At 52.2% G+C, this 69,790-nt stretch overlaps 3 protein-coding genes across 9 annotated transcripts in view; all 3 read right to left on the bottom strand.

Moving 5' to 3' along the window:
* Positions 1 to 15,015: 15,015 nt before the first annotated feature.
* LOC111144335 (metabotropic glutamate receptor 2) lies at positions 15,016 to 25,086 on the bottom strand. 2 transcript variants are annotated; one of them, XM_022498590.1, is made up of 6 exons: positions 23,930 to 25,086; positions 21,286 to 21,555; positions 20,718 to 21,009; positions 17,772 to 18,847; positions 15,768 to 15,948; positions 15,016 to 15,528 (listed from the first exon to the last, which is right to left on the bottom strand). In XM_022498590.1, the coding sequence occupies exons 1-6, from the start codon at positions 24,377 to 24,379 to the stop codon at positions 15,455 to 15,457; spliced, it is 2,343 nt and encodes a 780-aa protein (XP_022354298.1). In that variant the 5' UTR covers positions 24,380 to 25,086; the 3' UTR covers positions 15,016 to 15,454. The 2 variants fall into 2 exon arrangements, with proteins under 2 accessions (XP_022354298.1, XP_022354297.1); XM_022498589.1 differs by having other exon boundaries at positions 20,718 to 21,555.
* A 4,226-nt stretch (positions 25,087 to 29,312) lies between these two features.
* Positions 29,313 to 59,680, bottom strand: LOC111144190 (testis-expressed protein 264). Of its 6 annotated transcripts, XM_022498390.1 has the most exons (7): positions 59,615 to 59,680; positions 58,568 to 58,643; positions 55,843 to 56,134; positions 46,405 to 46,453; positions 46,232 to 46,332; positions 33,256 to 33,424; positions 29,313 to 29,909 (listed from the first exon to the last, which is right to left on the bottom strand). In XM_022498390.1, exons 3-7 carry the CDS (start codon positions 56,098 to 56,100, stop codon positions 29,617 to 29,619), a joined length of 870 nt encoding a protein of 289 aa, XP_022354098.1. In that variant the 5' UTR covers positions 56,101 to 56,134; positions 58,568 to 58,643; positions 59,615 to 59,680; the 3' UTR covers positions 29,313 to 29,616. The 6 variants fall into 6 exon arrangements, with proteins under 6 accessions (XP_022354098.1, XP_022354092.1, XP_022354093.1 ...); XM_022498384.1 differs by having other exon boundaries at positions 46,232 to 46,453; XM_022498385.1 differs by having other exon boundaries at positions 46,232 to 46,453; positions 59,564 to 59,664.
* A 7,103-nt stretch (positions 59,681 to 66,783) lies between these two features.
* The window catches only part of LOC111143956 (helicase ARIP4-like), a 13,462-nt gene continuing 10,455 nt past the window's right edge, over positions 66,784 to 69,790 (bottom strand). Inside the window, exons 4-5 of the mRNA XM_022497993.1 lie at positions 69,425 to 69,517; positions 66,784 to 67,971 (exon numbers count right to left, since the gene is read on the bottom strand). Of these exons, the coding sequence (XP_022353701.1) occupies positions 66,977 to 67,971; positions 69,425 to 69,517 (1,088 nt within the window). The 3' untranslated portion in view covers positions 66,784 to 66,976. The remainder of the gene's footprint in view (positions 67,972 to 69,424; positions 69,518 to 69,790) is intronic.

Here is a 69,790-nt window from a genome sequence, read left to right as displayed (position 1 = left end):
AATCTGTCAACCAAAGATTCCATATTCAGCAAAACTGTCTTTCAAAAGTGAAGGAGAAATTAAGACATCCCAGAAAGCTGGATGTGTGCACCACAAATAGACTGCCCTTAAGAAAACTAACAGTTCAGGGCACCTGGTTGGCTCAGTTGGTTAAGCATCTGCCTTTGGCTCGGGTCATGACTCTAGAGTCCTGGGATCGAGCCCTGCATCAGGCTCCCTGCTTAGCGGGAAGCCTGCTTCTCCCTCTCCCTCCACCCCTGCTTGGGTCCCCTCTCTTTCAGCCTCTCTCTCTGTCAAATAAATAAATAACATCTTAAAAAAAAAAGAATTTGTGGCAATAACAACTTTGGGGGAATGGAGCTTTTTGCAGAATTTTTGTATGTTACTGAAACTACATTGGTATCAATTCAAATTAGATTATTATAAATTTAGGATGTTAACAGTAATTCCCTCATAACCACTAAGAAAATATCTTCTTAAAAATACATAAAAAACACTGGGGTACCTGTGTGGCTCAGTCAGCTAAGTATTTGCCTTCAACTTAGGTCATGATCCCAAAGTCCTGGGATCTAGTCCCACATTGGGCTCCCTGCTTGACGGGAAATCTGCTTCTCCCTCTCCTGCTCCCCCTGCTTGTGCTCTCTCTTTCTCATTGTCAAATAAATAAATAAAATCTTTAATCAATAATAAACAAAAGAGCTGCAATGGCCTCACCATTATTACTATAAAATGTCTATATTAAAAAGAAATGTCTCAAATTAAATAACCTAACTTTACATCTCCTAGGACTAGAAACAGAAGAGCAAACTAAACCCAAAGACAGCAGAAGGAAGAAAATAATGAAGATTCAAGTGGGGATAAAAGAAATAGAGAATACAAAAATGATAGAATAAAACAAAAAATTGGTTCTTTGAGATCAAAATTGACAGACTTTTAGCCAGACTTACCAAGAGAAAAAAAGAGATATAAATAACTAAAATAAAAAAAAAAGAAAATGAGTCCATTACTACTGACTCTAAAATTAAAAGAATTGTACCCCAGTGGTGAGCTTGCTGCCACAGACCCAAAGCCATCTAGCCCACCTGTGGGTCTGGCGGGAGCACTACTCCTGACGCCCCTGTAGTGGACCCACCACACGCCAGTATAATACAGAGGTAGGAGATGTTAATACCCCACTCTCGGTGATGGATAAATCATCCAGACAGAAAACCAATAAGGAAACAGCAGAACTGAACAACCCCATAGACCCAATGGATCTCATAGACGTATGCAAAACATTACCCCCAATAACAGCAGCATATTCATTCTTGTCAAGTGCACCCAGAATATTCTCCAGGAGAGAGAGTACGCTAGGTTGCAAAACCAATCTTAATGAACTGAAGAAGCGTGAACTCATTCCAAGTATTTTTCCAGTCACAAACCAATAAAAATAGAAATCAATAATAAAAAGAAAAGGGGAACATTCACTAATACATAGAAATTAAACAACAAACTCTACCATTGGGCCAAAGAAGAAATAAAAAAGGAAATTAGAAAATACACTGAGAGACAAACAAAAGTGAAAATACCACATACTTTACGAGATGTAGCAACGGCAGTTATACAAGGAAAATTTATAGCAATAAATGTCTACCTAAGATATAAGATCACAAACAACCTAACTTTATACCCCAAGGAATGAAGAACAAACTAAACCCCAAATTAGTAGAAGGAAGAAAATAGATTAAAGCAGAAATAAATAAAACAGAGAATAGAAAAATAATTTAAAAATTGATGAAACTAAATTTTTTTTTAAGATTTTGTTTATTTATTTGACAGAGAGAGATCACAAGTAGGCAGAGAGGCAGGCGGAGAGAGAGGAGAAAGCAGGCTCCCTGCCAAGCAGAGATCCCGATGCGGGGCTTGATCCCAGGACCCCAGGATCGTGACCTGAGCCAAAGGCAGAGGCTTAACCCTCTGAACCACCCAGGTGCCCCAGGGTTTGTTTTTTTTTTTAAGATAAATAAAATCAAACCCTTAGCTGGACTAATTAAGAAAAAGAAGATTCAAATAAACATTGTGAGTAAAAGAGGAGACTTTACAACTAATGCTACAAGAATAAAAAGAATCATAAGGGACTATTATGAATAATTATATGCCAACAAACTAGACAATGCAGAAGAAATGAAAAAATTCCTAGAGACATACACACTATCAAGACTGAACCAAGAAATAGAAAGTCCAGACAGACCAATAACCAATAAGGAGACAAAGCAGCAATCAAAATATTCCCACAAATAAAAGTCCAGGACCAGATAGCTTCATGGGTGAGTTCTACCAAATATTTAAAGAAAAAATTAATAACAATCCTTAAACTCTCACAAATTTGTTTTAGGAAGTCAACATTACCCTGATACAAAGGTCAAAAACACCACAAGAAAAGAAAACTTCAGGCCAATATTATGGATGAATATAAATGCAAAACTCCTCAACAAACAAACAAATACTAGCAAACAAGTGTGCTCAGGTGGCTCAGTTGGTAAAGCATCTGACTTTGGCTCCAGTCGTGACCTCAGGATCCTGAAACTGGGCCCTGCACCAGGCTCCACACTCAGTGGGGAGTCTGCTTCTCCCTTGTCCTCTGCTCCTATCCCTCTTTGTGCTCTCTCTTTCCCAAATAAGTAAAATCTTTCAAAAAAGTAACAAACCTTGGGGCGCCTGGGTGGCTCAGTGGGTTAAAGCCTCTGCCTTCGGCTCAGGTCATGATCTCAGGGTCCTGGGATTGAGCCCCGCATCAGGCTCTCTGCTCAGTGGGGAACCTGCTTCCTCTTCTCTCTCTGCCTGCCACTCTGCCTACTTGTGATCTCTCTCTCTCTCTGTCAAATAAATAAATTTTTTTAAAAAATCTTTAAAAGAAAAGTAACAAACCTTAAACCAAATTTAGTAGCACATTAAAAGGATCATACACCATGACTGAGTAGGATTTATCCTTGTATCCCTGAAAGGCAAAGACCCTACAATACACAAATCAGTTGGTGTGAGATACCACACTAACAGAACGAAGGGTAAAAATCACATGATCACATTTCAAGATGCAGAAAAACATTCGACAAAATTCAACAGCCTTTCATCATTAAAAAAAAAAAAAAAACTCAACAAATTAGGTGTAAAAGGAACTTACCTCAGCACAATAAGGGATGTTTATGAAAAGCCGACAGTTAACATCATAGTCAGTGGTGAAAAGGGGAAAGTCTTTCCTCTAAGATTTAGAACAAGGCATGGAAATCTACTCTTCTCTCTTCTATTCAACATAGTACCAGAAGTCCTAGACACATTGATTAGGCAAGAAAAAAACATATAAAAGGACTCTAAATCCAAAAGGAAAAGTAAAATTATCTGTTTTACAGATGACATGATCTCATAAGTTAAAAACCCTAAAGACTACACACACACACACACACACACACACACACACACACACAGGTATATATACACGTACAACCTGCTAGACTAATTAGTAAAGTTGCAGAATATAAAATCAAATAAAAATCAGTTGCATTTCTAAATAAATCTTTTCAAAAGTGGGGACAGTGCCTGGGTGGCTCAGTTATTATCTTGATTTGCTCTGGATTTGAGCTCAGGTCATGGTCTCAGGGTTGTGGAATCCAGCCCTGCATCCTCCCCCCCTCTCCACTGCCCCCCCCATGCTCAGCAGGGAGTCTGCTTGAGATTCTCTCTCTCCTTCTGCCCCTCCCCCTGCTCATGCGCTCTCTCTCCCTCTCAAATAAATAAGTGAAAAATAATCTTTTTAAAAAATCAGGCCATTATTTTTACACAAACAATTTTATACACTAAGAATGACCTTTCTGAAAAGGAAATTAGGAAAACAGTCCTATTTACAATAGCATCAAAAAGAATAAAATACCTGGGAATAAACTTAGCCAAAGAGGTAAAAGACATGTACATTTAAAACTACAAAACATTGATGGGAGAAATTAAAGACAGAAATTAATGCAAGAATATCCCATGTTAATGGATTAGAAGAATTAATATTGTCAAAATGTCCATATGACCCAAAGTGATCTACAGATTCAATTTCACCCCTGTCAACATCCTAATGGCATTTTCTACAGAAATAACAAATACGATCCTAAAATTCATTTGGAACCACAAAAGAACCCAAATAGCCAAAGTACTTTGAGCAAGAAGGACAAAGCTGGAGGTATCGTACACCCTGATTATAGGCTATATGACAAAGCTACAGTAATCAAAACAATATGGCATTGTCGTAATAACAGACATGTAAGTCAATGGAACTGAATAGGGAGACCAAAAATAAACCCTCACATACATAATCAACTGGTTTTCAGCACAGGAGCCAAGAATACACAATGGGGAGAAAAGACAGTCTCTTCAATAAGTGCTGGTAGGAAAACCAGATATCCACATGTAAAAGAATGGTATTAGATATATAGATATATCTATCTATCTATATATATATAAATCAACTGGGGCGCCTGGATGGCTCAGTGGGTTAAGCCTCTGCCTTTGGCTCAGGTCATGATCTCAGGGTCCTGGGATCAAGCCCCACATCGGGCTCTCTGCTCAGCAGGGACCCTACTTCCCCCTCTCTCTCTGCCTGCCTCTCTGCCTACTTGTGATTTCTGTCAAATAAATAAATAAAATATTTTTTTTAAAAATCAACTCAAAATAGATTAAAGACTAAAATGTAAAAGCTGAAACAATAAAACTTTTAGAAGAAAACATAGGGAAAAGTTTCTGGACACTGAATTTGGCAATGATTTCTTTGATACGACACCAAAACCACAGGCATCAAAAGAAAAAAACCCGATAAAACTAAAAGTGTCTTCACAATAAAGGAAACAATCAACAAACTGAAAAAGCAAGCCATGTCAGGGGAGGAGATATTTGTAAACCATCTATCTGATAAGAGGTCAATATCTAAAACATACAAGGAACTCTTACAACTCAATAGCAACAACAAAAATGAAAACAAATAAAGGACTTGCATAGATATTTCACCAAAGACGACATATAAATGGCCAAGAGGTAGATGAAAACGTGTTCAACATCAACAACATTCAACATCACCAGGGAAATGCAAATCAAAACCACAAGGAGATACCAGCTCACCCCTGTCAGAATGGCTAGAATCAAAAAGACGAGAATTACCAAGTGCCACCGAGGATGCGAAGAAAAAGGAACCCTCATGCACTGTTGGTAGGAATGCACATTTGTATAACCACTGTGGAAAACAGTATGGAGGTTCCTAAATAAATTAAAAATAGAATTACCATATGATCCAGTAATCCCACTACTGGGTATTTATCCGAAGAATAGGAAAACACTAATTTGAAAAGATATATGCACTTGTATGTTTGTTCCAGTATTATTTGCAATAGCCGGGATATGGAAGCAACCCAAACGGAACGGAAAAAGAAGATGTGGTATGTATGCGCAATGGATATTGCTCAGCCACAGAAAAGAACAAGATTCTGCAATTTGCAACATCATGATTGGACCTAGGGGGTATTATGCTCAGTGAGACAAGTCAGTCAGGGAAAGACAATACCATAGGATTTCACTCATATGTGGAATTTAAAAAATAAAACAAACAAAAAAAAAAAAAAAGAAAAGGAGACAAACTAAAAACCTGACTCTTAAATACAGAGAGCAAACTCATGATTGTGGGGGTGGCGGTGGGTGAGTTAGATAAAGGAGATTAAGAGTAAACTTATGGGGGCACCTGGGTGGCTTAGTCGTTAAGGGTCTGCCTCCGGTTCAGGTCACGATCCCAAGGTCCTGGGATTGAACGCGGCACTGGGTTCCCTACTCTGCAGGAAAGCCTGTTTCTCCCTCTCCCACTCCCCCTGCTTCTGTTCCCTCTCTCGCTGTGTCTCATTCTGCAAATGAAATATATAAAGTCTTAAAAAAAGAAAAAGAGGACACTTATACTGAGCATTGACTAATGTACAGAATTGCTGAGTCATTGTGGGGAAGTGAGAAAAAACAGAATTGCTCCATCATTATATTGTACATCTGAAAGTAATATAACATTGTATGTTAACTATAGTTAAGAATAAGAAAGAAAACATGATATATATCATATCACACACTCACACTGGAAGATTATTAGCCATAAAAGGGAAGGAAATCCTGTCATTTGCAACAACATGAATAAACCTAGAGGGTGTTATGCTAAGTGAAATAAGCCAGATCCAGTAGGACAAACACTGCATGATCCCACTTTTATGAGAAGTCTAAAATAGTCAGACTGAGAGCAAGTAGAACAAGGTCACCAGGGCTGGGAGGAGGGGGGAAAGGAAGAGGTGTCAGCCGAAGGGTACAAAGTTTCAGTTATGCAAGATGTGTAAATTCCGGAGATGGACCATAGAACATAGAACCTGTAATTAACAATACTGTATTGTATACTTGAAAATTAGCTAAGAAGATAGATGTTTTTGTCAAGTGCTTTTACCACAAAAGAAAAAAAATGTAATTTAATAAATAAGTAAAGAGACTGGAAGGGATCTTTTGAAGCTGATGGGCAAGTTTATGACCTTGATTTTGGTGACAGTCTTATGGATGTATTCTTATCTACAAACTAATCAGATTGTATACACTAAATATGTACAACTTTCTGTATGTCAATCAGGCCTCAATAAAGTGGCTTTAAAAAGACATAAAAGAATACTATGAACTATACCCCAACAAATTGGATAACATAGATGAAATGGACCAATTCATAGAAACACACAAATTATCAAAATTGACCCCAGGAAAAAAATAGAAAATCTGAATAGACTGGTAAAAGATTGAATCAGTAATCAAAAACCTCCAACAAGAAAAGTTTGGGACCAGGTGGCTTTACTGGTGAATTCTACCAGAGATTTAAAGAATTAACACCAATCTTTTTCAAACTCTTCCAGAAAATAGGAGAGAACACTTCCTAACTCGTTCTATGAGGCCAATATTACCCTCATACCAAAGCCAGGCAAGTACTGCAAGAACAGAAAACTGTGGATCAATATCCCTTATGAGTACAGATGCAAAAATCCTCAACAAGGGGCGCTTGGGTGGCTCAGTCGGTTGAGTGTCTGCCTTTGGCTCAGGTCATGATCCCAGGATGCTGGGATTGAGCCCCGCGGCTGGCTCCCCGCTTCTCCCTCTCCCTCTGCTGCCCATGTTCTCTCGCTTCCTCATTGTTTCTCTCAAATGAATTAAAAAAAAAAAAAAATCCTCAACAAGATACTAATAAAGTAGATTCAAAAGCTATTTAAAAAGATTGTACTTAATGACCAAGTGAGCCCCAGAATTTAAGGGTGGTTCAACATATAAAAACCATTAAAAAAAAACCATTCAATGTAATACAACACATTAACAGAACAAAGGGGAAAAAATCACACGATCACCTCCACTGATGCAGTGAAAGCTTTTGACTAAATCCAACATCCTTTCATGATAAAAATAATTCAGAAACAGGAATGGAAGATCTTCAGCTTGTTACAGTTGATACACAATGTTACATAAGTTTCAAATAAAAAATCGACCAATGGCATTTTGACAAAATTTCTTTTCTCATTAATAGGGTAAGATAATTAAAAGCAAAGCTACAGAGTAAAGATTCTCATTACATTTACCTGATAAAGAACTCATCCTGAATCCATAAAGCATTCCTACAAAACAACATTAAAAAATAAATCACCCAATAAACTTGGGCAAAAGATTTGAAGAAGTACTTCAAAAAAGAAAATACAGGACAGCCTAAAAGAACATGAGAAAATGCTCAGTATAATTAATTACCAGAGAAACACAAATTAAAACCACAATAAGATGCCACTACATACCCACTACAGTTTAAAAGGACTGACAAGTGGCAAAGAGTATCTGGAATTCTCATACATTGCTGTTAAATGGCACAATCACTTAAGAAAACCATTCTGAGGGGCACCTGGGTGGCTCAGTGGGTTAAGCCTCTGCCTTCGGCTCAGGTCATGATCTCAGGGTCCTGGGATGGAGCCCCGCATTGGGCTCTCTGCTCGGTGGGGAGCCTGCTTCCCCCTATCTCTCTGCCTGCCTCTCTGCCTACTTGTGATCTCTCTCTCTCTGTCAAATAAAAAAATAAAATCTTAAAAAAAAAAAAAAGAAAACCATTTGGAAATTTCCAATAGAGATTTTAAAGAACACTGACTCTATGACTCAGCCATTCCACTCTTTGGCATTTACTAGAAAAAAAATGGAAAACCCATGTCCACAGAAAGGGTTGCTCAGAAGTGTTCAAAGTAGTTGTATTTATAACAGCCTTAAAAATTGGAAAATTCCAATGTTTATCAACAGCAAAGCAAATAAGGGAATTGCAGTGCATTTGTACAATGGAACACTATTGAGCGATAAAAAAAAAGTACGAAGATCTGACTCTCACAGCAACATGGATGAATCATGTAAACTGACCAAGGAAAAATGTCAGACAGAAGAGTACATACAGTGGGAATCCACTGATCTGCTCTAGAAGAGGCAAGACTGAACAATGCTGATCAGAATCAAACAATGCTCGTCTCCAGGAGGTGGGGGTGGAGGGGCGCGGGTACCTTCAGGAGTAATGAGAAGGTTCTACTTCTAGATTTGCGTGATGTTTACCTGATCCACAGGATCGTACCCCTTAAATCTGTGCCTTTTATACCACGTAACTACCACTTCATATTCATTTTAAAATCGGACGAGCATCAAACTTCCCTACAGCAACACTCAAGGCTAGAAGACAACAGAGAAACGGTCCACCGAGTTCTGAGAGAAAGAGTGTGTGTCAGGAGGAAGGTGGTGGAGGGCACAGGCTTCCAGTTGGAAGGAAGTGCGTGCTAGGATATCACGCACCGCATCTGCTATGGGGCATAGAGGGAAGCCGTTAGGAGAACCGATCCCAGGAGATCTTGTCCCAAGGAAAAAAGGTTTTTACAAGGGGGCGGGAGTTGTTTTTTGTTTAAGTAGGCTCAACGCCCAGCGCAGAACCCAGTGCAGGGCTTGAGCTCAGAATCCCGAAATCAAGATCTGAACTGAGATCAAGAATCCCAAGCTTAACCCACTGTGCCACCCAGGCCCCCGCCTCTTCTTTTCACTGTTCCGTCCACCAGGTAATGGATGCTAACTAAATTCACTGCCCTAATCACTGCGCGGTATTCCTAGCACCACTCCACTCTACCCCTTAGGCTTACACAGTGATGTGGGTCCATTATATCAGTAAAACTGGGGGAGGGAGGGTATACATATATATAAAAAAAAAAAAAAATCACAAATTTTTAAAAAAGATTTTATTTATTTATTTGACAGTGATCACAAGTAGAGAAGCAGGCAGAGAGAGAGAGGGGGAAGCAGGCTCCCTGCCAAGCAGAGAGCCCGATGCGGGGCTTGAGCCCAGGACGCTGGGATCATGACCTGAGCCGAAGGCAGAGGCTCAAACCACTGAGCCACCCATGTGCCCCCCAAAAATCACAAATTAAAAAAAATAAAATAAAAGCCTGTCAGGTGCAAAATTGGTGGCGGACAGGGAGGGCAAGGAGAGAGGTACGGAAGAGCCAGGCCGCTCCAAAGTGGTAGGTGACAAGTTTAAGAAGCAAGCACACTTACAGGCTCGTCCAGGCGTGTCTGGGATCTGAGGTCCTAGCCCTCAGTCTCAAAACCCCGCGTCTGGAGATCTCAGGACCACGCGGCTGCTTGTTCCAGGGTTTCTGCTCGAAAATGGCTGGGAAGATGGGACGGTGGGCGGGGCCTGAACCTCTAAGGTCGCCCGCCACCCCCCAAACCCCCCTCCAACTGCAGCCTCTGCGGTATCCTGGGTGGGATCCTGGAACAGAGGAAGGGTGTTAGTGGAAGACCAGGAAATCTGGGGGGCGCCTGGGTGGCTCAGTGGGTTAAAGACTCTGCCTTCGGCTCAGGTCATGATCCTGGGGTCCTGGGATCGAGCCCCACAAAGGGCTCTCCCCTTAGCGGGGAGCCTGCTTCCTCCTCTCTTGCTGCCTGTCTCTCTGCCTACTTGTGATCTCTGTCTGTCAAAAAAAAAAAAAAAAAAAAAGACCTGGAAATCTGAATCAACTATGGATTTTTAGTTCATAAGAAGGTATCAACATTTGTCCAGTAATTGTAACAGATGTTACTATTTGTTACTAATTTACTCATGTCAAATCTGGGTGTTGGGCATGGAGGAACTATCTGTATTATCGTCACAATCTTCTTATAAATCAAAAACTTTTAAAATAAAAATAAATAATACATACATTAATAAATAAAATAAAAATGAAAGGGTATCAAAATGAAATAATATAACATCAACATTTTTTAAAAGCGCATATATCCCAATATACTAAAACCAGTCCATTTTTATTCAAGTAAAAAAGTTAAGAAGAAAATACCCCCATCACTAATCTGGGTTAAAAGATGTGTCCACTTTGTGAAAAAAAGTCATTGGGATTTACCTCTGTGAAATGGGTGCATTTGTCAAAAAAACCTTTTGTTTTATGACTGTGTAATAGGTGTATTAAGAGAGTGCACCTAATATTGGATTAAATGAAACAACATAAGTACAATATGTACAATAACATATTTCTGTACAGTAAGAGTGTCCAGGACACAGTATATGATCAATAAATGTTGTATATTATTTTAATTAAAAAGATAAGATTACACCCTGAATTTTACATTTAAAAATTCGGGAGGAGGTGGGAGGAAAAGAATGGACATCTATGTGAAAAATTATTGGTCAGAGATTAATAATTCTAAAAGGTAGCTACAGGGTTCATGGAAGCATTCTATGTTTTTTTTATGTAAATAAAATTTTCATAGCAAAGAGGGGAAGTAATCATTAGAGACGAGGGGATCTTGAATTACATTAAAATTTGGTAAAATAAAAAAATCGGTAAAATAAGCTAACAAGACAAAATCTTTGTAATAACATTCACGGAAAGTTGGGGGAAAGGGCCTTGTCAAATATAAAAGAACTCGGAATACGGGGGCCACGAACCTTCCATGAAAAAGAAAAACTGCTTAATAAAATTCCAACAATTAAAAGTCAGAGTTGGATCTCAGGAATGTGGAAGCTGAAATAAGAGGACAGGAAGCGACCTGTGGATGCATGGGACAAGGAATGAATGTGGCCTAAGTAACCTCCTTTTACCAAACAGAATTTGGACGTGATCAAACTGGACAGTGTCAAGCTACTCGCTAATGTTAATGTTCTCAGTTTCTCAACAAGGAGCCAGTCCATATGGTCTACAATGAAAATGTGGTTAATAAAAACATCATAATGCTGGAAGGCTGCCAGACTGGGTTTCAGATGTTGTGACCAAGAGGCTGGCCCAGCACCCGATTTATTTTGCCTGGAGAAAGGATGCACTCCAGGGCCCTCAGACACCCAGACATGGCCTCTCACGCCACCACACCCAAGGGATGGGAACCGACGTGAGTGCAGGCAGGTGAGGGCCAGGCCCTCATGGCTGAACTGTGTTAGCCACGGGGCCCCTGTGAGTGTCTGCCTCCGTGCGACTATGCATCATGGCTGTGTAGATGAAAATCCCCCTGGAGAGACGCCGCGTGCTTGGGGAAGGGCCCACCCTCCTTTCCTTCATGGGGCAAGGTCAACAATGAGGTCAAACTCTCCTCAGATTCCCTGAGACTACTGGCATGTTTATCTCTAAATGTCACTCTCTCTCTTCAACTCATGGGGATCCTTCAGGGGAAACATCTCTTGTGTGATGAAGAAATGTCTGTGAAGTTCAAGAATTCCTTCAATTTTACTTCAGATTCATTTTCTTCAATTAGAATCAAGTAAAATTAAATTTTCACTAAAAAAAATAGACATATGGCATGATCCCATTTTTATGAAAGTATTTCTATCCCTCCTCCTAGCTGTAAAAATGCATGGAAATATGTCTGGGCTGCTGTACCAGAAATGTTAATGATGGTTATATTTGAATGATGGAACTGGAGCTAATACTTTTTTTTTTTTTTTTTTTTACTTTTCTGCAATGCTTAAACTGTTTATAGGAGTGTATATTGTTTCAACAAAAAAATAAAGTGATTTTTCTCAAACAAACAAACAAACAAACAAACCTGACTTCTTGGCGTGAGCCCTCGGGGTTCAAAGCTTCTGTTTTCCTTTCTTCTCCAGCTGCCACTGGCTCCCCCCACACCTCCTCCATTTCTTTCCCCTCCCTTTGCACCCACCCAGCTTTTCACCCACCTTTGACTCCCACCTTTCTCTTTCTCCCCCGACTGAGGACACCCCATCTTTAGTACTTAATGGCCTGCTGGCCCCTGTGGGGAGGGAGGCCAGACTCCTTTCCTTTTCTGCAAGAGGTTGGGGTGGGGACATTTTCAGAAGGTTTTTTTGAGACCCTCAGTGACCCCTCCTTTCCCCTCTACCTCTCATGAACCCCAACACCAGGGGAGGAGGCGAGAGCAGCCCGGGGGGTTTTGGGAGGAATGGAGAGAGAACTCTGGCAGGAATGTAGCTCTGGGGTGAGTTTCCCCACAGGATCCTGGGGATGTGGAAGAGTTTGAATCTTTCCTCAGGCTCCACATCATCCCCTTAGCTCTGTTCTTTTGTTTCCAACACCTTTGCTCAATACATCACTAACTTCTTAGATTTCAATATCCTATCTCAAGGGTCTCCTCTGGAGAGGGCTCATTCTCCCCCACTCTGTGCCATTATTGGGGGAGCAGTAAAAGAGTGGCCTCACCCAGGCCACAGGGCCTCCCAGTTGAGAGACAGAGCCAGCCCCCCTCCCCCAGACAGGACCAGCACAAGGGACATGTGAAGGGGCGGCAGAAGGGCAGAGAGGGGCTGTGAGCCAAGCCATGGGAGAGGCCACAATGCCCCACAGTAAACTCGACTGCCCAAGCGAAGCAGACTGCTGGTTACCTCAAGGACAATCAGTTCATCATGATGGGCGGCTCTGTCTGGGCGGAGAGAACCCCACGTGTTTGACATCCCTGCTATCAGGCCCCAAAAAGGGCCAGGCTCTCCTTGGAGGACTCCCGAGCCTCACATTAGCAGGGCCAAACCAGCAGGAACCCCTGATCCCCCACCAGGTTCCCAGACAGGGAGTTAGGGCTTCATGAGACATGGACGTGGTACTGAGGAGGAGAGCAGAGACAGAAGCCCAGGCCAGTCAGGACAGGGAGGAGGATGGGGTGGGGGGAGGGGGAGCTGGAAGGGCCTGGTCTGAGCAGCATGTGCTAAGGACTGAGAGTTGAGGAGTGAAGGCCTGGAGATTCTGGGCCCACAAGGGTGTGGGCGTGAGCAGAGCAAGGCATGGGCGGCAGTGGAAGGAAAGGGGTGTGGCAGACAGACGTCAGGACCAGCCTTCAGGAACTCTGGATCTACCTCCTGCCCGCAGGGGATGGATGATTCTTCACTGAATATCCCATGTACCTCTTTAGCCATGAACCATGTTAATCACTACCTTTTGAAAACTACGACTACTATTATTACCATTATTATTATTATTATTATTATCATCACATTTTAAGGTAAATAGCTGAAGTCACAGAAAGGAGGGTTGCTTTCCAGGTGCAAAAGCGTCAGAGCCCACGTTGGCCTGTCCAGGGGCTGGGAAGATGAGGAAATGTTTCCTGGTCCAGTTTGGCAGAAAGACTCAGAAAAGGCCACACTGGAAGCAGAGACCAGCACCACAGGTCCCATAGGACACTGCCCGGGTGCTCAGCCACTGAGGGCTACCCCCAGGCCTGGGCCATGCAAGACCAGAAGTCTGGACAAGATGCACTCTGAGAGGCTTGCCAAGATGAGCAAAGGGAAATACAGGATGCCCAGTTAAATCTGAATGTCAGATAAATCACAAAAATGTTTGGTGTAAATGTGTCCCAAATATAGCACGAGGCATACTTACACTAAAAAATCATTTGTTGTTTATATGCCACTCAAATTTAACTAGACATTCTGTATGTTCTGTGGCACCCTACACTTCAGGAATCTGCTGGAGAGGAAATGCTGTTCCTACAATTTTCTTTTTCAGTTTTCTGTTTACATTTTTTAAACTGTTAACCCAAATTTCCACAGCCTTGCTGGCCTGTAAATGCAAATGAGTTAACTTCAAAATAGCTTATGTCCCTGGCCTGCCCATCTCCCAACACGGGCCCTTGTCCCCGGCACCACGGTGTGGGGTTCCCCAGAGGCTGTCAGGATCTGCTCTGGTTGGCTTCTGCGCCCACTGCCTCCTACGCCACAGGAGGGCAGTGGTTGCCTGGCTGAGCTCGGGGGCCGAGGCTGTGCCACTGCGCCCTCTGCTGGTGAGCCCCAGACTGCAACACGGTGAGGGGGTTGGGTGCTGCTGGAAGGCTTTGGGCTCCACAGCCCCGCCATTGAGTGAGAGCTCCTCCAAGACCGGAGAAAGGCCCCTTCTCCCACCTCTCACGGAGTCCGACAGCGGATGGCCTCTCCAGCTGCCCAGCCTCTGTTCTTCCTGCTTCATCTCCTCCCTCCTCGTGAGCTCTTTCCGGCTTTGTATGGGCTACCTGAGCAGGCCAGGTTCAGCTCTGTGTCTCCTCTTGGTTCCCTCCATACCAACACTCAGGCTGGTTCTGTGCTTACCGATGGCTCCTCCAAGTGCCACGTAGGCCAGTGTGGAAAAGCCCACAGTTACCGGTCACCGTCCACTGCCCCTCCTGCCCCACCGCCCTCACCATCCAGGTCTTCCCTTGGACTATCGGATGAGCCTGGGTCCACCAAAGGCTCAGTCCACTGGTTCCTGGGCCACTCTGCCACGATTCCTTTCAGAGGGTGGCTTTTTCATTTTCTATCTCCCCATCATGTAAGGCTGCATCTGTCTTGCTCGCCCCCAGATCCTAGCATCTGGCACAGAGCAGAGTTAACAAATACTGTCGAAAGGAAGGTTGGGAGGCTCTGGAGAGCACTGAGGAGTCTCTCTGGGCCAAAGGCAATGAATGATTTTTTTTTTTTTTTAATAAAGACACTTTATTTACAGATAGTACAAAATAAACCACAGGACAAACTACTATGCAGGGGGAGGGATGCCCCCCACAAGAACCCTCCTCCCCATCCCGGAATAACTTATGTAAAAAATTAAAAAGGCCCTAGGAGGAGGGAGGGGCAGGGCTGGAAGCACCTTTGCTGATTGGGAATTGGGGCCAGCAGTCCTCAGCCTTCTCGTTCCAGGGCCTAGTAGACCCTGGCTTGCTCCCTTCCGAGTCTGGGCCTAGCAAGGAGGGGACAGGCTGCAAGGACAGTTGGTGGCTGTTGCAGAGGCTCCTGGGCCAAGGACCCTGACTTCTGACTCTGAAGGGCTGGAGTCAGTGGGAGAGTGGCTTGGGGGCGGGCACGGGACTGGCCTTATTGCAGTGCTCTAGCTGACTTCCTCCCGGCCCTGGATGCAGATCTGCACCGGGTCCCAGGGAGCAGCTGTGTCGGGACAGGAATGCGGGGTCCTCAAAGCGACGATGTTGTTGAATCTACCACCTCCCGGCCGTTGCAAACAGTGGGGACAAACTGGGAGCCAGACCCTAGGAAAGGAAGCCAGAGATTGGGGCCAATCCAAGGCACTTTGTCCTTCCCGGAGAACGGGCAGCAGAGGAGGCAGGAGTGTGGAAGGAGGCTTCCTCCCCTGTCACCCCTCCCTCTCCTGGCCAGCCTCATCTCAGGAGCCCTCCGCCTCCAGCCAAAGAATCCCAGCAACCCAAGGAGTGGGCCCCCCGGTGGAAGAGCTGAGGCAGACCAAGGACTGCTCGGGGTGAACGCTGACCTTGGGCAAGGCTGGAGCTGGCCCTGGTGGCGGCGCTGCTGAACCGGCTGGTGGGTGCGCGGTGGCTAACCACGTTCTTCTGCGGCTGGAAAAGGATGATGTGAAGCTTGGGCGCAAAGAGACAGCCGAGCACCACGGAGCCGCTGAGGCTGACTGACACGCACATGGTGGTGGTCTGTACCTGGGATGGGGGAAGTCAAGGATGAGTCTGGCCCCAGGACCCATGCCCGAGCTGGGGGTGGGGGCGGGTGCCAGGAGGCGGGGGGGGGGTAAGCATCCAATGCTGGGCCTTGGTCCATTCACCAAGCACCAAAGGATTTCTAGGAAGGTGGGCACAGTCCCAGCGTCAGCCTGTGGACCACCTTCCCGGAGAGATGAAAATTCCAGCTGAGGGGGTGAACATGCAGGGGTGCAGGGGCATGTGTGTGCACTGGAGTGTGTGTGCTGGTGTGTGTGTGTGTGTGTGTGTCTCTCCATGCATATGTGTGCAGGTGTGTGTGTGTGTAGGAGTGTGCGCGTAGGAGCCTGTGTGCACGCGTGGGTACTGTGTGCTTGTCCAGGTTGGTCCTTAACCACCTAGGATTGGCATGCAAATGCAAATCATATGCAAATGCAGGCTGAGTCAGAGCAGATTCCCTCCCCAGCGCTGGCCTCCACCAACCAGGCAGGTGGCCCAGCAGGCGCAACAGCAGCCAAGCCCAGCAGCCCTGGCCCCCAGCACTGCCCACCATACCTCTGTCCTGGGGGAAAGGGCCTTTGCAGGGGCTCTTGTCTTGATTTTCCTGCTCCTTTAATTGTTAAGATTGTCAGTTCAGACCCTGCTCTACACTCCCAAGCTGAATGACCTTAGGCAAGGGATTGAACCTCCCTGAGTCTCCGTTTCTTCGTCTGTAAAATGGGGAGAGCCACGGAGTTTACTCCAGCATCATGAGGACTCACCAAGATGATCCTCCTATTGTTCAGAGCTCAGCTCACCTGTCACCTCCTCCAAGAGGCCTTCCCTGACCACCCCATCTGAAGCAGCCATTGCCCCCTTGAAGCTGGGGAGACCTACTGAGACACTCAGTGCCAGTTGGAACTTTGCCTGCAAGCCACCAATTGGGGCAGAGTTTCCACCTACTTGCGCCTTCCTCAGCCCTCCATCCCAGATCTGCTGCCGCTCTGGGCTTCACCCTCTCTGCCTTCCCTGATCCAGGGGGCGCCAGGCCACACTGCACAGCTCTGAGGGGCTTCAGAGCATTGTGCCCTCTGGGGCTGCATGGTCTGATAGCCCTGCTATTTCCATTCCCTCTTTCCTTACCCTCACCTCCACCCACTTTCCACCATTTGTGCCTCACCTCCTCAACAAGGGGGGGGTCAATGCACACCCTCTGCTCCAGTCAGCCTCTGTACTGGCTGCCCCCCACTATCTTCCCCATCCAACCTATTCAAACCTCCCTGTCCTGCAGAGCCCAGTTCAAGGACTCCTCTTCCAAGAAGCCCTCCAGGATTCTCTCTGCATGTGTGTGCGCGCGCGCGCGTGCGCACACACACACACACACACACACACCATATACACACCTTCCTCTTGCCTGCTCTTACTAGGACATTTGTCAACCTAAACAAGTCAGCAACATTTCCTGACTTAGTTCTTTAGTTGATGCCCTGATTGCCCACCCACTGGACTGGTTCTCCCCTTCTGCAGCCAGCCCCTCAGGGGAGTAGGGAGGCTCATTTAGGCATATATGAGCACCCACATCTCCTCGAGCTTAGAGGGTGACATCCGAGTCCCAAAATCTGAGCTCTAACTCCTCCACCTCCTTGGCCATTGCCTAAGGCCCCACTCAACCTTCCCACCTCCCCCTGGGGTCCAGTCCCAACTGGGTCACCATAAGCTGTGTGCCCCTGGGTGAGCATTCAGCCTCTTTGGAGCCTCAGAATGATCAGAAGAGTAAACAAAAGACTGGGAAACAGAAGGTCCAGTGCTGCCCCACCCCCCACTGCCACTCGTTGCCAGTAGCTTACCCGGTAATCACTGGAAGTGACATAGAAGATGGGCAGGAAGGCCAGCCAGATGATGCAAGTGGTGTACATGGTAAAGCCTATGAACTTGGCCTCGTTGAAGTTCTCGGGGCACTTGCGGGTCTTGAAGGCATAGAGCGTGCAGAGTGCGATGAGGAGCACGTTGTAGGCGAGTGAGCCCAGCATGCTCGCATCTCGATGGTTGCAGCGCAATGTCACCACCTCCCGCCGCTCTGGGGCTGTCTCCTTGCCCGTGCCCGGTGCCTCCACCACCAGCCAGGCGGCCACAATGAGCAGCTGGCCCGAGATAAGCGCCAGGCAGATGGCCACCTGCGAGGCCGGGCTGATGAAGCGTGGCCGCTGGGCTCCCTCCCGGGCCCCGCCAAAGATGCGCGCAATGCGGTTGGTCTTGGTGAGCAGGGCTGAGTAGCAGACAGAGAAGGCGGTGCCCAAACCGAGGCGCCGTAAGGTGCACACCACTGTGGACGGCTTGGCAATGAAGACGAAGGTCATGCAGTAGCAGAGGAAGACACCGCCCAGCAGGATGTAGCAGAGCTCCCGGCCTGAGGCCTTGACCACTGGCGTGGCATTGTGCCGCACAAAGACCCCCAGCACGAAGAGGGTGGCCAAGGCTCCCAGGCAGGCGATGGTGACGGGTCCCACGGCCCAGGCATCGCCCCAGCGGATGTACTCCTGGGGCAGCTCGAAGCAGCCAGTTAGGCTGGCGTTGGGCCAGTAGCCCAGGCCACAGTCAGCGCACGTGAACTCGTCCAGCCGGTACTCGTACGGCTGGCATGGGATGCACAGCCAGCAGCAGACCTCTCCCGGCTGCACGCTCTTCACCTCATTCTGGAGACAGGGCTCACTGCAGCGAGAGGCTGGCAGGGGGCCGGCCGAGGGTGAGGCCCATGGGATAAGGCTGGTGTCCAGGGTCAGGCCTTCTGCCCAGTAGCCCACCTTCTGATAGCGGTAGCGCCCACTGCCTGCCCGCAGATACGTGAAGATGTTGTAGCGTCCAATGCCATCACCAAAGCGGTCAAAGCGAACCTCACTCTGCGTGTCAGCCGGGCGGAAGGGGGCTGGAGTTGGGGAGGGAAGAGAAGGTGGAATTGGTGGGTAATCTTGATGTGACCTCAACCGTCACCCTACATGGAACCCAAACCCCAGACCTGAGGCCACTCCTTGTTCTTCCAAGCCTCACCCCAACACTAAAGCTGGCCTTCCCCCCAACAGCCATTTTTCTAAATGAGAAACTACCACAAATCTCAACTCTAAACCCCAAATAGAATTGCAACCTCAAAGCCCAGGCATCTCCACAAAACTAATGCCCATACCAACCCCCAGCCATGACTCCCCAAAACCTAGCCTTATACATAGTCTCCAATACCTTCCAATCCAGACCCCAACCTTATCACAATACACACCACAGCCCTCTCCCCAGACTTAATATGGACTCCCTCACAGCGGAACTCAGCCTCAGGTCCAGTCCTGGCCCCACTTAATCTTCCCAATAATAAGCCAGCCCCTCTAGTCCTAATACTGACCCCACTGCTAGCTGAACCCCAACATCAGTGATCACCTCTAACCACTGATGTTCTCCAGGATGTGCTCAGCGGGCAGCTCATGAGACTCTTTCATTCCCCATCTCCCCTTGCCCAGGAACCTCACATCTCCCAGCCAAGCTCAGGAGGAAGCAGGACCCATGTCATCCCACATCCCAGTGAGAAGTTGGGGTTCACACTAGTAGATGATGTGCTTAAGGGCCCACGGTGAATGGTGCAGCCTGGAGGCTGGCCTGCTCCTTCCAGCCAGCCTCAAAGTCCTCAGCATCCAACTCGAGCCCTCCCATATATCCCACCCAGCCTGGCGGGCTGAATGGAGCCTTGCTCTAACAGCAACCTGAGGCACCTGAACCAATCCCAACCTCTCCTCCAGTTTCCCACAACTCCGAATGTCAATTTCATTGGAATTATTATTTGTCTTAACCCTGGGCCACTAGGTTTTGGGAGCCCCGACCCTCCCCCACTGCACCCACAGTGATGCTTCCCACAGCATAGTGACAATTCTGAGGCATTTATCGTTCATAAAGCTGGAATGCTGATTAAAATAAGTTTTGGTATGTGGGGCTTCAGGGTGGCTCATCAGCTAAGCATCTGTTGATTTTGGCTCAGGTCATGATCTCAGGTTGTGAGAGCCAGCCCTGCATCAGGCTCCGTGCTCAGTAGGGAGGCTGCTTCTATCCCTCTCTCTCTGCCCCCACTCATGTGCACTTTCTCTCTCTAAAATAATTAAATAAATATATTTTTAAAAGTCTATAGGGGCACCTGGATGGCCAAGTCGGTTGAGCATCTGTCTGGCTCAGGTCGTGGTCCTGGGGTCCTGGGATCATGGTTCCCTGCTCAGTGGGGACCCTGCTTCACCCTCTTCCCCTCCTCCCACTTGTGTACTCATTCACTCTCAAATAAATAAATAAAATATTAATAAACAAATGTCTATAAAAACAAATTTTGGTATGAAGAGACTGTGGCCACCTTAAAAAAAATCAGGTCAAAGAATAGAATTTTCCCAGAAAATGGAGTGTCCCCTGATGCTCACTCTCAACCCACCCTTATTCTGATTCTCACTGTTTTCCTGCCCGAGAATGGGCTTGAGGGCCCCCAGTCCCTGCTCCCTGCATGATAAAGAAGCAGGGGAGAGAAAGAGAACAAGACCCAAGCAGGAACTAGAGACCCTCAAAGTGTAGGACCAGACCAGAAAGAGGAACCCCAGTCCCAGCTCCGGTGGGAGTGCCCCCTGTCTAGCCATCCTTGTCCTGGCTATGCCAGCCCCTGGGGGGCTCCCTGACTTGCTATAGGTTACATTCTCTTAGCCAGTTAATGGAACGTGAGGGCCCGTCCCTCTCACCCTCCAAAGGGCAAGAGCCTGGTGGCCACTGGCCAGCCCCATTACCATCAAACTTGACGTTCAGCACAAAGTCCTTGTAGAGGCGGCGCCCGTTGACAGGTCGCATCGCATCGCAGAGCTGGGTGGTGTTGGGGCAGAGGGCTCGGTGCATGTTGTGCAGCGCGTGGGCCATGGCATAAACTGCATTGACCACGAACATGATCTTGGACTCCTGCTCAAAAGGCACCGCCCGCAGTGAGTGGGCGGCGCAATCTCGCTGCCGGAAGCTGCAGTGGAACCTCTGCTCCCAGAACTCCCGGAACCAGGGGTTCCGGCTGTTGTTCCAGGGGTCCAGGCTCTGGAAGTAGGAGGCAAAGTCGCTGATGGGATAAGAGGCCAGCTCGATAGTGATGGCGCCCTCAGCGGCCCCCTCGCTGCCGGCCACCACGCTCTCCAGCGCCCCCCAGCCATCGCTGGCCACCCAGGTGAAGCTGGCATTGAGGCGCTGGGTGGCCGCGAGGAGCTCGCGCGCGTCCTCGGAACGGGTAAACAGGACAGCCACGCGGGCGCTGGGCTTCTGCAGCAGGGCTCGCACCACACCCTCAAAGGCCCCGCGGCTCATGGCACGGCCCACCTTCTCTGAGGTGGCCACGCAGATGTTGCGGGCGCGGGCCTCTAGCTCAAAGGCTTCAATGCCTGTCTCGCCATAGTCGCCCTCAGATGCCACAGTGGACACATAGGTCCAGTTGAAGAAGCGGAGGATCTCAGCCATGGCCTTGGCTTGGAAGAAGTCGGGGGGCACTGTGCGGGCAAAGTAGTCATAGCGGGACTTGTCGCTCAGCTTGGCACTGGTGGAGGCATAGCTGATCTGTGGAATCTGAAACAGCCGCAGGAGGTTGGCCACCTGGGGGAGGGGCAGAGCCAGCAAGGATCAGAGATCAGATCAAACTCAGACAGATGTGCTCTTCACAGCTACTTGACCTTGGGATCAAGTGTCTATGTAGTCAGCCTTGCCATCTCCCTCACCCCAAAAACCTCTATCCTGTCTTGATATGTCTTCCCTTGGAGGGGGGCAGGGAGTTTTCCACCCCTTCTCAAGGGCTGGGAGAGAGAGGACCTAGGGCTGAGGCACCAGTCTCCTGAGCCACATGAGGACCCCTCTACTGTCCCCCTTCAGATGCCTAGCAGTAGCAAAAGTAGGGAGGCAAGAGAATCCTGAAACTGGGAAGAGGCTGGCACTTGGCTACACATGGCAGGGGCGGGGGACACTAGCTGGCATATGGGATGCTCAAGGCTCTTAGGTTCTCTACCTATTTGGAAAAGCTATCCCTTCTCCAGAGTCCATCCTCATGGGATGATGGAGAAAGAGGGAAAAGGCTTCCCCAAGAAAGAAGGCCCAGATCTGAGGGCCCTATGGGCCTGAGAGGCCAGGAATTGGTCTCCTTTGGACGGGTGAGCTCAAAATAAATAAGGCTTCCTGCTTACCACTGTCTGCCTGGGTCCTGCCCCCAAGAGTGGGTTCCAGACAAGGACCTGGTGTGTTGGGTAGGTGAGAGCAGGACAAAGCCCAGTTTCCACGGCAGGGAGTTAGGTCCTGTCTTTGCATCTGAGCACAGGCCATTACTGTGACAGTCTCAGTGCCCTCTCCTCTTGTACCTTCTGCCTCTATGGCCCTGGGAACTTTAGCAAACCTCCCTGAGCCTCAGTTTCTCATTCATGCCTGACAAGGTTGCTGAGCAGATAAAAATGAGAATGCCTGTGAGGCCACAGTGCCTGACATATGGAAGATGAGAGGGATCTGGGCAGGAGGCAGGAATGAGGTAGAATGATGAACAGGCAGGTGCAGCCTAAGGATGAGGAGCTGAGCCTTGTTTTGACTCAGACAAGGAAAAAGCAAACCGATGTGAAGTGTGGGCCCCACTACAGGAGGCAGACAGCTTGGGGTGGGAGGAAGGTAACTGAGCTCCTGGAGATGATGCATGGAGCCCTAGAGAACTATGGAGAGGATGGGTGCTAGGAAAGCATCCCCAAGGCCCCTGAAGACATCAGGTGGGAGGTGGCAGATGTGTGTGCTGGCACAGCCACACCTGTCTAAGCTGCTACCTGCCACCTCCAGTTAGCTGGGACTAGCAGAACTGGTAGTTCACTGCCTGTGGTAGGGGGATGAGCAGGCATCCCTGATCCCAGGCCAGAAGCTACCTCCTGCCTCATTTCTCCTGAATAAGGATTCCAGGTCAGGGGGTCCCGGCCCTGCCTCTGATTGCAGTGCCCTCAGCCAGCCTCCTAAAAGAAGCTAAAGTACCGGCCAAGGCCCTCCTTGCAAATCCTGACTCTCATCCCAGTTCTGGCCTCATCTGGCAGCCCACTCTGGGCACCAGGCAGATAAGGGTCCACCTACGAAGCGGGACCCGGTCCAGGAGGGAGAGGATCCCACCTGGACTAAAGCAGCCAGGTATGCCCAGGTGTATCAGCTGGGCCAGTACCCTCCGCTTACCTCTCATGAGAAAGCAGGAAGAGGGAGGGTCCCTCACCTTGCCATCCCTTCAAATCCTGGACACCCTGAAGACCCTAGGGGACCCTCCCCCTGCCACACACATTTGGCTTCTCTTCCTCTGGGGTCCCCACCTCTGTTTCTCTTCCCTGGGCTGCTCCTGGCTTCTATCTTCCACCCCTTTCTAGCCCATGGAGAGATGATCTGACAGAGCTGGAGGTCCTTGGGCAAGAGCCCGAGGGGAATGTCTCCACTTTGCCAGCACCTGCCTCTCTTCAAGCCTCAGTTTCCCCATTTATAAAACAGGGTACTAGTAACAGCAGCTACTACTAAGCATGCCTCTGATACATGCTTTGCATGTAAATTCCTACCACAACCCTAAGAGTGGCAAGCATTCTGAGTCCTGTTAGTCTCTAAGGAGGAAATGGAGGCACAGAAAGGAGAAATAATGTCCAGAGTCACAGATTGTATAGGGAAGCCAGGGTTCAAACCTGGAGTTCTGACTCAAGAGGCCTGGCTACTAAGCTTCCCAGGGTGTTTAACCTCAGGGGTGTGTGTGTGTGTGTGTGTGTGTTAGAACCGGGCTGTTTTCCTTACACAATCTCTAAAAATCAAGCCCCATTATGCGACAGGGGCACTTTCTTAGTATTCCACAAAAAGCTACTCAAAGGAAAAGCTCCTAGCCCCTTTTCCAATGCATGGCAGCCTGGTGCCCCTGCTCAAAGGGAATTCTGGGCCCCACCTCCAGATTCCCTCCCTAGCCCCTAGGTGGGCAGCCCCCACGTACCTGGATGGAGACATCACTGTAGGAGCCGCCAATGACACCAGTGATGGCAGTGGGAGCATCACCGTGGGTGGCATAAGAGCCGTCAGGGCAGATGTGGCGTGAGCCGTCGGCACCACGGCTAAGCGACGCACGCACGAAGTCGAGTGCCTGCTCCAGGGCGTGTGTGTCCTTGGAGCAGCTGTCGAGGATGTGCGCACCTAGACGCACACCCGGGAGCAGGTGTGGGTCACGGTTGATGTGGTCCAGTGCAAAAAGCATGGCCTCCAGGCGCTGGATCCCTCGATGCTCATTGACAGGCCCACACTCCTCTGCTGGGCCACCCTTCTGGTGTACCGGGAACAGCCCACCCAGGACCAGATCCCCCTCCAGGGTCAGCACCTTCTTGGTGGGGCCCTCAGCCACAGCGCCCCAAAGCAGCAGCAGTGCCAGAAGCCCAAGCAGTGATCCCATAGTCCCAAAGGGGATGGATGTGTCCAGCAGACCTGGGCCTCCAGGGGATGAGGGTAGAAGCAGCAAAGGCAAAGAAAGGAGGAAACAGGGACCAGGAAAGGACAGGCAGGAAGAGAATTAAGAAGGGGCCCAGCTCCTGCAGAGAAAGAGACAGACAGACAAACAGGGAGAAGTGGAACCCGAAGAGTAGCTACCTTTCTGACTCTGTCTTCCCCAATTCCTTCCCTTGGAACTTTTTTCTAGGGATCCAGGGATAAGTAGTATCACAAACTAGGCTGAGAAGCTCCCAGACACCCCTTGGCCTGTTTCTCAGCTTTGCCCTGATCTGGGTCTATAGATAGGCTCTGTGTCCATTGCATACTCAGCATAAAGGGAGGGAGGCAGAGAGTAGAGGACTAGACAGAAGTCAGGAGACCCCAACCAACACCAATCCTGTTATGAATGAAAGAGTTCCCAAGACCTTGCACAAACTTCCCAGGACTCCTAAGTCTTTGCCTTTGCAGCAGGGGCCAGGGTAGAGTATAAACTTAGGGGTCTAGTCCCTATCCTGAGCCTTGCATTTCCAGAGATGGGCCACTGTGGCTTAAAACCACCAGGGAAGAGGGAAGGAAAAGTCTCCAAAGGGTAGTTTCCAACTCCTAGAGGGACCCGAGCCCAGGTAAGCACCCAAGGGTCCTAGCCCCTAGTTCTTAAAAATCCATAGAGCCGGGGCGCCTGGGTGGCTCTGCCTTCAGCTCAGGTCATGAGCTCAGGGTCCTGGGATCAAGCCCCACATCGGGCTCTCTGCTCAGCAGGGAGCCTGCTTCCTCCTCTCTCTCTGCCTGAGTCTCTGCCTACTTGTGATCGTCTGTCAAATAAATAAATAAAATCTTTAACAACAACAACAAAAAATCCATAGAGCCCCCTGTGGAAGTAATAGAGACTCTAGGCTGTGGGAATTTGACAGCAAGGTGGAGAGGTTGGCCCCAGGGAGGGACACTGAAGTGGCCATAGATCTTAGATCATAGATCAATAGAGAAAGCAGATCAGATGTGAGCATACGTGTGTCCAGGGACAGGGACAGTTCATACGGTCAGAATTTGAAAAACAGTGCTCAAGGTGAGACTTTTGGACACCTTAGCTCTGCATAGAATGCTGTTTGAGACTTTATGCCCCTGTGTTTTCTTCAGCTCAGATCCAAGCAGAGAAAGTCACCACCTCTAATCTCCCTATCCTCATCCTCTCCCCATCCTGTCCACCCTGGCCCTAGCCCTCAGGGACTCCTCCTTCCCTCTTCCACTCTCCGCTTCATTTGTATCTCAGCTATGCTCCCAGATGCCAACCCACATAGGCTCTCACAATCATGTAGGCTTGGGAAGGCTAGGAGAAGGAAACTGAGGCTGAAGAAGGCCTCTTCTTCTGAAGACGGCCACTAGTTCAAGGACCCCGTGTCCTGGCCACAGAGACTGGGATTCCTCACTTTGCCCCTCAGCAACTCAGGGTTAATCTCCCCCCTCATGCCATGGCAGGGAGACTGGGATCCTGCGGGTACCCAGAAAGAAGCAGCTCAACCAGGCAACCAGGAGAGAGAGGCAAGCATGAAGACCAGGACAGATGGGGAAGGGACCCAGATGGGGAAGGGACCCAGATGGGGGCTGAGGCCCAAACTGGTCAAGACCACAAGCCTCCCACAGGGGCAGCCAGGACCAAAATCCGGACAGGGACAATACCCTGAAGGGAGACGGAACCCCAGAGGGGAGCAGCCAGGGGGCCTGGGCAATGAAATCCGGGCAGGGAGTGATTGAACCCCAGAGGCTGACACAAAGACAGAGGCACAGAAAGACAGACCAAAGGATGAAAGGAGAGGAGGAACGAAAGAACGTGATGCAGGGTGTGCATTCTCTGGGGAAGAAAGGCGGGATGCCTGGGGCGGTCTTCCCGCTTCCAAGAGCTCCCGGCAGCACTGTCTGGACGCCCTGGCCCGGGAGCCCCAGAACTCGAGGGCCCCGCAGGTCTCCGGGACATGGGGTCAGGATCGATAAGGTTGGCTACGGCCGCGGCACCACGGGCTTACCCTACCTGGCGTGCCCGACTCCGGCGCAGAGAAACGGAGAGGAGCCGGGGGCGCAGGGTTCCAGCTCTCGCTCGCTGGCTTGCTCCCTCGCTCGGCAGCTCTGCGCTCTCCGCCCGCCCGCTCGCCCAGCCGCTTTCAATCGCGGCCCGCCCCGCCCCTGGCCCCGGCCCGCCCCCAGCCCCTCCCCCGTTCCTCCCCACTCCGGATCTCCCGCTCCCAACCCGGCCTCCGCCTCCCTCCAGACTCCTGCACGGCTCCTTGCCCTGTGCCTCCGGCTCCTGGATCTTCGCGGGGCTTCCGTCCCGGAGCTGTCCACCGCGTGGTGCTGAATCCTCGGGCGCTCCAGCTCTGCGCCGGAGCAGGTGCCTATCAGCCCCCTCTACCCCTCGGTCAGAATGCATGCAGCCCACAGAGCAGCGGGAACTGGACACGGGGCTACGAAGGTCACTGAGCCCCAGGAGGTGCACGCAGTGTTATGGGGTCCCATCTTTGAGAGCAGAGGGGCTAGTCTTAGGGTTGCAAGGTGCCATTGGGAGATAGGGAAGGAGGCATGTGGGAGATAGGTAGCTTAGCCTGCTGCGACAAGTCTGTCCCTGTCCTCACATCCATTCTCTCAATCCACAGACTGCAGCTCAGTCCACATGCCAGGCTTGGGGTGGGGGCATGTGTCTTTGGCCCCATGTGAGAGTGGGGCCTGAGTCACTAGGAGGAAGAGATGGGGGGTGGGTGGTCAGAGGAGGATGGGGCCTCCTCTTCCTGCAGATGACCTTTAAATCTGCTACCCAACCCCCCCACACACACACACCCAGCCCTGACCTCCTCTCCCACCAACCTCACTAATCCCCACCCTCACATACAAAGGGCATTTATGGCTAAGATATATCAACCTGGAGAGTATGGGGGATGCTGCAGGGGCAGGGACTAGGGTCAACCCTAAGGGACATGCTGGGGCTGGCAGGGGGATCTGGGAGGGCAGGGGGGTGGAGAAGAGGCTCCTGAAACTGGCTGCTGCGTAGGAGGGAATGGGAGCTGGAGCCCAAGCAGAGGGAGGACAGCTCTGAGAAGATGCTCTTGACTCTTCTTCCCTCCTGCAGCAGAATGGAGGACGCCCTGGGTAGAAGGTGGTGGATACACTGCAGCATCCGCTTGTGCTGAAGGGTCTGGAGAGGGGCCTGCACCTGGGTTTAGCCCCAGAGCCTGCACACACACTGGGTGCCAAGGCACATAACATCCCGGCATATGCTCCCAGGCGCTGCCCTTTCTTCCACAGGTGTCACTAGAGGCAAAGCTAGCGCAGACACATGCTAATGAGCACATGGCAAGCCCAGGTCCCTCTGGCACATACATCTAATATGCGTGTCGCAGTTAGGGGGGGAAGGGTATCACCAAGGAAGGACAGGCTTTGTCCCTGGACACAGAAACCTGATGCCCCACTGCACTGGGGAAAGCACAGCTGTGAAACAGACAAATACACCAAACCCAAACAAACCCAAACCCCACTGCTAATGGGAGGTGAGGTGACAGCAGGATGAGGGTTCAGGGTTGTCAGACAAGGCTGGAGACACAGATACACTGTCTTCCAGCTCTGGCTAGTTCAAAGCAACTACTGCCTGGTGTCGGTGAGTGAGGAGCTGGGCCCTTGGAACAGAGGGGCTGGTAGCAGCAGGGTGCTGAAGGAAGAGGAGCCGCACAGCAACCCCAGCCCTCTCACTGAGGTAGCCTCACAGAAGACCTCAGGGCTTTAGACCAGTACCAGTTCCGGAGGCGCACTCTGCAGCCCACGGTGAGGGGCTAAGCAGCCCTGTTGCAGCATCCGGACCTGCCCCCAGCCATGCAACCACGACTCCCAACTGTGTGCACAAAGACACCCAGCCTTACAGAGCTGTGCATACGCACATGGCCGCACACACAGAAGCACATGCAACCTCACACAAAGCTGTGCACACAGACGCAGCAGTAACACATAAATTTACATGCAGACACACAACTGTATTCATGGACACACAGTCCCGTACACAGAGCCATACATATGGACATGTCTACACACAGATAGCTAAACTCACACACACAGCTGAACTGACCTACAGCTTTACATGTGGACACACAGAAAAGCACACAGCCTTCCACATGAACACAGAGCGGTACAGCTGTACACAGACACATAGCTACACACAGATAGCTGCGTATGGACAAAGCCCCCAGAGCGACGCTCCTGGCCAGCCAGTCTCGCAGCCCTGGTAGCAGGGGCCCATACAGTTAGCAGCATTCCTGGCACATCATCACGTAGCCATCCACACAAACGCAGCCATACCGAGCCCCAACCACATCCTAATGCCTGCTGGGGCACAGCTTGCCAGGGCCACCGCAAGCAGACGCAGCCATGGTTACACACATAGAAGCAAAGGCCCATGTGCACGTATGTGCATGTATACACACAGGTACACAGACATGGGCAGGCACAGCGGGGATGGCCTCACCTGCTGAGCAGACACAAGCATGAGTGCAGGCACACTCAAGCTACAGACACTAAGGCATCCCTTGGAAGCAAAGGCAGGCTCTGTGAGCTCCCCACTCCCAAGCCCTGAAGGGCACCCCATGCTTGGTTCTCACTCCCCCTGACCTGCTCTGCCTGTTTCCCAGCAGCCTGGGGGAGCCTCTGGGGCTGCTGCAATGAAGGAACAGCTGTAACCCAGGGCCACAAAGCTGGGAGTGGGGGGCCTTCAATACCCCTTTCCTCCTCTCAGCCCAGAGTCCCTTGCCACACTTCTTCCTCTCCTCGGGCTGGGTGCTCCTGCCCACTCCCAGTCTATCTGCACAGGGCTCCTCGAGGTGAACACACACACACACACACACACAACACACACAAATGCACAGCCCAGGTCCAGGGGAAACGAGAAAACCATCTGCTTTATTCTGAGTCCTGGAAGCTCCAAAGTGAATCTGAAAAAACACGTCAGAGGGGCAGGAGCCCCAGGGTCTGGGTGCAGAACACAGTCCTTGGCTCCTTTAGCCCTGGGAGCCGAGAGGGCGGTAAAAAGGCTTAGCGAGAGCATGGGGCAGTGGAAATCAGGTCCCCACTGGGACCCCTGGCCCCAGCCTGGGCCTGAGAGGTGAAGGAGGAAGAGGGCTGGAGAGTCTGCTCAGTTCCTTAGCAAATGCAACCCAGGAGGATGCGGGCCTAGGGTTACTCCTCACCCTTCTCGGGAGTACTAGGTTCCCGTGGCCACTTGGAAGTCCCCAGGGGCTCAGCCTCAGGGCTCAGCCTTGGCTCCCCCAGGGGTCCCTCGCCTTCCAGGTCCAGCTCCTCAAAGGATGAGCCACTGGCGCCTGACTCACTATAGCTGTGCTCACTGCGGGTGTCACCGTCGTCCCAGCCACGGCTGCTCACCCCAGGGGACAGTGTGGCAGCTGAAGTCTCCCGGCTGCCAGGACCCACCTCCAGGCTCACAGAACTTGTGTCACTCATCGTATCAGCTCCTGGGCCAGGAAAAGGGAGCACACGTTAGCTAGGACCCCCATTCCCTCCTCCAGGGAGAGGACAGACAACCTCCACTTGCTCGGGAACCAGCATGCACAGTGTGCTCATGAGTAATAAAGTGGGCCCTACCTCAAGAGGCTCATTCCAGAGGCCCTCTGCCCTGGCCAGAGCTACACTGACAGGGCAAAGGGAGGGATGGAGGGAGAGAGGACAGCATGCTGTGCACTCCTCTCCCTCCCCTTGAATTAGCCTCACAACTCCCTGCGCTCCCACAAAGCCTGCTGCCCCCCCACCCCCCAAGAGTCCATTAAGGACCACTCAGCCCTGAGGTGGAGAGCTAAGGGTAGAACAAAGAGATTCAAGTAATGTCCCCTCCTCCACATCCCATTTCAGGCTTGGAGAAAGGTTTGTCCAAGGCCAGCGTGCCCATAAGGCATGAGGATGGGAGAATGGACCAGAAGGCCTACTCTCTTGTCCCCTCCCCCATGCGGGGCTCCCCAGGGAACAGCCACATTCAGGAAGGCAGCTGGCCTCAGCCTCTGGCCCCACAGAGCCCTAGTTTGAGGAGGCAGCTAGGGCATAGAGAAGTGGGATAGAGAAGTCTGGAGAAACCAGTTGCAAGGAAGGAGGATACTAGGATAAAGCATTTTAAGGGCTTTCTTCCCCTATGGCTGGGCCACCCGAGAGGAGCCCTTAATTATCCCCAACCATTACTGCTGGTTCCTGAGCCACAAAGCAGCAGAAGGGGACCATGAGCACTGTGCTGGCAGCTGAAGAGCCCTGAGACAGGGCTGAGGGTCTAGATCCCTCCCAGTATGTTCCTCCCACCCCTAACACATCCTCCAGGCAAGTAGACACTTCATTTGCCCTGTTCAGGAGCAACCCCTCAACTCACCTCCCCAGATCAGAGGTACTAACAACAGTTGGGGGAGTGGGGTAGGGAGAGGAAGGGACAAAGAGCTCAGGCCCACTGTGTAGGAATCCAGATTGAGAGAAGGCTGATATGCACCCCCTTCTGTGTGAGAGGGAGAGGGGCAGCTGTCAAACATCACAGAGGTGAGGGGTGGGCCAATTTCCCCAGATCCAGTCTCCATGGTGATGCAACCCTGAGCCAGGAGCAGCTGGGAACTGCTTGCTTTTGGACTTGGCCTGGAACTTCCACTGTGTCTCAGATGGGGACTAAAATAAGGGTGGGGGGATTTGGGGGTCTGCTCCTTCAGTTCCCTTGGCCCTAAGAAGATATCCCTTGGGCCTACTGGCAGAGGTGAGGTAGGCTCTGGAAGTGCTAGCCTACTAGCCCAGGGCCCTCTTCTTGCTGGGGCCCCAGTCATGGCTCCCAGAATAGAGGCAGCCAAGTGTAAGCTTGGGCTATATCCTGAGTTATGGGTGGTTCCTTCTGACTTTAGGGCATGACTCCAGCCCCTTATTCACTCCTTCAGTGGGGATAATCAGTGCTCCAGAGGCTGCAGGCCTGAAAGAAGCAAATGAAATGGGGCTCCCAGGCCCCATTAAACTGTCATGTTCCACCAGCCCACCTACCCAATGGCTCTCTTGGGACCTGAGTACGGGAACGTGCTGCTTGCCAGGAGGCTGACTCCTCCCTGTCCCAGCTCCTGGGCTAGGAACAGTCAGAGGATGGAGCCCAGGGATGGCCCTTCAGGTTGGGGCCCAGGATGCTCAGATGAGGCCAGCCCCTGGGGGGACATGTGGACACCTCTGGCAAATGAGTCCAAGGCAAGGAAGTGGCATCCCTCCAGCCCCACCATGGTCTGCACCAGAAGAACTTCCAGAGCCTTGGACCCCTGTCCCAGGACAGAAAAGGCCAGGCAAGGAAGGGCAGAACCTAAGTCTTTAGGGCTGCCAGGGCAGAGAATGAAGCTGCCACCTTCACCCCAGTCCCTCCCTCCTCCACTGCCCACAGCCAGTGCAAGGAGATCAAATATTCATTGCCTCCCTGGAGCTAAATAATACATCAATGTAATAACAGGCATAAGGCAGCTAATCACCCCCTTTCACCTCCTAGCCCAAGCGGCGGCCCCAGTGGGGAGGAAGTCAGGGGCACGCCAAGCCCTGGGCAGCCAGGCACCCAGCACACATTGCTGTGCAAATGGCATGCACCTGGCAGGCACATACTCAGAGTCCGCCCTGGGTGTCAGGGCAGATCCTGTCAGAGGTGGGCCGACTCCACGACCCCCCTGCCCAGCAGGGAGTGGGTGGGCAGGCTAGTGAGGAAGACAGGCCAAGGCACTGGGGGCGTGGGAGCCACGCTGCAGCCAGCTGTAGCGGGTGCCAAGCAGTTCTTTAATATCCCTGGCAGGCAGTGTTTGGGAGAAAGCTGGGTGGGTGGGCTGAGGACGGGAGTGTAGACAGCAGAGGGAGGTCGAAAGAAGGTCAAGACACTCCCCCTTCCTGCCCTAGAGACTGCCTGGGCCTGCTGACCTTGTGCCATGTCTTGTGCTCACAGTAGGCGCACTGAAGAATGTCTGCTGGGCATTACCAGGCGGGTGGGAACAGTGCCCCACGGAGGTAATTAAACAGCAGATGAAGTTAACTGTGTTGGACACGGCCTCTAGGGAGTGGTTGCCTCTCAGTACCCTTACCCCCCGCCACAACATATGCCTTTCTAGGATGACCTTGGTTATTGAAGATTGGCTGGACAGAGGAAGTCTCCCAAAGAAGGAGGGATAGCCACTCTCCTCCCAGCTATCTACTGGGGGGAGTGTACCACTCCCACAGGTCATGGACCTCCATCACCACACAAGGCTCCAGCAGCGCGGACTAGGGCTGGGCCCCTTGGGATGTTACCAGCAGGCCCTCTTGCTCCTGGGGACAGCCTGGCAGGGAGGTGGGTTGAAAGCCAGCAAATTACCAGCTGGCCTAGACCTGGAGGACGAAGGCTAGCTCTGGTGGAAGGGGCAAGGGGCTGATCTCCTGGCTCCCCTCGGCAGGCTCTCTGGTTGTTCTTCAGCAGGGAGAAAGCAGCTGCCTCTGGGTAGGGCTCCGTACTGGGAACACCCTGTTCTCTCCTCTCTACCTTCCAGATCCAGGGCCAATCTTACTTTCTGATGAGCCCCACCCAAGTGATGCCTTTCCTGAATAGCCCCATCCCCCAGGGTCCCATGAGCATCTGTTTCCAAAGGTACTTCTCGTGGCATCTGCAGGGTCATTGTATCTGTACTGCCAGGGCTAACATGTGTGAACCCAATCTGCATGGATCCATGTATCTAGAAATAGGCAATTCTCATGTGGGTTGTGGGGTGGGCAGGTTTCCTTCCTCCACCTCTGCCAAGCTTAGTCTGGACACCCACAGTGGATAGGCTCCACGCAGGGCCCCACCCTCCATACCTGTGCCATCCATCTGGGTGTCACTGGCCTCTGCAGGCCCCCGGCTTTTCCGCTCTGTCTCCTTCACCTCAGGCACATAGAAGTCTCCCTGTCGTGCCAGTGGGCACATGAAATAGATCTGGTCTTGCTGGTAGATCTCCAGCCGAGGGTGGGCACACAGCTTCCGCTCCTTGTCAGAAAGTGGCAGAAGGTGAAATGAACCTTACAGGGCTTCTGACCCACCCACCCCTAAAAGGCCCTAGGAACTATCTATTGCTCACTCCCTCCCAGAGGGCTGGCTCCGCCTCTTGCCTCGATCTCCCCCAAGTACCAAACCCCTGCTGAGGGAGGCACACACAGAGCACCCTAAGGGCAGGGCCCCAAACTCCAGGAGGCAATGATCTAAGGACCCAGAAGTCCTTGGGACAACACCCTGGGACAGGTGCTACTAGAATCCAGGGGCCTGGCACTGCCCCCGGCACCACTAAACCAACCTATCCATACCTCTGACCAAAAGGCTGTCCCAGAAAGCACTAGTCTCAAGTAGCCATGATGCTTAGCTTCCGACTACCCCAGGGACAGGGACCCCAGGGACAAAGGCCCCAGGCACCCAAGCCCAGCCAAGCCAAGTTCTGACCTGCTAGACTTCCCATCTCAGCATCCCCTGGCTGTGACCTCCTCTCCACCCTGGACAGTGTTGACCGACCCCGATATCTCAGGAAAGGCCAGGGCCCCTGACCCTCAGGCCTCCGGCCCCTGCCCTCACAGACATATTACTGACGGACCATGGACAGGTGCTCCAGGCCAGTGAAACCCTTCTTTCACTCCCATTCTTTCCTAGTTCAGGTCTAAGCCAACCTCCAAGACTATCACATATGCTTGGTTCCCTGCCTTCTGGCACCTGCCCAGAGTTTCGGCCAAGGAGGAAGAGGCAGATCCTAGGCTAGAGGGGTAGGCAGGACAAGTAGAACCAGCACTGGACATTATCCTGACTCCCCAGCTGGCTGAAGTACCAGTTTATAGGGCCCCGAGTCCTGAGACAGGCACTCCCCTCTGCCTGGCCACAGAGCCTGAAGTGTCCCTCTGCCAGTGTGTATGGAATGGCGCACAGACACATGCCAGAGCTGCACCAAGGCAGGCAGGAACAATCAGGACAGGGGTCAAGAGCATGCTGCTCCCCGGCCTGCCCCCCTTTCCTGCAATGGAGCGCAATTATCCACTAGGATGACTGTGAGGCCCCTGCCCTGTCGCTGCTCAGCCACCAACCTTCACAACACGACTATTTATAGCACCCGCCCGGCGCTCACGAGCTCTGAAATGAGCCTTCCACTTAGCAGTAATGAAAGACTTAGCACCTGGTAGGGAGAAGCCACTCTAGGACTCCACTTGTCCACCTGCCTGGCCAACATTAGAGCTGAGGACCCCTTCCAATTAAAGCAGAGAAGAAGTGTACAAAATGAACCCCTCTGGCAAAGACAAGAAGAAAGGTGAGCCTGAAGGTTTATGAGTCAGGGTGTTCAGCAGCCACTGGGGGACAGGGTATGTCTAGGAGCCCACAGGGAAGGTGGGTGGCCTGCCCAAAGTCTGGCTGCAGCTCAGCTAGCCAGACCGCATGGGTAACCCAAGCAAGGCCCTGCACCCGAAGTCTCAATGTGCTCAAACACAGAGAGGGACACCCCAACCCTGACATCCCAGGATCAGTGAAGGAAATTCATTATTTTTAATACTTTTTTTAAAAAAGATTTTATTTACTTATTTGACAGAGAGATCACAAGTAGTCAGAGAGGTGGTGTGGTTGGGGGGGAGCAGGCTCCCCGCTGAGCAGAGAGCCTGATGCAGGGCTTGATCCCAGGACCCTGAGATCATGACCTGAGCCGAAGGCAGAGGCCCAACCCATTGAGCCACCCAGGTGCCCCTACTTTTAATACTTTGAGTCCAGTTTTTGGTTTTTGGGGTTTTTTTTTTTTTTGCCAACCTGGGTGTTCTTCATGCCACCTCACAAATCCACATGCCCAGCTCCTCCCATCTCTGCACACACTGACAGCTGTCTCTGCTTCTCCAGCTGCCCACACACTCACCCGGCCCTGATCCTCGGGAGGCTGAACAAGAACACAATGTCAGGAAGCAGGAGCTACCAGGCTCTGGAGCTTCCCTACTGCCAGCACCTGGGAATGAGCATCTGCCAAACCTGAGCTCCACTCAGTGAACTGAGCCATGTCACCAAGCCCAGGGTCAGGGGGTTCCCAGGAGAAGGTACAGGCCCTTCCCCAGTAGCTAGAGGGAAGAAAAATACCCCCAAACCTAATCAGGGCATGGCTTTCACCAATGCGCCCATGCCCTCTCTGGGCATTTAACAGTCCAGAGGAAATTTGCTAAGCGGTCATCAAGCTGGTAGCCTGTCTCTCAAGGGCCATAGACATTTGGCTTTGGGGATGCTCCCAGGAAGCAGAACCTGTGACCACCAAGAAATTCCAGGGAGAGTGGAATCCTACCCCAACCCTTATCAACACTCAAGCCACCTCCCTAAAGCTTCCCTTCTGGAAGTAACAGGGGTAATAGGAGGGAGTAGTCCTCTTTTCCCTCTCTCCTCTAGGTTGGGCATCAGGGTGGGCAGGACCAGGCAGCCACCCTTACCACCTGCTCTGCCAGCCCCCTCATTGGCAGGCGGGAGGCAGCTCTGTCGCTGCTCTGCACAGCTGCCCCCTCCGGAGAGCCCGACTCTGAAGTTGCCTGGCTGTGGACAGCCCCATTGCCATGGAAACTGCATCCTCCATCCTTGCCGTCGCCTTCATCTCAAAGCCATTGGGGAGAACAGAGGAACAGGGGAGACAGAGGAGAGAGAAAACTGGCCTAGCTACACAGCCCTTCCTTCCCTGCCTGGCTCTCCCTCCTTGCAGCATCCCACACAGGGAGTGCCAGCTGCCCAAGCCTGCCCCCAGGCCCCTGCAGGAGCAGCCTCCCACCCAAGCCCAGCCTCGTCCTACCCCTACCACCTGGGGGCCCAGGCCCTCCCCAGTGGAGGGAGGCATGGAGCTAATTAAAAATCTCATTGACAGCTTAGCCTCGAATCATTTTAACACATGCCAGGTCCTGTCAAAATTCAGACTCAGGGGCAAAGGAGAGGAGCAGGAAGAAGGCAGAGGTGCAAACCTCCAACTTAGGCCCATAGGCAAGAAAGGTGTTTATAGCTGTCTGTGCAGCCTCTCCTCAAGATCGCCCTCCCATCCCTGTTCTGCCCCAGAGTAATAATGAGCCCAACTGGGACTGGGGCAGGGGAGGAGGGACAGGACTAGCCATAAGCCCTGTCCCTAAGTGACAAGGCATAGGACAAGACCTTTCCCTCCCAGCCAGGTACAGACTCTAAGGGAAGAGAGGGTAACCATGGGCCAGCTCTCAGGTCCTCAGTACACAGCAGGAGCTGTGGCCTGTGCCTCATGTCGATGAGCTGATAAATATTGGAAAATCATTGGAGGAAGGCAAGACCAGCTGCTTCTCCCTCAGCTAGCCCCAGGGAGCCCTTGGAGAACAGACTGCCAAGGGCCAAGGACACCAAGTCAATGCCACGCTGGGCTGGCACTGCTGGGGAAAGGAGTGTGGATGGGCCTGGCATCCTTCCAGTCCCGGGGATACCCCCTCCCACAGCCCAGACAGCCAGACACTCCAGGAAGCATCACCAGGACAGGGGAACCTGCTCTGCCCACTGAAGCTACTGGCCATCTAATGAAGCCACAACCCACAGCAACTCACTCTTGCACAGAATCAAGGGGACCACAAGGTCTCTCTCCAAGGAAGGAGAGATGCAGACATCCACAATGCTCCCCACCTAACAGGAAGAAGTCACCGTGCTACGGTGCCAGCAGCGACTGCTAGAAGAGGGATTCAGGAGCTCTAATCCCTCAGACACATCTCCAAGTCTTGCTCTCCACAGCAGAAACAAGATGGGGACTTGGAACACCAACCACAATGCAGGGATTTCCGGGGGACCTCAGTCTGCAGCACCTCCCCCAATACCCCTGCTGCACTGACAGGGGCTTACCTCTCCACAGCCAGGGGTGCCGGCAGACAAGGGAATGAGCGGCACACACAGGCCGCCGTGGTGCCGCTGCCTCAGCTATCTGGGGAACACACCACACATTCTGTTCGCATCTCAGGCTGGACTCATTCCTGGGTGGGGGGCACAGATTTGGCCCACACAGCTCAGAGCTCCTGCAGAGGCTCAGATGGCTAAGGTTTCCCCACAAAACCCACAGTGCTGCCCCGGGGAGTTCGTACTACATCAGGGGAAGGGAGGAGGAGGGAGAGAGAAGACCTGAACTACTCTCTTTTGGGAACGAAGCAACCCACGCCCTGGCTTTGGCGAAGGGTGGGGAGGGGGTGTGGAGCAGAAAAGGTCAGGTCCAGGTGGAGACCATTCCCAGGCTGCCCAGAGGCTGGGTCTGCTCAGAGCCAGGTGGCCTCCAATCCCCAAAAGGATGAGGCAATGGGAGCAGGCCAAGGACTGGGTCATACATCCCCCAACTCCACTTGAGCCCCAGAAAAAGAGGAGTTCTTCTCTGTCATCTCTACGTAATCACGGCCCCTTAACCTCCTGCCTCCTGGCGTGAGAGGCCCTGGGCCTCCCTGCTCACCCTGGGCTGCCCGGTCCTAGCCATCCCTCCACTGCAGGCTGGACAGCTGGGCTGCCACACAGCTCGCAAACAGCTGTTGCATCCCACCCGAGGTGGTGGCGTGTCCTCACTGGGTGAAGCGAGGCGTGCTCATTTTTAATTACATAGACACCAACGTGCACCCACCCGCACACAGCGCTCCCTGCAAGTGGGGGCTCAGACCCTGGAGGCCCCTCAGGCAACTGGTCTGCATCGCACGTGCAAAGTGATGGGGGAGGCACAGCAGGCGCCGCTGCAGCTAGGATGTGGCACACTGTTATTATTCTGCCCAGGAACTTCCGTCAACTTCCCTCTCTCTGGCTGCCTCTCATCCCCACTGGGCCTCCAGACAGCCTCTGGCCCAGAACCTAAACCTGTCTGTGGGGTGGGAGGTGACAGCAGGAGATGGCTCTGGGGGCCTTGCCGTGCCAGCAGGGAGAGCCTGCAGAAGGGCTGGTGAGCACCCTCCCCCTGGTAGGAGGGCCCGGAGCTACGAAAATGATGGGAAAAGGAGACAAGAAGAGAGATGGGGCTGCCGCAGAGGGAAGTGAGGGAGCAGAAGTGGCAGAGAGAGCTCAGGCAGGAGTCCAGAGCCTCGCCACTGACAAATAGATAGCTTCTCCTTGGGTTTCAATATTCCCAACTGTAAAATAAAGAGATTGGAACAGATGATCCCAAAAGAAGTGAGAAACTGGAAAAGGTGAATAAAAACACCATCACTGAAAGATAAGATAATTATATACTTGAAAAACCCAAAAAGAATCAATTGGAGAAATTACCACAAGTGTTAAGATCGCAAAATTAACAAACAAGCACAGCCCAGTTTTCTGTGCACCAGTAAGCCAGTTAGAAAATGTAAGGGAAGCAACAGATGAGGGCCCTCTTGGGGTCAGGTCTATGTGGAGGGCCCCCCCTTCATGGCAGGGGAGGGGACGGCAGAGGAGCCAGGCCTGGGGAAGATGGCAAAAAGGGGAAGGTGTGAGGGAGAACGGGCTGGGGAAGCAGGGCGCTGTGCCTGTTGGCACCACTGCCTCAAGACTTTTCATTTTCACCTCAGAGCTGACAGCTTGCCATGCAATTTACACCTCTGCTCGTATTCCTGTGCACCCAGGCCCTGGCTTCCTGGGCAGCTCAAGAGGGGGCCTCAGCAGCCATCAGACCAGGGTGGGCTGGGGCACTGAGGAGCAGGGTGGGGGTGATTCCCTCTAAGCAGGCGCAGGGGACCCAGGCCCTTAAGCACCCTAGTATCTATCTGGACCCGGAAGCCCCCGACCTCGCAGCCAAGCCCAGTCTTTCCCTTCGCTAGGGCCCAACCCTAGCTCAGTCCCACTCTGGACTTCTTGGACCCTTGTGGAGCAGGACCAGGGGATAGGGAGCCTGAGGGTGAGTACCCTCTGGGAGACTTGGGGGCTCAGGCCTGGGATCCCCCACTCTCCCTTCCAGAACTGGGAGAGGAGCCACAGACTCCCAGATGCTGCTGCTACCATGGCAGGCTCCACAGCTCACCCCTCTTCAAGACCCAGCCATTCTCTGCAGCATCTGTGCAGTCAAGGACCTTGAGCCCCGTCCCGTTCACAGGCCGCAGAGAATGCTACTGATTGATTATCCAACAGCAGGAATGCTGCTCAGTGCAGATGGAACCATGAAGCCTAGCACCTGGGAGCCAGAGGCATCAGGAAGTGACAGAGGGGAAGGACAGGTGGGCAAGGAAGGATGAAGAGGAGAGGGTGAAGGAGAGGAGGTAGATGAGAAGGCGGCCCTGAATTTCTCATCTCCAACTGGTACCTCTGATTTCTGCCCTCCACCCCTCTACCCCACCCCGGGGAAAGCCCAACTCCTGGAGCTTTAGGTGTCCTGTTGGTATAACCAGACGGCTAACCTCTCCTGATCTGACGGCTCTGCTAAAGCGCAGAGTTTTTCTGCTCTGGAGGGAAAGCCCCCTCCTCAAAATCTCTCCCCCTTCCCTCGTTCCTGGAATCCGAAGCTTCCGAGAGAAAAGTAACAAAATCCTTCCTCGGAATTCCCATCTGCCTGGGGAAGAAGGCTCCCTCGGGATCTGTGACGGCCCCACCCCACAGTACCATCCAGGCAAGCCTCAGCCCCCAGGGTCCTGCAGGGCTGCCAAGCTACCACATCTGAGCTGGTATTTCAAGAGTGGTGGCTCCCACGCCCGCCCCAGCAAAGGCTGGCTTTGTGTTTTTAGTCCTGAGGTAGGGGAGTAGGGAGAGGTGAAGCCAGAGAGACTGAGGAACAGGTTGCAGGGCCTAGGCTGGCAGTGGGAGAGACCTGGCCTCCTATAGATACCCCCCCAACTCAGCATCCAGGGGCAGCTCCCTAAGGGGAGTAAGGGAAGCCCTGATAAGGTGGGGGGCTTCTCTTGGCTTGAGAGCATCTGGAAGTAGAGAGTCATTCTGAGCCTCAGCTCCATGGCCTCCAGCTCTCCCTCCCATCTCCCTATGCTAAAGTCCTATTCCAAAGCCCAGCCTGGAAGCAGTCATTCAATTGCTCAGCCACCATCAGTGGATCCCGAGGGCATGCAAGACCCAGCTCCACCTCCTGAATCTGAACCCTTGCTCGTCCCCTGCACTCCCGCCACAAGGTACCTAAAAACCACACCCAAATCAGTGACTCTGCCTGACCTGCCTTTTCACGTGGAGAATGCTACCCTTCCTTCAAGGGTACCCTTCAAGGTACCCTTCCTTCCATCTTCCAAAGGTGGCTTTGCTTTCCCTGGTGAATCCATTCCCTCCACCCCCACTCTCCCTGGGCACGGCTAACCTCTGTGGCGGGGGGAAATGGGCGAGGAAAGAATTCTGGGGGCCCATCACTCAGCCCCAGGGCCTGGCGCTCCTGAGAGTACTCTCCTCACTAAGCTGGGACAGGCCAATTAGCAGGGGGCAGCACTGGCAAGTGAGCTGGCCCTGGAGCCCCAGTAAGGCACCTGCAGCAGCTGCTTTCTGTGCCCAGAGCAACCGCCAAGGTCTCCCTTAATGGGCGCCTGCTGGGCAAACGACAGCCAGGCCCTTCCTGCCCTTCGCTTCTGGCTCCCTAAGCTGACTCTGAGAACAGCAGCTTCAGCCCTGACTACGCCCACCAGGCCTACAGACAGAGGGTCACTTAGATGTTGGTCCACTGTACTACCATCCCAGGCCCAACCTGGGGACCATCCCAAGTATATCCCAAGTTCATGACAGGTCCTGGACCTCTTGGGCCCACCCCCACTCATGGACGGGGCAAAGTGTCAAAAAGCAAGCAGTGGCCTCAGCCCAGGCCACCCAGTCTGGACTCGGCCACTGCTTCATCCATTGACCTTGGGTAACCTCCCCTCCCCAGACCTCCATCTCCCCATTTGTTACAATGATTGGAACGTAGGCTTTGATTATGACCCTGTGATTGCCTTCTAGCTGCTTCCCCCATCCCCTGAACAATGCTGCATAAAAGAGGGCTCAGTAAGTAACTGTTGGGTCAGCAACTGAGCTGACGTCCTGCCAGGGGGGTGCTTCCTTATGAAAAATAAAGTTCTGAACTCTCCCGCGTTTGCTCAGCAAGGGTAATGGGCATGGAGAGAGAGATGACCCCAGATTTCACAGCCCACTGGGGTGTCCTCACCTGGATTCCCACTGCAAGGGTCATGTTGCTCCCCACTGGTGTTCTAGCCCCAGAGTGGGCTCAAACCCTCCCCCGACTGACTCCCTCAAAGTTACCCAGGCAGGTTAAGGGGAAGCACATACAGAAGATTCTGAGCCACTGGACAGGACCCCAGGCTCTGACCATGCTGCTGAGAGGAAGCAACAGACTCCCCCACCACAAGAGGCTGACTCACTCCTGCAGGCGCCTTGCTGAGGCCCCTACTCCTTAGTTCCCAGCTGGCTGCCCTGTGACAACACCATCCGGTCACCCACCACTCAAAAGTTCAGTCACCACCAGCCCAGTGAGAACTGCAGGGCTCCCCTCAGGTCCAACTCCCAGTCAGTCATGCTCCCCAGAAACAACGGCTTCTCCTGGGGGCCCTGGCCCTGCCTGCACACGGGATGAGCCCTACTGCCCCCTGACTCCACTCACACTGCAGCTGCCACAGTGTCCTCAAGACCCGCAACAGAAGTGCAGCGGGCCAGGCGTGGAGGGGCGTCTGTCCAGCTGTGTATCTCTCTGAAGACAGAGGTTTCAAAACACTTAAATTCCAGATGTCCTCCTCCAAAAAGCTCATGACCTTGTGAGCCAGAGCTACTCCAGCTGAAGCAAGCACGGGTACAAGTACAAGCCCTAACACCTGGCAGCCAAACCACGGGGACCCCTTAGCACAGCCCCAGGCTCCTGCCCCAGAGAGGTCTGAGAACTCTGAGCTAGGATTCTTGCCCATTTTAAACCCCCTAGTGAGACAACCTCACCATCCCAGCTGTCCCAGAACTTTACCACCAAGACTGTCCCAAACCAACCAGCTCACTATATCCACCTGGACCCTACTTCCCCCAGCTTCTCTACCATTTTGTGGAGGAAGAGCCAATGTCTGACCCCACCTGCCCGCCCTTCCCAGCTAACCAGCTTCCACATGGGCAATGCCCTGTGTCTCCCTAAACTCAGGAGAAGATATCCAACCACCACAAGGACCCTCCCCTGAGAACTCCTGGAAAGCAGAGACCCTGGGGCAGGGGATTTATGAAGATTAGGGATCCTGTTGAGAGGAAGTCGGGTATGGGGTCTTGGCTGGCAGTCTAACACTCTCAATGACCTCCCCGCCAACTGCTATAGAGAGCTATGGGGCAGGAAGTGAGCTCGGGGGCCTCTCACGCACAAGGGATCCCCAGACCTCTCACTCTCCTGGTCTGCTCCAGGTGCCCCAAGTCTCCCCTGGACACTCATTAAGACTGGTTCTATCCTGCAGTGAATTCTGGGACCTTTGCCTATTGCTCTGGGCTGACACCTGCCTGGGTCCCGTTTCCTACAATTTCAAGGACGCTCAGTTTCCTCCTGCAGCTGCCAGCAGACCCCACTTCCTGGGGCTCAGGGGGTGATCTCCTCCTGCCCAAGGACGCCACCTCTTTGGACTCTGGTGGAGCAGCCTGACAAAGCTGGGGCATCTCCCCCATAAAATGATAGTCACATGGTACCCAGGCATCCCCTCACACAGACACTGTCCCAGATGGCTCTGCCTGGAGCCCCCCAGTGGTTTATGTGAAGAAAGGCAGAGATTTAGCCCTTCCAGCTTAGCTGGCCAGGCTGCCAGAGAGTCAGAGGCTGCAACACAGATTACAAAGCTGGGATCTATACATCATTCTAGAATCCCCACAGAAACCTGACAAATGTTTCTCTTTGGGTTCCTTACAGTGACTCCCAGGACCTTTCTGTCTCATGAGGTCAATCCTGCTCCAGTCTCAGGCATGTCTGCAACTGCCAGGACAGCAGCTGCTCTCCACCTCCCCCACCCAAAGCTCTGAGACCATCCACCCCTGCCCCCTGCTGCAGCCTGCCAAGCCCTCTCCCATCCTTCTGGTAGTGGGGCTACTGGCCTCCCCTACCCCTCACGCCTCCTGAGACAGAAAGCAGATGGCTGCCGTCATTCCATTTGAAACACCTCCACAGCAGACCCAGCCTCAGATCCAGAGAGAAGACAGAGAAGTGGAGGAAAAAGAAGGGTACGCACACGCGCGCATGCGTGCACACTTAAAGGCAGCCAGCTGTCAGAGCTGGGAGAGTCAGAAGAGCCCACGGTCTCATTAGCAGCGTCTTTCCTCTGGTCCCAGGGCAGCGGGGAAGAGGGCAGGTGTGGGAGAGAGCTTTATGTTCTCTTCTCTCTGTTTCCCAGGCTGAGAGAGGCACAGGGCCACCCCCCGTCCACTGCAGGCTCAGCCCCTTTGTTTCACATGGTAAGCTCCCCAGAACACAAGATCAGGCTAAACACAGGGGCAGAGATGACCTCTGCCTCCAGAAACCATCAGAGCACCTTGGGCCATGCCTCTGCTGTGGGCAGCCTGGCATCTCTCTCACTCTCCCAGCTGGTGGCCACGCCCACAGCAGTGTGCCTGACGGACATCTCTGGAGAAGCCCCTTGCTCTCTTGTACCCTGGCTTCCTCATCAAAGGCAGGAAAGAGAATGGTAGCCCCCTGCTCCAGTCCCCACCCCAGGAGAATCAAGCCCAGAGCACAGCTGACAGGCTCCCACGGGAGGAGGAGGAGGAAGGAGGAAGGGCTTTCATCAAAGAGGTGACGTCAAAACCAGGCAACTTGTGAAGCTGTCAGGGGCCGGGAAATTTGGACAAAGGTGTCTAAAAATAAACCCCTGAAGCCAGGAAAAGTCTTTGGTGGCTGAGTTGCTCGCCACCACACCACATGCCACATGTCCTGTTCTGAGGTCTGGAACCCAGCAAGTCTCTTCCCAGGGGGGCTCCTCCAACCCTGAGGTTGAAGACAGCAGCGACAGGACTGAAGACACTGCCCAGTAGCCTTTCTTGGGTGAAACGGTTGAGGCCCCCTTAGGACGCACGGTGAATGGGCCTCAAGCACCAATGTCTGCCTTCCTGCCCTTACCACCAGCCAGCGACCCCACCTCCTGCATCACCCCGCCCTCAGCCTCCAGCCCAACTCACCCCCAGGCAAGCACCTCCTCCCCAGCACCCTTCTGGCTGCCACCGTCCAGCTCACAAAGGAACTCCACCTCTATTCTCCCTGTGTCTCTGCCCTACCACAGCGACAGCTGTCCTGTTTCTTCTCTTCCTGTCCTTGACCACCAAGGCCACAGCTGGTGACCCATTTATTCATTCCCTAGCCCTGACACCAGATTTTTCGCCTCCTTAACCAAGATCTGTCTGAGCTCCCATTCCATCACCAAGGACCCTCCCCCAGGCTGCTCTGGAGAGCCCTCAGGTTCCTTTGAATCCACCAAATTGAAATTCCTCCTTTCTTCTCCTGTTTGTTTCTCAGGCAGCTCCGCACTACACAGTCTCCAGAGCTGGTTGCCCTCCCAGCCCCTCCACAGTCCGATCCATTCCAATCCATGCATCAGTCCACCAGTTCTACCTTCAAAATAGATGGTAAATTTCCACTTCTTCGGCATCTCTACAGCCACTGCCCCAGTTCAAGCCACCACCATTCATGTGGAAATCCTGACAGCCCCATAAGCACCTCCACTGGCCCCATGGATCTGGGATCCAGGCCCACCCTGGGCAGGATGAGAGCACCTGTCTTGTACATGTGTGGCTAAGAGGCTCAGATCACGTGTCACTTTCCAGGCTGGAACACTGCAGTGACTTCCCACCATCTTGCTCCCACTCTGCTCTGCCTGGAGTCTTCTTACCCCCTTCTCCAAGGGCTCTTTCAGGGTTCCACCTGAGAGATTACGTCCTCTGAGAGGCTGTCCCTGACCACTGTATCCAAGTTGGTCCCTTGCCCTTCCTTACCATTCTTTTCTAGCATGTATCTCATTTTGTCTGACATTTTAAAAAAAAGATTTTTTTATATATTTTTTTATTTTATTTTAATTTTTTTATTTTTATATATTTTTAAAAGATTTTATTTTTAAGTTATCCCTACACCCAGTGTGGGGCTCGGCCTCACATCAGATCAACAGTTGCATGTTCCACCGACTGAGCCAGCCAGGTGCCTCTTGTCTGACACTTATTACCTATCTCTAACCACTTGCTGTAAATGTGTATTTCATACACCAACATTTCACACTGTGTCCAGCACAGTACATGGCACATAGACATTCAATAAACTCAAGTTGAATGGATGAATAAACAATGCTTTCAAGCCCAACTGGGTCATTCCCAAGTACCCAAGTTTACAAAATGTTCTGGAGGAGGAGGGATGTGCAACAGGGAAAATTTTTTTAAAATCTCTGTGGACACAGAGACCCCTGACCAGATCAGAAACCAAAGGAGATAGGGGCTGCTGCTGCCCCAGCCCTGTGCTCAGGGAGCAGGTGCACAAGCCCATCCAGCGGCCAGGCCCAGGACCACACATGAAGACCTGGGGCCTGCCACCCACAGGAAGCCTCAGGGCTCTGGCTCTGTGGGCCTCAAGCAGGAAAGGGTCAGGGTGGACCTGTCCATCCATTTGAGCCTGGAGCAGGGGCTGAGACCTAATGTCTCTGGTCCAATCCAGAGCCACACTGACCAGGCTACGTTTGTGAACAAGCTCCCTATGCTCCTAGTAGATGCTCTGGCACCCACAAGTCTCTGGCATTTGGGAAAGATGCCAGCAGCATCTGCTCATCTTCCTAGCTCCACATGGGGGCCCCGGGGTGCTGCCTTCCCGAAGGCAACTTTTCCTCCCAGACTGGGCAGTCCTCCCCATCTCCCAGCTGAAGGACTGGCTATCCCCCAACACACACATACACTGGGCCTGTCTCTCACCTTTATGTAGGCATCCAGGGCAGGATGGACACGGCGGGTAGCCAGCCAGATGGACAGGCTGGAGGTGTAGGGGAAGGTGGCTGTCACCACATGGCTGGGTGCTGGGAAGGAAAACACATTGAAGCCAAACTTCTGGTAGAGCTGGATTAGCTCAGGGGAGGGAGACTCCTCACCCTCACTCAGAATGCTGCCCACTGCACAGCGGCACTTCTCAGGGGGTACCTGGAGAGGAAGAACAAGGGTGTCAGCATTGGGCAAAGGAAGGAGGCTCTCAGAACTCTTGCTACCTGGGTTTTGTGCCAGCTCAGGCCTGGCAGAACCATGAGCTCCAACATGCCACAGCCCCAGATACCATGATGGAGAACAGTATTTTCCTTCTGGAACTTATCCGTGGCCCCAGCCTCTGGCATCCTGCTGCAGGGTTCATCCATCCCTTCATTTATGCCTCTACCAAATATGCCAGGCCCTGTGCTATGGAGGGTCACTGGTCCAGAAGCGGGACCACACTGAACTCTGGGTTGCTGACAAAACTGAGATCCTCTTCCCCAGTCCCTCAGGTTGGGCCAGCCACCATCACCAGAGCCCCCAGACCTCCTCTCCAACCCATGCCCCATCCCAAGCCCTGCCACACTTGCCAAGTCCCTTCCTGGCTCAGCCAGAGACTGTTGGTTCCCCTTCAAGTTTCCCTGGGCTCCCAGTACCTGTATGTCACTGCACTGTGCTCCCCTCCCTAGCTGCCCTCCCTCTCCTGGGTCCCATAAACCCAAAGTGGGTGGGGCTCCATGTGAGTCTCTAACACTTCCTAGGCCTGGCCCCAGGCCTGCAAAGCCCAGCACTCACCTCTCCTCTGGCATCAAGGGGCCCCACTTTGTCTCATCTCCTGCCACCTGAGTCTACACCAGGCCCTGATACCCCCAGGGGTATCTAATCCTGAATCGAAGACACTCATCAGAGACCATGTGCTGTCAATCCTGGATTTCCCTCAACTTGAAGGTCCCTTTCTCCTACTATCTGGGGCCCACTGATGCTTAAATTCAAACTCCCTCTACCTCCAGTTGCTTCTCTTGGCCTACCTTCCCAGCACCATGAAGTCATTTTTATGTGTTCTTGCTTCTGCCCTCTCGCCAAGCCCTGTCAACAATACCCTAGGGGTTTCTCAGCCCAGCCCAGCTCTGTCCTTGGAGTCTCACTTTGCCTGGGACTCAAGCACCAACTCCAGGTTCTCACCTCCATGCGGTCCCTGGGGGTCACTGCTAGGTCTCAGCAGCTAGGGCCCCCTTGCCGCCCCCTTGCATCCTATGTCATTAAGTCTAGCCCAGGACTTTACTGGCAGGCAATATGGTGCAGTGGTCAGGACCACAACTTCTGGAGATACACAGGACTGGGAGTGAATAGTGAATCATGTAACTCTGGGTAAGTCCCCTGGTTTCTTAGAGCTCAAGTTCCTTGCAGAATTGACAAACTGAATGAGATACTTCATCTGAGGGCCCGGCCTGGTGCGGCGCTCGGCAAGTACTGGAAGTGCTGTCAGTCATTAGCAGCTACGACACAGGCCAAATAAGTGACCCCTGGCCTGCAGCCATGCCCTGGCCCATTCACCCAAACCTCCCAACACAGAGCTCCTCCCTGCCCATTCTCCAGGTTCAAGCGCTCTCCTGGGGAGTCTTTCAGGGTAGCTGGGTGCCCCCCACCTCCAAACACACGTTTCGCTGTTAACTCTTGCCTCCATCAACTCCACCTGGTAGCAGTCCCATCCCTGGCCTGACACTCCTCCCACCCTACCCTGGCAGAGGCGCTGGAGCCAAATGCAGTACCATCTCTTGTCTATAGATGGTGCAACCGCTCCATTCACACCCAAGGCTTGAGGCAGGAGGCGCCTGGCAAGTGTCTGCTGCAATGCCAATCACTGCGATCCTGACCCCAGCGACTTATCATGTACAAAAGAAACATTCAATATAACTTAGATGGAGAAATGGATGGAAAGCCACCTGACTGATCATCTCTGGCCCTCCTGGGATTGAGTCCCTGGGTCTTTTCGGGGATCACTTCAGCAGCCTTTATGGACCTCCCAGGCTCAACATCCTCCTTGATCCCCAAGAAGCACAACACCTGTGACCACCCTGCTTATAACTTTTCAATGGCTCCCAATTCTGCTCTAGGATGAAACTTTCAAGCCCAGCATTCAACATTGTTTTAAGTGGTCCATACAATAGTGCCTGGATTTGTCCACACACTTGCCTAGCACTCTTTTTGGCATCCCCAGGCCCCAGTAGGGGCCAGAACCCAGGTGGGCAAGTGTCCACTGAGCATCTGAGTGGCAGAGGGAGGGACAAATCCAGGCTCTGGCCCAGCCCGCCTTGCCGGTCTCCTCTCCTACCACAAACCCGCACACACCCACACGGAACTATTTGCAGCTCCCCAAACATGCCACGTCCTCCCATGCTTCCTGCCCTTGCGCAAGCTACTTCCTCTGCCTGGAATGATCTTCTTCACCCTAATCCAGAGTCCCTTCTGCCTGGGAAACTCCTGCCCATCCTTCAAGATTCAGCTCAACCCTCCTCCTCAAATCCTCCCTGCCAAGCAGCCCTTCCTCTCAGATCCCAAATGCCCACCCAAAGAAGCAGGTCTTGTGCTGCACAGTAACTGATGGTTCCTCTGTCTCTCCCCACCACTTCAGGCTTCTAGGCAGAAAGGTCCAGAATCCTGTGCACACAGTAAGTTTCTTGGGGTATCTCAGCAACACCACACGCACGCCTGCACACGTACACACGGGCCCTGCACGTGAGCTAAGCTCTTCCTCCTCTACCTTGAAAAAGGAACTCCCATTACAGGGGAAGGAAGCTAATAAGGGACAGGACTCCTGAGATCCTGGAGGTGTGTCAGCCTCAGGTGCTCCTTTTCTGCATGAGCAGCCCCTCAATTCCACAAGTGGGATACCTCTGCCCCATTCTGCCCTGGCCAGTGGCTAAGGGGCAGCCTAGGAAGTTATCAGGAAGCCCACCACCTGCAAGCAGCCCTGTACCAGCTGGAGCTGCTGGAGTTCCACACCTGAACAAGGCACTGGCAAGGAGATGGAACAGACCCTAAGACCAGCTGGGGAGGGGCAAGGCTGGTCAGGAGTAGAGGAAGGCTTCCCTGGGCTCCCTGGAGAGCCCAGGCCCACCTCCAGGAGAAATGGCCCACTGAGGTCAGGGGCCAAGAAGATAAAGGGAGTGTCCTGATAGCTAGAAACTCCACCCAGCTTGGTTGATTGCAATGCCTCTATTGGGCCTGATCCTAGGAAGTCAGCCTGGGTCTCCCAGTTCCATCTGCTTGTTCACTCTCCTCCCTAGATCAGTCATTTCTCCAGGTACCTGTGCCCAGAACAAGAGCCGTGAGGCCTTTTCAGTCCTGGCATGTGAGAAGAGGGGAGTCTACTTGGAACCTAAAGCTTCTGGATACAAGCTGGCCCCAATGCTCCTTCCAGAGAGGTCTCATGGTGCCAAGCTGACACTGTTGGTGAGGCCATAGAGAAAAGAGAGTCCCTGCCTGGCTAAGACTTCAGTGCGTCTAGAAACTGGACAAGACTAGTATCTTCCAGGATCCAGGAAGGAAAAATGGTGTCAGTGGGTCCAGACCAAACCCAGATGTTGGGTTCAGTCGAAATGGCCAGCCCTAGGGGCATCTGGGTGGCTCAGTCAGCTAAGCATCTGCCTTCGGCTCCGGTCATGATCCTGGGGTCCTGGGATCGAGCCCCGCTCGACTGGGCTCCCTCCTCTGCTCTCCTTCTCCCTGCCATTCCCCTTGCTTGTGTGTCCCCCCTCGCCCCGTGTCAAATAAATAAATAAAACCTTAAAAAAAGAAATGGCCAGCCCTCGATCCATAACCTGCAACATCTGATGAAGTCCAGCTGCGATGCCTGCATATCCAGGCCCAGCAAGCTGCTTCAACTCCTCCCTGGCCAGCATACCCAGCCCAGAGTTACCCAAGGTAAGGGGACAAGTAGGGACAGTGACCTTCACTGGCCTTCACTGAGGGGGAACAGAGCAGCCACAGCTCTTCATTACTGGAGGGTGGGTTCATTTAACCTTCAGGGTGCTGCAGGTCAATACAACAAGCACCACAGGTCCAAGTTCCCCAAGCAGGTGGTCTCCAAAGGCAAAAGCTGGTCCACACTAGTCAGGACATGGGTGACACAGACAGCAGGGCCAGGGGACAGGACCCGTATTTCAGGCTGCAGGGGAGGGAGTAAGCAGGATGCCAACCTCCAAAGCGGGGCCTGGGGGCCTTCTGGAAACTCTCACTTAGAAGTCTTTCAGGGCTTCTTTCTTTTCACCCCCAGGCATAATCCTAACAACAGCTGGCACCTGACAGTGTGCTCACTGACTACCCCAGTTGCTACCTTCCACATGTCAGTTCATTCAATCCAAACAGTGCTGTGCAATAGCTACCATTATCCACTCTGTTTCTGAGACCCAGACGGCAAAGCTATTCAGAAAGGGCCACACGGCAAGGCAGTGAAGTCTGGATTCGAACACAGGCAGACTGGCTCCAGAGCTGCACCACAGGACACAAAGCCACGTGGGAGCCCGAGAAGCAGGCCCTGGCTAGGCAAAGCCTGCATAATGGTGTGTCCCTATGCTGTGCTCCTCTGATGGCCCAGGCATCCTGCAAGAGGCTAGGCCAGAGGCAGGCAAGCAGGGTTCCCAAAAGTACAAAGTCCTAGTGGCATGAGGCCAGGGGAGGGGGTGCCAAGAGTGCTAAGCATCTACTGGGGGCCAGGTTTTGGGCCTTATCCTTATTATTTAGTCCCCAGAAAAACAAAACCCCTGAGGTAGGAATTCTCAGAAAAACCAAGTGACTCCCTCAGAATCACACTCTAACAAGCAGCAGAGCCTTGATTCAAACCCAGAAAGATTCAAAGCCCTCACCTCCCATACCCCAGCCCTCCTCCCTACCAAAGGCAGCTCTGCTGGGAAGAAAGGGCTGTGCCTTTCCAGGGCTCCCCCACACAGTTAACCTGCTAAAGAGCAAAAGCCCAGACTCCATCTGGATGAAAATCATCATGGGTAATTAGGATAGGGAATGGCCTGGGCCCCTGGAAACACCAGATAGCCCTCATTCCCACTGCCCTTGTTGAGGGGTCAACCCTGGGCAATCCCAATCCCTCATTCCTTCTCAAGCCCCATATGGTCTCAGTGCCTCTAGGGATCACGGGGAGACCCCACCTACACACACACACACACACACACACACACACACACACACAGGAAAGGAAGTGTGGCACAGGCCTAAATCAACACTCTTACCAGCCTAAGCCCATGTAGATGTGGTGGTCCCAGGCTGACTCTCAGTGGACTAGGAGAAAAAAGGAGCTTCAATACAGTCTAGTTTACTAAAGGCAGAACCCAAGAACCACCAGTTCCCCCATCTGCCCCATACCTGGGGCAAGCACCCCTTCCTAGGCCTCAGCCAGGTAAACTGAACTTGCTGCCACACCCTACTTGCCTCAACCAGGCTCCCCACAAGGGCAGCAGACAGCTTGCTTAAGGCCCAAACAGCAGTGGAGGCAGGAGCAGCAGGGGTGGAGAAGAAGGTGGAGGGCCAGGATGGCACACAGGACAGCTCCATGGGTACAGTGAGGGCAGCTGACCCAGAAAGGGCTATCACAGGCCAGAGCTGGCCAGGATCAAGTGACCCACTCGGGTCCTCCCAGCTCTTTCCCTCCCCTCCAACACCCCAGGCTCCCAGAGGGACGGGGGCCGCAGACCCCACACCCCACATCAGTAGCAGGGCTGAGGGCAGAGCAATTTTAACTCTTTTCCAGTTTTACAAGAACAGAACTGGATGTGTGTGTATGTGTGTGTGCGCACGTGCATGCACGCGTGTATTCACATGTACACTGGGGTGCTCACTTCGGCAGCACATATACACATGTACACTGGGAGAGGTTGCGGCGCAGGCAGAGATCGGTGACTGACTCAAACTCACCCTCTTCCCTTGGTATTTAGAGGAAATGGCTGCACTCCAAGAACGCTGGGCCCAAGAGGAGAACACCTATAAGCCACTACCAGGGTCGGTCCACTTCCTGTCACATGTTCCCTCATTCCTCCTCCTCCCTCTCCAAAGGCCCTCAGGGATGGAGAATGGAATCCTTTCTCTTGCCCAACAAGAACCAGTTCCAGAAACTTCTTCCGTAAGGAACTCCAGGATCTAAAGTTGACTGACACATACATGCTGACGCTCCAGGACACAGAGCTGATGAGGTATGTATGTTTGAACAGCACCTGACGTGAAAGAGCCCACAGCGATTGCCAGGGCCTTGCCTTGGTGGTGCCCATCCTTTCCTGTGTCACTCCTGGGTCCACAGTCAGACCATGTGAGGCCAGGCCTTTCTCAGAAACCAGCCTCTCCATGCCCAGATGAGGCCGGGCGCTGAGGCCTGGACAGCAAGTGGCTAGAGAGCTGTCAGTCCACACTTCATGGGAGAGGGCAGCATTAATAGCTGGTCTCTCACCTGGTCACTCCCTGCTCCACTCACAGAGCCTGAAATAGCCTCACTGCTCCCTACACTCACACAGAAGCAGGTTCTGGCGCCCACTGTGCTCACTAGGGAGGGAGAAGGTATGGGGATGGGCCACACAACAGCTCAGCCTGCATCCTGTCTGTGAACCAAAATATGCAGGGCCCCATGCTGGACACTGCTTAGGGAAGCAGCCTAGGGAGAAGGCTTGGGTTCTTACGCTTCCCTAGCACTGGATGGGGTCTCTCAGCCAGACTCCCCTGATACCCCTACACTGAGAGGCCCTGAGGGCTGGGCCCTTTGGTCTTCACAGTGCCCCAGTGCCCAGCAGTGTGGCACAGATTAGGTGCTCAAACATTTGTTAAATAAAAGCAAAAAGTGTGAGTGAATTATGAGAGATCAATACCTCAGCTCTTGCTGTCTGATCCTCAGTGTCCTCTTCTATCACATCAGCAGTGTGGACCCTGGGGCCCCAGGGATAGCCATGAGCACCTGAAGTCTGGGGTCCATGGTTCCCTGAACCCTCTGTGAGGATCCCTGCTAGGCAGAGAATATACTGCCCACCTCCCACAGCACGTGGAGACTAAGCATCCTGAGCTATCCAGGTGTCAGGGTATGACCTAGCTCTGAATGGGGACACAGCTATCTTCTGGAGTGACCCAGGACTGAGAGGAATAGGACCAGAGGGACCACTCTGAGCTGTACACTCATCCTCTGAGCCAGCCAGATGTCCACAACCAGGCCAAGGGTCTAGCCCTGGGTCATAATGCTCAGCCTAACGCCTCAGTGCACCTAATTAACATGAATGTCTTGTCCACCCTTCTTTGTTTTTGTTGTTAAACAGCTACTGGAGGCCAGGTGGTAGGATCAATGTCTCACCTATATCACCTAATTTAATTCTTGCTAGACAACATTTGAAGCAGATATCTTAACAGAGCTCTATAGATGAAGAAATAGAGGCTCAGAGAGATTATGTGATATGCTCAAGATCACACAGCATGACAGTAATGAAACAGAATCAGAACCCAGGACTGCCAACCTTGAGGCTGTATTCTCAGGCTGTGCATCCCCCACGCCCAGACTGACACCCAAGTCAGGCTGCACCCAACCAACCCTGGACACCCAAGCCCACCGCCCCCCCCCACCCTGCTAAAGACGGCTATATGGTGCGCTGCCTGGAAGCGGTGGCTGGGCCAGGAGGCCATGGGGAAAGCACACCATGCCAAGATTCTTCTATCTCACTGTTCCTGGGTCAGCCACCAGTGCTGATCCCAAGGTACACTGCTACCTTGGCCCTTTCCTACCTTGGAATTAGCATTTCCAACCCAAGAGCCAATGTGTTGCTTTAGGAACAGGACACGCTGTTGAAGAATGAGGCAACTGCAAGGACTATTCTCCTTCCCACTGAGGCCTTGCAGAGGGCTCGAACTGGGCCAGGTGTGGAAGGAGGGGCAGGGACTTACAGAATAGAGTTCTGCAGGAGGCAGAGTCTAACATCTGGTCGAGGAGCTTCCCAAAGCCCCGCTCCTGCCCCGTGTCACCTAGGCTCCAGCGCTCTTGACTCCCACTTAGCGCGGTCTCCCAACCATGTGACCTCAAATCCTCACTGTCTACTCATCCTTCAACCAGGTCAATGTCACCTCTCATCTGGACCTAGCCCAATCTCCTCAATGGCCTCCCTGCCTCATCTCCTCCCCTCTTTCACCTGCCATCCAGTTAGATTCCTAAAACAGAGGGGGCAAATGGTGCTGCCCCTTGCCTCCCAGACTGCTCTTCCTCACAATGCCTGGCCCAGCAAACCTTTCTACCACTTTCTTTGCCTACCGCATGTCCGCTGGCCACACTTCCCCTGTTATCCTATGTCTGCAAGTCTTTACTGTCATACTTCCCTAAGTCAGGAGCCCCCTCCCGGAGGAGCAAAGTTCTACTCATGGGAGAAGTCCCAGCTACAGTCCACCTCTTCTGTGAACCTCTCAGGCAAACTTGGGGTACCTTCCCCAGACCCAAAGCTCAAAGCTCTGCAGGCATCAAGTACAGTGCCTATGACAGACCCATTTGTATGGTGCTGACTTGCCAGTCACATGAACTTCTTCGAGGGCAGAGCCAGGTGTGCTCATCTTTGGAGTGCAGTTGTCCAGCAGAACCCAGCACAGAGAGTCAGCCCACCCTTGTTTCTAATGAGGCTTGGTAGCAGACAGTGGGTAGGCCTTGCCTACTTGAGTTCTACAGGCAAGGAATCCAGAGCTGGGGATTCCCAACGGTCTGTTTGCCAAGGCTCAGAGCTGAAGGCTGGACTCCTGGTAGAGCTGCCAGCCCATGCAGCTGCAGGCAGTACCACCCCATGCATGGCAAGAGGCCACATTGGTGAGCCCTGACTCACTACAGTGTGTAAGTACAGCCAGACACCCACAGGGTGCCAGTGATGCTGGGCTCATCTCTGACCCCAGCATCCTAGACATTCGGGGCAGCTCACCTAACTCCACTTGCCCCTCCACCCCACTTAGGCTCCAGTGCTCTTCACTCCCACTTAAGGCTAAGGGGGAGGGGCCGTTCCTCTCCAAACCAGGCAGCTTAACATCCAAAGAAATGCCATATCACTGAGGCAGGGGCCACCAGAATGACTGAAGAGGTAGGATTCTAAGCCCCATGCCCAAGGCCTGCTGTCTCAACCCTTGAGGAGTTGTAGCCACAGAAGGAAAGCTGAAAGAGGGAAGGCACAGAAACAATAAGGTATGACTCCAAAGGAAGGGTAGAATCTGAGCAGCCTGGCCTTACAGCCCTGGTCTCAAATGGGGATGAAAGAGGGAGGCACAGCAAGAAGAGGCAGGGGACCAAAGCCCCGGCACAAACTAGGGACACGCAGTAGTATGGCCCCATGCAGTCAGAAGTCCATGGGTAGCCATGAGCTGAGAACCAGACCTGGACAAGGAGAAAGGATGCCTGGAGCAGGAGTCCAGGTTAAATCTGGAAGGAGCTTCAAGCTCAGAGAGGAGGTGGTGTGTAGGATCAGCTCACATATTTTCCCACCCCTTCTCTGGAAGCTACAACACCCCTGCCCCATGTCCATCCATGGGGCAGAACCCCAGCCAGGGCACGGGAGGCTCCTTACCATGTGGGGGTTGTCGTAGTAGATGGCGATGGAGCGGAGCTTGGGGGAGACACTGCAGCTCTCGGTGAAAAGCCGCCCAGTCTCGCTGTAGGGCCCCATGTGGAACTTGTAGGCCACAGTGACATTGCGGATGGGAGGTGAGCCGGCACTCACCGCCACCCTGGCCAGCAGCCCTGAGTACCCGGCAAAGGCCAGCAGTGTCAGCAGCAGCAGCAGAGTCAGGCCCCCAATCAGGCCCAGGAGGAGCAGATCAGACATGGCTCTGTGCCCCCGACACTGTGCCCCAAGACAGCTGCAAAGGAGACAGGAGGGAGAGAAGGCTGGTAGCCTGCTCTGACCAATGTGCCCACTTGCCCGCCAGCCACTTCTGGCCCAATCTCAGCTGTGTGTTGGGTGCTCTGACCCGGGGGGGGGGAGGGGCCAGGGTGTTTACACACCGAGTGACCTAGAAGAGAGCTACAAAGGATGACTGTAGCCACAAGCCTCTTTATTTCTTAATCACAATTGTTGAGGCTCTCAGAACAGCTCTGTCAGCTGGCAGCCTTGGTCACACCTGGGGAAACTGAGTCATAGAGAAGCACAGGAGTGAGTCAGCCAGGGACATACTCCCAGCCCTGACCAACCTCCCCCAAGATGGGCAAGACATCAGCCAGCCTGCCTTTTCCCTACATTACCTCTTCCTTCCCACACACTGCCACACTGCCTTCTTGGCCTCCCCAAGCCTCAGGGACCACTGCCCTGGGCGAGTGCCAGGGTACGATCACTTATTAACGAATAGGGAATACATGAGGAAAAAAAACCCCAGGGGGAAAATGTGCCACAGGAAGAGATTCTCACAGGAAACTTTCCTTTGCTAAGCACATCTGGCCCTCGGAATCTTGCTATCCAGCAACCTCACCCAACTAGAACCAAGGAAAGATCAGATCAAATCAGCCTGAGCAGCCAGAACAAAGTCCAGCACTGCGCTTCCCAGACTTGAACCATTGGTGCTAACAAGCTACATCCCATTTTGCCAGCCCATAGGTTAGAAACTGAGGAGCCAGAAAAGTTTGCTAGAAATGGAAACACATCAAGAAAAACAATTACTCCCTGGCCCAAGGAAGGGGGTGCTGGCCTGGGGAGAGTCACAGCTGGGTCCACTTGCTGCGCTGTTCCTTCTCTCCACCAGCATCTCCAGGTGTTCAGAATTATTCTTTGTGGTTTTGATCCTGCCACCCCCCTCCTCTACTAGGTAGTTCACAGAAAGGCATCCTGGGGTGGCATGAGGGCGTCTTTTTTCTTCCTTTTTGTGTTCATGTCATTTATCTGACAATTGTCCCTCCTCCCCACTGGCCTTTCCTCATTCCTCCTTTCTGTATGGTACAAGCAATAAAGACACTCATTTCAAGGAAGAAAAAAAAAAAAAAAAAAAGGCAGAGAAGCTATCTAAGAGAGGCCCAGGAACACAACAGAGCTGGTGTATGAGCCACTCAAGGCAGACTGTTCAGCCCTCCATGAAGCATGGGGCCACAAGCCTAACCCTCTTATACAGAGGGCTTGACCTGAGTCACCCGGGGGTGGGGTGGGGAGTGGGGGGAATCAGCACAGAGAAGACTGTTTAAAGAGGAAGGGAAACATGTGACCCATTGGAGGAACAGTCTAACCCCAAGTATTTAACATGTAGGGGCACCTGGGTGGCTCAGTGGTTAAAGCCTCTGCTTTCGGCTCAGGTCATGATCCCAGAGTCCTAGGATCGAGCCCCGCATCTGCCTCTCTGCTCAGCAGGAAGCCTGCTCCCCTCTCTCTCTCTGCCTACTTGTCATCTCTGTCAAATAAATAAATAATTTTAAAATTAACATGTAAAATTTAAAAGATTTGAGAACTGAAGGTCAACATTTCAGCCCTATGGAAAACTTAGCTCTATGGAATAATTTGTTCCCTATGGGTTTTGGGTATCAAAATTTTTACTGAAAAATTGTCTTTGGAGTCAATGTACACATAGTGTTAGCCTCACAAAGAGGCAAACTAAACTCCTACATCTCTGATATCATAAAATTGAGATATATCACACTAGTCTTCTTACCCAACTGCCTCACAGCTCTGCTTTTTTTTTTTTTTTTTTTTTTTGATGCATTTGCTGTCCTACTCATCTTGCCTCCAGTTAGTTTCATTCCTGTTTTCTTTGGTGACGATGATGATAAATCTTTTACCGAGTACTTACTATAGGCCAGGCACTATCTAAATGTTGAAACACAGCTACTTTATTAATTCTCAAGACAAGGTAGGTATGAATCAGGAGGTTAAGAGACTTGCTCAAGATGACACAGGTACTAAATAGAGCCCTAGACCAAAATGCAGGCAATAGGAACCCAAGTAGTCTGACTCCAGGCCCCATTTCTATCTCCTCCTTCCTGGTGACAAGGTTTCGAGAAAAGTTCAAGCATCTAATCCATGCTGGGACATCTCTGAACCCAAGGCTCTCAGCTGGAAGCTCTCACTCAGCAGGTAGGTCTCCCCATTGCCTCAAGAGTGACCATCTCTCACTTTGACCTACCCTCTCAGGTAGGTCACTCCCCATTCTCCTCAAGGCAACTTAGTTCCCACCTCCCTCTTCCTCTCACCTCCTACACTACCCAGAAGAGAGGGAAAATGCACCCCAGAGGTTAGGTCTGCACAGGAGGGAGGCGGGGCAAAGTGAATTTCCCCATACTCAAGAAAAAAGGGCAGAAGGGCTGGGGAAGCTCACCTGAAAAGACAGGCTCACTTTTAGCAACTCATGGCATCCAGCGCCGCAGGGACCAAGTGCTCCAAGCGCTCCTGTGCTGGGGGCAGAGAGAAAATCACCACTGAGCCGGGCACCCTGCCTTGACTGTTCCCTTTTCGGGGAAAGCCCACTAGAGTCTCTACAATAACTCTCTTCACAAGGTTGCTCTTCTCCCTCGTCCTCACATCCCTTACGGAAATCAGAAGCCAAACCCGGCCTCATGACGTGAACTCTTACTGGGGCCAGGCTCATGCTCCTGTTCTAGGAGAGCCCTCTTCCTGGAGGGTTCCAGCCACCGAGCCTGGCTCTGAAACAGCCCCTGCCGCTGACATCGGGGAGGCTGTCCCCTTCTGGCCTCTGTTTCTCCTCGGGTCAGGGGAGCGGTCCTCTGGCCGGGTTCCGGCGAGGGGTTGGGTCCTCTGTCCCGCGCCGACTTCCTGGAGTTGCTCACTTGCGCCGCGGAAGCGGGCCGGGCCCTTAAACTTCGGTGCCAGAGGGGAGCGAAAGACCCGGGTTCCGAGGGGCCTGCGCGGGAACGAGGTGCGCCGCCTCCCACTCTGGGCTTCCAGCCCTGCTTACCCGCACCTCGGTTATTTACCCAGCCCCTTTCTTTCCAGTCACAACCTCACCGGGCATCATACACCTCCGTAACTTATGAGACGCTAAAGTTTGTAGCCACCGCTGCGAGGGCGGCCTCCAGGGGCAGGGGCGGAATTAAAGTGCGGTTCTTGCCTCAGTTCCCCACCCCCACACCCCCGCTCGGGCTTCACTGCCACGGGACGTGCCCTGCACCGGAGGCCGAAGCAGGGGAGACCCGGGGTGGCAGACTTGTCTAAGGTCGCGTTCGGGCCCCTGGACCGGTCGGGGCCAGCTGCGGGCGAGACAAGATGCAAAGAGCGGCCTGGGCCGCAGGGGTCATGGAGGGGACGCGGGGGCCCTGAGGTCGCGCCCAGGCAGACGGAGGTTCCAGGCCCTCACCGAGCGTGGGGCCGCCCCGTCGGGACGCCTCTCCTCCGGCCGGGCCCTCACCTCAGCGGCCGCCCGCCGCGGACGCCGATCCGCGAAGGCGGCTCCAGGCTAGGTCGCGGAGCCTGCGCGCGCCCGCCGCGCACGTTCGCTCCGCCCCCTCTCGCGGCGGGACGTGGCCGTGGCCGTGGCCGTGGGCGCGTGCGCGCGGGACCCGGAGGGCGGAGGACTGCCCCGCCCGGTCTCCATGGCAACGAGCGGCGCCCAAGTGGCTCCCCGCCACACGCACACCCCCAGCCGTCAGGGGCGGAGCCCACTGAGCACCTTCCTGCCTGTCGCAAACTTACCCGGTCCCAGCAGTGGGAGGCGGAGGCAAGTCAACCTGGTCGCCCACAGCGGAGAGCCAGGCTGGGGTCCAAGGAAGCCCTCGCCAGAGTGGAGCGTTTGAAGAGGCTCGGGAAGTTCAGCACAGCAGTATCAGCCCCTGGCATGCATCTGTACCACCCTTCGTCCTGCCACTTTCTCTCACTGAAGCTTCCCGAAGAGACCTGGGAACTCAGCAAGGCAGGGCCACTTGTCCCCCTTTTACAACTGAGGAAACCGACGCCCAACTTGGACTCAGGGAAGAAGCGAATGGATGGATCCAACCTTTGGAACAGCGCAAATGCCGGTCACGTCTCCAACACTCCACCCCACTCCCAACCAGAGCACAGAAGTGGTCATTCATCCACCCAACATTTACTTATCCCTGCAAGGATAGTTCTAGAGGCTGGGGATACTGAGTAAACAAAACCAAGGCCTCGCCCTCTTGGAGCTCACCAAGAACCGGCCCCCTCCAGGCTCTTGGGTGAGGCTGGTCTGCCCATCTAGCTTAAGGTATATTAGGTAACTTTCCGGTGAAGTGTAAGCCCCTTGAATATAGGTTGAATCTTCAGCTCATATTTCTGAGGACCTACAAAGTAGTCTTCTAGAGCCCTAAGGATCTAACTTTGCCCTCCTGAGAGGCCCCGGGGACAGCTGTGCTCCTGAGCTTGGCGGCAAGACCAGCTAGGCCAAGAGCTACCTTGGTGCTCCTGACACAGAGGACATGTATTTAGAAGGGGAATCGTCTTAGTGTGGACTCCACTACTGCATTAGCAAAGTGCAGACGGGGCACACAGAGGCCCTCGTAATCCTGGCTTCCTTTCCCACTACTTCACACAGTTCCTTCCACAGGCAGGAAATGATGACCCTCATCCATGGGGCCAAGCCTGTCCTCAGCTCGCTGGGCAAACACTGGCAGAAGGAGCAGCTGGCCCCTCACAGGCACTCAGGGCTGGGTTGGCAGGGTTGTGGCAGTTCTTCTGCTTATGAACATCAAATACATGATCAGACCCAGGTGCTCCAGGCAAGTGGGCTATATATATACTTGGAAACATTTCCTGTGCGATAAGGGCCAGTTCGTGGTTCAGAGACAAGACAGCTTCTGCCCACAGTGTTTGGCTGGTCATTTTTCCTGTTTCTCAGAATCTGAGGAGTTTCTCCCAGGAAACCAGGTATAGAACTGCCCTTTCCTCCTCATGTCCTCTCTGCTCACTTCCTACAGGCTGGCTGGGAATTCCAGAGGCCTGCATCAGAATTCAGGGGGTGCCTTAGTAGCTTCACCACCTCCGCTGTGAATGGAGAGTCTGCCTATGACTGAGGCTGCTGGCCATAAGCCCCCCTCCCCAACCCTTGGCAGGGATCGCTGCAAGACCTCTGCTAGCCACCAGGAGGCAGCAGCCAAGACAAGCTGCCAAAAGAGGCCTTCCTCATCCCTCTTGAATTTAGTGTAAGACCTATTCACCTAGCCATCTGCCCTACACGCAGTGCACTCCCAGCCCCCAATAGCATATATTCTGAGCCCAGACTTGGCCTTAGTCTCCTTTTTTCTGTCCAAGAAATCCCTCTTTAATTCTCGCTCAGTAAACTTCCAGAGACTTTCCCTAGGGCTCCTTGCCTTACAGGGACCAAACTTGGAAAGACAAAGGGTAGACTACCCCCACCTTCCCTTCCTCCTCCTATTCCAAAGCCTGGATAGTTCTCTGTGAGGCTGTGGTTAGACCCACTAACTCACATGACAAAGGGAGGAGGACTATGCATTGTAAGATGGTCTGCAGATCCTGCTACCAGCCATCTCCCACCTGCTGAAAGGCACTGATGCTGCACCCAATCCCCAGTCTGGTTAGGGATGCCCCAGCAGAACTTGCCATGATTGTGGATCATCTAGCCTCAGGCCACTCTGAATCTGTTTCACTGTTTCCTCTAGAGCCTGGAAATGTGTTCTTCTTCAGGTAAGCAAAGGCAGAAAAAGCCTAGCGAACCCCACTGTAACTAAGCCTGTCAGCAGTTTGCCCTCTATTCCTCCCTTCCTAACCCCACCCTACCCACCCTGTGTCATCTCAATGCCCACTATACTCTAAGTTATATCCTTTTCACCACCCAGCTGAACAGTTGTTCAGACAATTCCTTGATCAAAAAACACTGCCTTCTTGAGTTTAAATTTTATTTTACAAAAAGAGAAATAAAGAAAACTGATAGGCAGTTATACTGACTTACAATTGTTCTGTTTGCTTTTTTAAAAAAGTGACATGAAACACAAGTAAAAATAAATACGTCATAGAAACAGCCAGTTGCCCAGTCTCTGGGGCAGGAGCACCTGCCCTGCTGAGAGAGGAGGGAAGCCCATGATCACACCAGCAGCTGGAGCACCCAGCCACAGATGCTCCTCAAAGCCAGGCGCAGCAGGTCCCGGGCCTCAGGGGGCGTCCTGAGGAAAGAAGACGGAAAACCAAAGCCAGGTGCCAGGTCCCTGGGGCCATTTCATATCCCCCCCACTCCTCCCGGCAGCCGTGTGGCCTTTAGTGGTTATCCATTGCGACCCCCTCAACCCACCTGGACCCTCTTCCCCTGACCCTTCTGGAGAGGGTACAGGAAAAAAAACCAGTCTTGGGCAGGCTGAGGGGGATTTTTCCTGTGAGTCCCCAGCCCACCCTGAGTAACACAACCAGATAACAGTTTACACCCGTGTGCATGAGTGCACACTCTATCTTGCATGTGCACACGCACACACGCACACATGCACACACACACACAAGTGCACACACACCTGGGCTGAGTGCTCTTCCAGAGGAGGGTCCTGGGTCAGGTCACAGTATGAGGTCCCCTCTTCTGAATATCATCCCAGTAGTGGTAACAGAGTACCCAAATCTCCTCCAGCCCTCTGCACTAGACTCTGCAGCCTACCTGGCTACCTCTTCCCAATGCAATAGATGACTATATCCAACCAACCTGTGAGAGGAAAGGGGCAGACTCAGGTCCCTGAAAAATGAAGAAGTTGGACACGGCCTGCTTGGGAAGTTCATCGTTAAGACTTGGGTATTCATAAAAGGCCTAGGGCCAAGCTAGTGGCACAGAAGAGACATGAAGGGGTCACATCGGAACACACAGGGCAGAAGAGTCAATAGAAGGGGACAGAGTCTGCAGGTGACTGACAGCACAGCATTCTCAGGCCTCGAGGTGCAGATTTCCTGGGTAGAAGTCAGAGGAGGGCCAGAAAGTCTGCTGGGGGGGTCCATTGAGGGGAAGAGCTCTTCTTTCAGAGGCGGCTTACTGTGGGGAAAATGACTTAGCTGGGTACACAGGCCATGGCTCAGAAGGGAGACCAGTTTTCTGAGGAATCACAGGAAACTGGGAAGTGGGAGGAAGGGGGTCATGGCCAGGAACACTAGGAATAAGGAATGTAAACCTCCCCCCCCGCCCCCGCCAGACATTCCCCATGGGATGAGGACTCAGTTCCAAAGCAATGCCAGGATTGAACCCACTGAGACAGAGGGCCTTGCTCTGCTGACAGCTTTGGGAGTGACAGTCTCACCCAGACTGCTAAAGTATGGTTGAGTGTTTCAACCTATCAGCAAAACTTTACCCCAGCAATTTGCTTCACACACTGGAGACGGGAATTTCATATTTAGTTGTGAATCACAAGTATACAGAGAGATACCACACACTAATTCCTAGGGAAGAAAGTTCCAAGGACCAGAAAAAGATGCTCAAGAAGCACAACCTGAAGGGGGTGAGGACTTGGTAGATATCTAATGATCTGATCCAACATGGTTCACTTACTTTCTTACTGAAATGGCTACTTTGTCTCTGGCTCAATTTTTACCCACAACAATATTAAGAAAAGGAAACTGAGTATCATTACAAATGGTAATCCTGAATCATTATGCAGTACTATATTCCCTAGCATGAGAATTTAGGCTAAACCAGATGGATGGGGCTTGAGAGCCCCTTGAAAACATCCTATGGAAGACAATGGTGAGGGAAAATGCTGAGGGGCCTAATCTACTACCGACCCCTCCTCTTACCCCTCCCCCCCACATCACCACCCTTCCCTCACTCAGGCCTGGATGGTAGGTGGAAGCCACCATCAAGTGTTTCTGCTCAAAGAGGCTGTAAAACATGGTTCTTAGGCTCTGAGACATTTCCTGCTTCCCTCACACACGTATTTAGTGTGCATGCACACTTGCCTACCATCATACATAGAGAGATAGCAGAAAAGTAGAAGTGTTTTTCAGATTAAAAAACAAAAACCTAAAGGATGAAACTGGTAGCATTTCAATTTCCCATGATCCCACCCCATACCCCCTATACAATATAAGCTGCACATATTAAAGAAAGCCTTCTCTAGCCAGCTCAGCCTCCCAAAACTATTGCCTCTTCTGACCTGAAGCAAGACCCAACCCCTGGAATCAGTGAGTAGAGAACACGTATATACTGCCTCTCAGAATACCCATTCACTTCCTGGTACTTTCAAAGGCCCATCCTTCCAATAATTGGTTTCAATCCCTTGCTGACAGTTTCCAGATTCTCAGCGCCTACTGCTAGGACTTCTTAGAGGTGAACACAGACATACTCCTCCATCCCTACCACACACACACACACACACACACACACACACACAGTCTCTGGGATCCTAGTATACCAGGGCCTTAGAAGCTATCATTTGTAGCCCAGGTTGTGAGTGTGCTCTGCAAATCAGAGATCCAGGCTAGCTCACTCCTACTGCACCAGTCTCAAACCTGAGAGCCCACTCCAACTGAGTCCCTTCAGCATCCATTCTTGGGATGCATCGGGAAGAAAAAGCACTGGTTGGAACTGCTATTTTAAAATTATTAAAATAATTTGCATAGCTAAATTGTAGATCTAAGGCTTCTATGAGTAGGAGAGTTAAGTGTCTGATAGGGTACCTATGAAAAAAAAGAGTGAAAGCTCCCTAAGTTCCACTTTTGGTGCAACCAGACAGCACACAAACGCGCACGCGTGCGCGCGCGCGCGCACACACACACACACACACACACACACACACACACGCATGCATGCATGCAGCCCCATCAGCTATCTCTTTGTCTCTTCTCTGGGGACAATACCCCAGAATGTGCTAAAGCCCTCCAACAATGGAAACAGGCTGGTCAGAAGGGTAGCAGAAGCAGCTACTATGAGGGGTGACCTGGCTAAGTTGCCTCCGAGGTTGGTAAGAGGCAGGTGCAGCAGCTGCTCAGTGAGGAAGGACCCATGACTAGGTGGCAAAACTCTAAAGCCAGACAGGTTTGTTCATCATAAAAAACTGCCTAGCAAAGTCTTGGTGACAGGAGGGAAAAAAGAGTCAATAGGAAGACAGCCAGTGTTTATGCTTAAAGACTAGATGCCCCCTCCCCTGCCACTGGCAACAAGAAAGAGGAGACCCAGAATGACTGATGTATTTTTTCAGACAAAAGCCAGACTTAAGGCTCCTACAGAGGAAGGGCTGCCCCGTGTTCCATCAAAGAGGACAGAGATAACAGACACCCATCCCATAATGATCATCTGATAGGCTGGGGAGGCCAAAATATTTCCCAGTAAGAAATCAATAGTCTATTCTTCCAACCGAGCAGTCACCTACGTATGCACAGCTTCACTATTCAGTACAGAGGGCCTGCCTCTAAGGTCATCCCAGGAGGACACAGCTCCAAATCTGGGGTCACTGACTTCCCAGTAGCAAACTCCATGATCCCAAGTTTCAATCTCTGTGGAATGAGTCTCACCCCCACTAACTATCCAGTCGCAAGATTCTCTGATCTTCCTGAGAGGCCGTTTCCCAAAAACATAGTCATTTAGTATAAACTTTGGTCAAGCCTAACTCTCTTTCCTTGGTCAATTCACCATCTACCTGGGATTTATTTACCCCTATGGGGTCTGGGGATCTTAACATTGCCCTTCCTAGCTCCTACTGTCCCCATATCCACCCCCCCCCAAAAAAAAGACACATGGAAAGTCCAAATAATAAATAATTGCCCATAAAAAATAAATTAACATGGAGCTTTCTAGCAGGGAAGCAAAGGAAAGGCAAGGCCACAAGGACAGGCAGGTGGGGGCTCAGTTCCATCCTTGTGAAGGTCTATTCTCGTCACACTCCATGACTTCTTGCTCACACACCGCATATGCCCGTCCCAGCCTCTGCACACAAATCTCACACCCTGTGAAGGGAGATCTGCTCAGAGACAACCACTGGGGAAAGACACAGAGATTGGTAATGCCCATTTTCTCTCCTAATTTCCCCCAAATTCCAAAATAGATGTGGCTATAAAGACCAGGGACTTGGATTAGCTGGGCCTTCTCCTCACCCAACTAGAAGGAAACTTGAGCGTTCCATGGCTCTTCTCCTGGGCTCAACACGATGTTCATACTAATAGTTGCCATGAACCACCACACACCAATTTCCATTTTAAAAATGATAAATTCATTTTTTAGTTCCCCCCTTCGTCTCTCCCACCCTCCCCTCCCACCGCCACCCCTGCTCTGTTACATACACATATAGACATAAACACATACACACATACGCACACAAACATACATACCTGGTTTGCTTCTTTCCTGTCCCTAAAAGGACTCCATTTCACATGAAATCTCAATCTGCTCTCCCTGCCCACCCTCCTTCACTTATCCTTCTTCCCTCCCCTCCCCTCTCTAGGCCAAGCTAAGTCACCCAGTAAGGCAGCTCTCTTGGGAGAGAATGTTCCCAAAGACAAAAATGGGATGTGAGCTTCTACACTCAGATGGCAGGCAAGCAAGCAAGCACACAGCATAAGCAAGGCAGGCAGGAAGAGAGGCAGGCTGCCCTGCCCCTCCATTCCTGTTTTGGGTCCCTGATTTCCCGCTATTGCTGCTCTGTTGGCTTTTTTTTTTTTTTTTTCCTCCTCTTATGTTAAATAGCAACAGAGCCCTGCCATTGTGGTCAACCACCTTTCTTTGTCCTCTTCCTTTTCCCTCCTGCCAAGTGCCCTATTCTCAGAAAGCCCAGATTGCTGCCTTTCAGCTTGGTGGGCAACCTGCCGGGGACCCCAAGTGAGGTGGAGAGGGGCTCCCCAGCTATTTCCCAGTGACCTCTATCACATCATCGTCCTTATCCTCATCGTCATTGGAGCTGAACCCCACCTCAGCAACCTCGTGAGAGTCAAATGGAGGCACCTGGGACCGGAGGAGGCCGCCAGCTGGGTAGCCTGCATGTGGGGACATGTAGCCTGGGTAGACAGACATGCCCCGTGAAAGGTTGCTGGGTAAGACAGGGGAAGGAAAAGGCGCGAACATCCTCGGCTCGGACAGGAGCGGCTGTGAGAATGGGAGTGAGTAGCTGGGTAGTATCCCTGGAACAGAGGGGTTGAGCATGAAGGTGGGGTTGCTGGCAGTGACTGAGGTAGCCGTGGAAGAGGAACTGACAGGGCCTGCTGGCACCAGAGGGTCAGTAGTCACTGGAAACACCAGGCGGGCATCTGCCAGCAAGTTGGACAGCTGGTAGTAGGAGGGGGTACTGCCCATAAACAAGGAGTTCTCCCCAGCCTGGGAGGTGAAGGGAGCGGTGAGGTTATGATTTAAGGAGACGGGTGGCATGGCAAACCCGCCAGAAACTGGATACCCGTGTTCATACGGCTGCACGGGGGCTGGCAGGTGGCCCTTCCTGGACCGCCGGCGGGCTGACTCCTGGGCAGCAGGTGGTGTGGCCAACTTCCGCTTATGGCCCCGTAAGTCCAACACCGGGTTCCTGTCACCACAGGGCTGGCCGGTCACTAAGAGGGAACTATTGAGGCAATGACCCCCATGTCGAGGCTCAGTCCCGAGAGCTGTCCCAGGAACAGCACTGCTGTCCACAAGTTGGGCCGGGGGGCCAGGCAGGGCAGCACTGGAGCTTGGGGAGCTCTGCTGGGATTCCCTGGCGGCAGCCACATCTGCATACTGCTGGAGCTCACTGATGATCTCCGGGCTGTCTGGAGAGACGGGCCTGGCCAGCCCCTCAGGGTCGGGGGCTTTGGGTGATGAGGCACTGTGTCTGCCATTGCTTGTGGACTCGAGAGAAGGCCCCTGGGAACCTGGGGAATAAAACGTAGGTAACTGAGAACCAGAATGGCCAGGGAGATAAGGAGGGTATAGGAAAAATTCCATAAAAAAAAACAAAATCAAAATAAATAAAAAATCTTGTCCTGTGATCCCCCAAATTCAAAGAATCTGATGTCCAAACAACATCCTCCAGTCAACTTTTCTCAGTCACAAAGAAAGAAATCCTTTGATCTAGGAAATAATATGTGTAACTCTGCACCCCAGTTCCCCAATCTGTGAAACTCAACCAAGGTGAATCCTAGGAGATAATATCAAATGCTAATAGGTCATTCTTATAACGAGCTGGACTCCTTCTGAGAAGGGACAGAGACAACCAGTGACCAGGATGGGAGACAAAAGGAAAATTAAGTTTAAACAGCAGTCCACCCTAGTTTAAAAACAAAACCAAATCCACAGCCCTGGAAGACGACTGGGACAAGCTGGGATATGGCCTGGATACTAGGTAGTATTTTTAGTGTGATAATGGTGTAAACGTTTGTTTTAGTGTGATAATGGTATTTTGGCTAGGAGGAGAATGTCCTTAACTCTTAGGAGATGTGTGCTGAAGTACTTAAAGGTAAAATGACATGACATCTTCAACTTCCAAATAGTTCCAGTAAGAGGAAGGGAGAGACAGAAGAAAGTTTATGAGAACAATGATAGTCATTGGATCTAGATGTGGGGTACATAGGTGCTGTTCTTTCAACTTGTCTGTAGGTGTGGAAATTGCTGTAATAAAAGTTGGAAACAAGAACAGTGTAGTGCTCATATGACAGGAGGATAGACGAGAGCCACTCCTGTAGAAGGGAACCTGGTTGGACCTCCTAACGTTGTTAATGTGCCACACACACACTCTTTGACCTGCTCCCTCTCTCTTAAGTAAATAAATAAATCTTTTTTAAAAAAAGAATGGAAAAAACTTATGTACATATATTTAACACAGAGACTCAGACACACACAGTTGTGCACACACATTCCTGTATGTGTGTGATGTATCTCTGAAAAAAGCAAATGACAGCAGCACTGCCAGAAAGGAGCACTAGATGACTGGGGGTTTTGGAGGCAGGGAGAGAACATGCCTTTCACTTTACCCCTCTTATGCCTTTTGAATTGTGAACCATGTACACATTATTCAAAAACTAAGTAATTACAGGGGCACATGGGTGGCTCAGTGGGTTAAAGCCTCTGCCTTCAGCTCTGGTCATGGTCCCAGGGTCCTGGGATCGAGCCCCACAGCGGGCTCTCTGCTCATCGGGGAGCCTGCTTCCCCCTCTCTCTCTGCCTGACTCTCTGCCTACTTGTGATCTCTGTCTGTCAAATAAATAAATAAAATCTTAAAAAAAATAAAAATAATTACAAACAAAAATAAAGTAATTACAAACCAAACCAAACCAAACCAAACAAAAAAGTGCCGTGCAGGCCAACAGAAAGAAGCCACCACTGTACCTGAGGCAGCCATCCGACCATCTTCCGGGACCTTCGGTTTGCCCGTTGCCCGGACAGCAAAGATCCGCCCGTCACTGGTACGGATGTACGTCCCTAGAAGAAATAGGAGGAAGCCTGCTAGAAGCCAACATGCAATCAACCAACTCTGGGAAAGTCCAGAGCTAGGCACCATGGGCTGGGAAACTGCTATAAAATTAGGTCTCACACCCTCCCTCAAGAACCCTGAAATGACAAGTGGAGTGGCTGAGCTGTGGACCCAATATTATTCATTCATTCCACAAACAAGGCACAACTACCATGTATGAGGCATTGTCCTAGATGCTGAAGAACACAAGACAGAAAAGGGCCCTGTCTCATGGAGCTCAG

Source organism: Enhydra lutris, unplaced genomic scaffold (assembly GCF_002288905.1).
Source record: "Enhydra lutris kenyoni isolate GAN:26980312 unplaced genomic scaffold, ASM228890v2 scaffoldscaffold10, whole genome shotgun sequence".
Classification (NCBI taxonomy): domain Eukaryota; kingdom Metazoa; phylum Chordata; class Mammalia; order Carnivora; family Mustelidae; genus Enhydra; species Enhydra lutris.
Note: the sequence above shows the minus strand (reverse complement) of the source record. Positions and strands in the feature narration are given on the sequence as shown.

Excerpts from the sequence above, each read along its gene's own strand:
- LOC111144335 (XM_022498589.1), bottom strand. The coding sequence starts at position 24,379 with ATGGGATCACTGCTTGGGCTTCTGGCACTGCTGCTGCTTTGGGGCGCT. Across the intron at positions 15,949-17,771 it reads TCACTTCCAGTGATTACCGG|GTACAGACCACCACCATGTG; the intron begins GTAAGCTACTGG and ends CCCCCATCCCAG. Across the intron at positions 15,529-15,767 it reads CAGCTCCAGCCTTGCCCAAG|GGTCTGGCTCCCAGTTTGTC; the intron begins GTCAGCGTTCAC and ends TTCCTTTCCTAG.
- LOC111144190 (XM_022498384.1), bottom strand. The coding sequence starts at position 56,100 with ATGTCTGATCTGCTCCTCCTGGGCCTGATTGGGGGCCTGACTCTGCTG. Across the intron at positions 33,425-46,231 it reads CCCTGGATGCCTACATAAAG|GAGCGGAAGCTGTGTGCCCA; the intron begins GTGAGAGACAGG and ends CTTTCTGACAAG. Across the intron at positions 29,910-33,255 it reads CACCCAGATGGATGGCACAG|GAGCTGATACGATGAGTGAC; the intron begins GTATGGAGGGTG and ends TTCCTGGCCCAG.